The sequence below is a fragment of the Petaurus breviceps genome, unplaced genomic scaffold (assembly GCF_028583685.1).
Source record: "Petaurus breviceps papuanus isolate PSGF00001 unplaced genomic scaffold, PetGlider_PUasm1.0 183, whole genome shotgun sequence".
In the NCBI taxonomy this organism is placed as follows: Eukaryota; Metazoa; Chordata; class Mammalia; order Diprotodontia; family Petauridae; genus Petaurus; species Petaurus breviceps.
In genome coordinates, this window is record NW_027185791.1 from 25,042,029 (window position 1) to 25,114,117 (window position 72,089).

The window sequence follows — 72,089 nt, forward strand, 5'->3', positions numbered from 1 at the left end:
CAGCATAATTAGTAATGTCTTTATTTAATAAGCCTTAATTTATGTTTTATATCTATGCTTGTATTAAAGAACAACTTTCTAAAATATTCCATGTATTTAATTCTTTTATCATATAAATTTTCTGAAGCTTGAATTAAGTAGGGATTTTCAACAACCTCAATATCTTTTGTTTCTCTGCAGATTTTTTTAAATTAGTTCCTTGATTTTATTTCTTATTTAATCTCACCTACAATTAGGCATGATTTTTTAAAATTATCTCTCAACACTTGTAGTAAAGTATTTTCCACATATGGTGCTGACTTCTCTTTTCTCATAAAATGCTGTGGTATGAATTGGAGCTAAGGGTATTTTTTTTTTAGTTTTTAAAATTTTTTTGTAAAGAGTATTTTATTTTTTTTACTTACATATAGATACTTTTCAAAATTCATGCTGATAAGATTTTGAATACTAAATTTTTCTTCCTCCCCCTCCCCAAGATGGCAAGCACTCTGAAACACTTTACATATTTGCAATCATGAGAATATATTTCACATTATTCATGTTGTAAAAGAAGAAACAGAACACGGGGCAGATAGGTGGCATAGTGAATAGAGCACTGGCCCTGAGATCAGGAGGACCTGAGTTCAAATGTGACCTCAGACACTTAACACAAAATCTAGCCGTGTGACCTTGGGCAAGTCACTTAACCCCAATTGCCCTCCAAAAAGCCAAAAAAAAAGAAGAAACAGAACAAAAGGGAAAAGCACCAGAAATAGTGAAAATAATATGCTTCTGTGCATTCAGACTCCATAGTTATTTTTCTGCATATGGGTAGTGTTCTGTATCACAAACTACCAATTGCCTTGTATCATTGTAATACTGAGAAGAGAAAAGTTAATCATAGTTGATCATCACACAGGGTTATTTTTACTGTGTACAATGTTCTGCTCAATTCAGTCAGCATCAATTAATGAAAGTCTTTGCAAGTTTTTCTGAATCCAATTGCTCATCATTTCTTTTTTTTCTTTTCTTTTTTTTTTAAAGCAATTGGGGTTAAGTAACTTGCTCAAGGTTACATGGCCAGTTATTTCTGGGTGTGGTGCTAAGTGTCAGAGCCTGGATTCGATCCCAGGTTATCCAGACCCTGGGGCCAGTGCTCTTACTTGCTGTGCTACCTGACCGCCCCAGCTCATCATTTCTTAAAGCACAATGGTATTCCATTAAATTCATATACCACAACCTTTTCAACCATTCCCTAATTGATGGGAATTTGCTGAAGGTACTCTTGATAAAAATCAATATAAAGTTTAAGAATAGAAGCTCTTGAGATCAGAGTCTACAAGAAGTTATAAAATCTAAATGAGTCTTTGGGAATTGTAGGACTATTTGTATCTGAAAAAGCAGAGCATTCCTCCCTTTATCCTAGAAGGAAGAAAGATCCAAATCTCTCAAGAAACAGGAACTGAGTAAGACTCTTGGAATAAGAAAGAGTTTCTCAGCAACACACACACAAGGAAGAGAAACGAAAGGGGAACTTGGGGGAATGGCTGCTATTATTGCTGCCAATGTTGTGGCTCCCACTATGAGGGCAAAACTATGCCATAGCTACATGCTGCCAATACCAAAAAGACTGTTACTATCTGCTTGCTGAAAAGACAATGATGATGCTTAACCTCTCCCTCCGGGAAAATGAATGTATGTTCCAAAACTTATCCCCGTTTCTTTGAAGTTTATGTTTTACTTTGCTGTTTATCTTGTCTCTACAAGATGTAATAAAAATAAAACTGTGGTCAGCCCGTGGATTTATTTATCTGGATGTTTTTTTCATTTGCTCAAGGTCAGTCCATAGGTGACTTATGGCCAATTACAATAGAAAACACGAAGGCAGGTATCTTTTTAAGTCAATTTTAAGGTGGGGGGTAAGTTGAGTGCTAAAAAAAAAATCTAATATATTTTCTTGATAAATTATATTCCCTCAAAAAAGAGGAAAAATTATTAAGCTACATGGTCGTATTTTTCTTGGAAGCTTTTGGTGCAGGAGTTCTTATTTCACTGTCTTCTTCCAGGCCCATGCTTTCATCCTTTTTGCCCCCATAATTGGAATGTAAAGTTGGGTTGCTATGTTTGCTTTGCTTCCTTTGCCAGATCATGTTGCCACTCAATTACTTGACTTTTGGGCTTTTTGCCAAATAGAACTCTGCTGGAAGACAGAGGAACTTTGTCCCAATAGCTGGGGTTTTCTCAGCTGCCAAAGGTATTAGTTGGATGCCCTCTCTGAAGCCTCTATATGTTCTGGCAAGCTGGTCTCACATCCCAGAACCTCTACCCTAGACCTCAATCAAGATCCAAGCAGATTAAAGCAAGAGTTATTACCCCTCAGACTGGTCCCTTGATCCCCCTACAATCTGCATGTCAGGAGCTGAAGCTGCCATGTGGCTGTGGCTGCATGGCTGCTGCACCTCAGTCACTTCTCCCACTGGGGGCAAAACCAACTGTACTCTAGAACTACTGGATCGCAAAGTTCACACTGCACAGACCTCTCACTTTGTCCTTAGAATCTATGTGTTGATAATTCTGGAAACTGCCACAGCTGCTGGTGATCTGAAGTCCCTCCACCCGGAAGCTGGTGTAAGAGTAATGGAATTTAAAGATCCCCTGTATTGGCTTGGTTGAGTGTTAAAATCCAGAGCTTGTGAATCCCACTTGGGGATGGACTTGTTGACATGAATAGAGAGGGCTGAACTGGGAGGAGCTGGTGATGTGCATTTAGAGAGGCACAAGCAGATATAGAGAGGCAGAAGAATTTTTTGGAAGAAGCATTGTGGGGGCAGAGAGACAGAGAGGATTGCTGAGGGAGGGCCAGTTCAAGCTGCCCAGGACCTTTGAGAGCTGCCATCCAGAGCTGCCAAGGACTGAGGAGACATGGCTGTGATGCCGGTACTTTGTCTGTGTGTTTTGATGTTGTTTTGCCAGATTCGTCCTTTGGTGAAGGACAGGGCAGTTGTTGCAGAGGTCCTGGAACCTTGCTGTTGTTTCAGAAGCCCTGAAGAAGAATTTCCTTGTTGTATGTTTACAGAAATCCTGGGAGAGGGTCTTGCTGATGTTTTCAGGGAAGAAACATCTTCTTCTGAAAGAGAATGAATCAATGAGGACACTGGCAATGTATCTTGTGGCCTTGTTAAGCTTTGCCTCCCCAGGAACAGAGATTGATGAGAACTTGCCTGGGGTCAAGATGAAGAAAAGACCTCTCTCTGGGTATTAAATGTTGAGACAATATCTTAAGATTGTTGTAACTCTGGGGTAGATGGCTGTGATAGTAATGGCAATTAAAGATTCTGAACCTGGGAAGTTGCCTTCTTTTGGCATTACATTACAATGGCCTATTCAGTTGTGATCCAGGGGTGAGAATTTTTTTTTGTGTGTGCTCTGTGACTGACCAAATGAATGTACTTTGTTTATGATTGGAAACTAATCTCCATTTGAGAAGAGGGGCTTTGTGAGTAACTAAATGAATGTACTGCCAATGGATGGAGTAGTACTTAGAAATTATTGAATTACCTTGGTGAATTCTATATTTTGAATTGTGCTGTATTTTGATTTTCTCTGTTCTTAATTTGTCACGGAATAAAATGGAGAGCAGCAAAGCTGGTATTTTGAACCTTTGGGAAGTTGCCTTTGCTTGCCATTACAGCTGGTCAAACCCACCCTGCGGCTAAAACCTCTGGCTTGCTCAGGCTGGAGTCAGCTTCCAGAATGTTGTGTGAGAGATTAGCTTCTCTGTGTCATTTTGTGGGCTCTGTAGCTCCAAAGTTTCTTCGGAGGCACCATTTACATGAACTGGGGAAGGTGGTATCCAGAGACCCACAGAAGTCCTATTTCTACTCTGCCATCTTGACTCTGCTGCCTTTTGCCTATATTTCTACATGTGTAGGGAAGAACATAAACTGTTCAGACTGTAAATTTGTCAGACTGAACAGTCACATTCTCCTAAATTTGTTTTTCTTTGTAAAGATGTATGGGTCTGAAAATAAATTCAAGATTAGGAAATTACCTAGAAAGTCTTGTCCCTATACAAAGAGGAAAAAGTTCACATAGAAATATGCATGCACTGTCCCCTACTACCTGAAAAAACAAACAAACACTTTTGAAAATCTCTATCTTTCTTTTAGATCTTTGGTAAAATATTCTTTTTTGATTCTTCCTCTCAGAAAAGGCATCTTTATTCATCATCTGCATCATCCCAGGAATAGCCCAGAATCCAAAGAAGACAAGATCCCTTCACACCTTAGAATTTTCTGTGAGATAACTGCTATTGATATCTGATGGTATAAGGCTACTTACCATACTGAGGCCCATACACCCAACACTATGTAAATGTCATCATCTTTCCTGATTACTCTATATGTAGGAATATTGAAAAGATCATCCATTTCATTCACAGACATTACAGTATCTTCATACTCATGTGTCTAAGGAGCAGATTGTTCAGGGATCCACAGATTACAGATGACTAGATTTTATGCAAAATATATATTCTAATTGATTTTTTACTATAAGGAATAAAAAAAATCTCTTTTAAAAACAAAACAAAAACCTCCTTTTAAAAATCTTTTAGACTGTAAACCATTTTATTAGGGGGTAGAAATACACTCCATAGCTATTTTAGCAATTAAAGCCTTTTTATACATGGTTTTGTTTGCATTTTTCTTCAAGGCATTAAAGATCAAGTAAATATAAAGCTTTCACAGTCTATATTTCCTGACTAAACACACATGAGTTATTATTTTTTGTTACTATGCTAGATCTATATCTATATCTGATGAAGCTAGTTGTGGGGGAACAGTAGTATACAGCAAGAACACATCAGGATTCCATTTTTATAATTTTTATGAGAACTATTTTTTGTTTGTTTCCATTTCTATTATTGTTATTAACCACCAAACAGTTCCTTTTGTCTGTTAGAAAACAAGGATTTGAAATTGTTGAATCTAAAATTGCATGGCATTGAATAGCCATTTGAAAAGACTAAACAACATGAAATTACCAACTTCATATAAAATTCTGTTTCAAAGAAATATTTCACTAGTTTAAATTTGATTTAAATGACCTATTGCTTCCAAAACACCCCCACTTCTGTTTATTAGAAGCAGACTAAAAAATCTGTCTATCAAGGTAACTGATGATCTTTGCAGATAAGCACTTTGATAATCCTATCAAAAAAAAGCCCCAAGGTTCTAATTATTCACCCACAGGATTATAAATAAATATGTAAAACCCAAGCAAATGGGATGGGGGAGGAAAGAAAAGGAAAGAAATTGTTATCACCTTGGGGGAAAATAAATAGCACTCTGCATGTTAACAGAAAAAAAGAGGATGAAAAATTTAAAAAGAGGCAAAAAGACTATAGAAAAACATGAGGCTGATAACTAAGGAGAGCCATAAATGAAGTTAGTAGTAACATGTTGCCTAAATCAATATATAGGTATAATACAGGACCCAGATAATACAATCTAAATTGGCTCAAGGTGATACATTTAAAAAAATAGCAGTACCCATACACAACTTAAAAGTTTTCTTTAAGATCTAAATGACTGAAACAGTATAGACAAAGAAAACCGGAGAAACTTTTTAATAATAATTTCATAGATGTTCTTGCTCTAAGAAAGGGCAGTAAAAAGCAGTTTGGTAAAAATGAATTGACAGTAATATGCTATTTGGAAAACTATAAGGTGAAGAACAGCTACAAGAAAGGGCCACATGGTTAGCTTTCTTTTCTTTTTTTTTAATGGGAGAATTCCACTGACCTAAAATTTTATTGTTTTTATTTTCTCAGACCTCTGATTTCTTTGGGGCAACTCCTGGGGAATGAACCCTCTCTGCCAATGCATCCAAAAAACTGTTTTTCCCCTTAGGTACTTAGAGAGGTTTCTGAGACTTTGAGCGGTTGAATGACTTGCCAAAGATCATGCATTTACCTCAAAATTAAAACTTGACGTGCAGAAAGTCCACAATGCCACAATGCCTCAAAACCTCAAAGTGTCACTATAATGTAATTCAGTAAAGAAAAAAAGGATGGTTTAGTGGGATGTAGCCCATGAGAAACAAAAGCACATATTATATGACTGGATATGCCAAGAGAACTCAAAACAGGTCAGAGGACCTACAGGAACCCTGCCAGCAGTGCAAGCTACCCTCATACAAATGCAATAACAATCTCCCATCAAACAGTTTTTGTTACCTTCTCTAATGAAGGTTCATGAGCAAAACAATAATAATTCCCCAGGACTTCATATTAGGACCTTGAAAGAATCTATTTAACATCAACTGTGCAATTAATGACAAGACATCCCTAGTCATGTGATTAGCACTTTAGATAGTCTGGGATCTACAGGAGCTACCAGTTATATTATGGATGAAACAAATAGACTTTGTGACTATGATCTAGTAAGACCTTTCTCACTTTCAATCACCCAATCGCTAAATTTCCAAATCTGAATAGTTACTGGCTCTGCATGACTAGGCCCTTACATAGAGCTTAAATAAAATTGCTCTGAACCACTGAACATCCCATGGATTAGACAGATTATAATCTCGTTAACAAGGGAGGTCTATGTCCTAATGGAAGAATAATGCTATGCAAGAATTCTCAATTCCCAGGATGGCCAGGTAGCACAGTAAGTAAGAGCACGGGCCCCAGAGTCGGGATAAGCTGGTATCGAATCTGGGCTTTGATACTTAGCACCACACCCAGAAACACCTGGCCGTGTAACCTTGAACAAGGTACTTAACCCCAATTGCTTAAAAAAAAAAGAATTCTCAATTCCCTTGGCAACTTTACACTTGGTTTTGGCTAACATAAAAACACAATTGGTAATTGCATGATGATCCTCTCAGAGTAAAAACTTAATCTGTTTAGCAAATAGGACAAGTAGGGCAATTGACTGTGCCTCAGTAAATCTGGAAGGTTGACCTGGGAGATGTCTTATGTCCACATGTCTCCCCACCTGTGTCATTATCCTACAATGTCTTTTTACTTATCCTTGGTTGTTGGATACCTCTAATGCCTTCCAGCAGACAAATCCATTTTATTCCCTACAAAACAATTAAACCTTCTCCCTATAATGCTCTAGGTCTGAGTCTAGAGTCAGGAAGACCCGCACCCCTCAACAACATAGTAACTATCCATTCATTTTTATAAATCTATGCCCCTCTTTAGTTACTCTTTGGCTCTTAAGTCAAGTTGTGCAACTATAAATTAGTAAGATAGACTCTAATTGCATAGAGAATATACTTATTAAATGTACTTATTTACTTTGATTGGTTTTTACCTTCATACTAACAAATATTAAAATTTGCCTTGACTAAGCTAAGAAAAAACATATTTGTTTCTTCAATACCATTTTTTAAGAAAAAAACATCTCTCACAATGTTTTTTTTTTTAGTTTCTGGTTCCTGCTTGGATATGTTTCTGCATATTTAGTGAAATGATTATTGACCACTAAGATATTAGCTATACTCTTTATATCTTTTTTGAAGAATGGAAAGTCAATTTGGGCAAAATCCAAAGTTTTACTAGTGTTTATACTTCATAAATATGAAGAACAATTTGATAGCACTTATTTTTAAAACACTGACCATACTGCACATTTCTTATTAACATGTGCTGCCATCATGGGTGATAAATAGGTTTCTTACTAATTCTAAGATTCTTTCTTGACCCATTTGTGCAAAGCCACCATTTCATGGTCACAGAGGGATTTCAGAGATAATAAGAGATATACGCTTCTAACTAGAAAATAATCTAATAAATGGGATGTTTAGGGGTTCAGAGTGGTATGATTTCATCCTCAGGCAAGGGATTTTGCATGCAGATCCAGCAAAATTCTTCATTTATAAAAAGAGGAAAGAGGTGAACTTAATAGCTTGTGGGGCCCCTTTAAACTCTAAATTTATCTAGCTCAATTCTTATTTTATGGATAAGCAAAATGAGGCCCATCTAGTTTAAATGCATTGTCCAAGGTCACACAGGCACTAAGCAGCAAAAATAGAATTTGAACCCAGGTAATTTGAGACCAAAATGAGTGATTGCAGCAGCAAGCAATCCAAGATTCCTCAGGGTTTCCTGTCAACACAGGTTCTTGGATCTGCTTTGATAAAGGAAAGCAATTCAAAATGGCTTAACAAGCTTACTTTAATCAGTCAAACATATGTATCATTTCCCTAGTTCAGGGGAAAGAGGTTAGCACGCCGAACTTCAGAATATATAGACAGAATTATCAAGACAGAAACAGATCAAATAGACAGCTTTCCAAACTGTCCAGCCATTACATCCATACCAAATCAACATCTGGGTTTTTCAAAGCTGGGGGGCTCTGGACAAAGGCTTCCCAGAATCCATATCAAATCACAGAACACTTGTCAAAGTGAGCCCCAAAACAAAGCTACACATCAGGGCTTATATAGCCTTCTCCTGGCTCAGAGAATGTAACAACCTTATTGACTCACTGGCCAATCAAGAAGTATCTACTGAAAAACAAGCCTCCCACCCCTGGCTCCAGGTGCACTTTAGCCTAGGTGCAGGGAAGATCTATAAATTTACATTCCCATTACATTTGGCCCCAAGATCTTTCATGCCCATAGCATAGACTACTTTTGAATTAGCATTAACAATCATAGGTCACATTTGCAAGATACATAACTGAAGTTACCAAAGTGGCCACTGGACCTTAAACAAACACAAAGTACATAGCATTATCACTTCAATTCAAAACAAGAGTCCAAATAAAGTTCTCTTGGTGTGGGAGGTGGGGTGACCTTCCCCTCACACAGCTCCAGCCCCTGCTTCCAAGTACAGAGAGGGGGATGGGCAACAAAACCAACAAGGTGAGGTTCCTGGGGGTCCAAGGCACTTCATCCCACCCACCATAGTCACAAGTCCATCCTCCCCCTGGGTCCCAAACTGTGGGATGCAGCCAGGAAACACATTCAGTGCCCCTGCTTTGCTAATCAGTTCTTATCTTTTCCTGTGGCTGAATTCCAAACTCCTGGGTTCCTTCTACTCCTGCAGGTGGCAGCTGCTCCTGGCTTCCGCCCAGGTCCTGATGCAGACAGCTCACCATTCCTGCTCTCAGCTCAATGAAGTCTGCATGCAGAGCATTCTTCTCTCCTGCTCCACGGGTCCACAGAGTCACAGCTACCACAACTGCGAAACAAACAATTATCCCAGCCCCCATACTTTCCTTTTACTCTGCAGATCCTGTTCGTGATGCCATTTTGCAGCAGCAAGCACCCCAAGCATCCTCAGGGTTTGCTGCCAACACAGGTTCTTGGATCTGCTTTGATAAAGGAAAGCAATTCAGAATGGGTTAACAAGCTTACTTTAATCAGTCAAACATATGTATCGTTTACTTAGTTCAGGGGAAAGAGGTCAGCACCCCAAACTTCAGAATATACAGACAGAATTATGAAGACAGAAACAGGTCAAATAGACAGCTTTCGAATCTGTCCAGCCATTACATCCATACCAAATCAACATCTGGGTTTTTCAAAGCCAGGGCGCTCTGGACAATGGCTTCCCAGAATCCATATCAAATCACAGAACACTTCTCAAAGTGAGCCCCAAAACATAGCTACACATTAGGGCTTATATAGCCTTCTCCTGGCTCAGAGAATGTAACAACCTTATTGACTCACTGGCCAATCAAGAAGTATCTACTGAAAAACAAGCCTCCCACCCCTGGCTCCAGGTGCACTTTAGCCTAGGTGCAGGGAAGATCTTAAAATTTACATTCCCATTACAGTGATTTTTCCATGTAGCTAGCTTATATTTTAGCAAATTATTTGACAATGTATCTTACATTATTCTTGTAGAAAAGAGGGAGAGATATATAGTATATGATAATGCATTTAGCTGGATTTTGAATAAATTGAATGACCAGATACAAATATAGTTGTTAATGTGTTAAAGGCAATTTGGTAGAAGTTTTCAATCAAGTAACCTGGTTATCTCTTCCTGGTGATGTGCTGTTAAGAAATTTTATAAATTATACTGGTAAAGGCATACAAAGCATGCTATTCAAATATACAAGGTTTCAGCTTTATAACTAAATAGGATAACTAACATAATGGATGACACAATCTGAAGAGATCTTGCTGTGCCAGAACATTTTGCCAGATCTAATATGATGATGTTCAAAAGGAATAAACTTTTATTCAGGTTCAGAAATCAATTCCACAAGTAGAGCATTGGGTTCTCAAGGTTAGACAGCAGTTTGTCTGAAAACTATCTGGGGGGCTTTGAGGGATGCAAGCTCAATTTAAGTGAGTAGCAAGTTGTGACAGCTGAAAGAACCCTTGTGAACCTGTACTGCATTAAGAGAAGAATAGCTTCCAGGAATAAGATAGAAAGCGATATTCCTTCTATCCTTTGCACTAGTCAGAATATACCTAGAGTGCTATATTAAATCTGTAGCACCATGATTTTAGAAGAGCAATGACAAGCTAAAGAGAGTCCAGAAGACAGAAACTAGGCTGAGAAAGACCCTTGACTCTAGCAGTCAATAGACTCAATGACCCCATAAACTCAAGGTAGAGCCTATGGAAAGAAAAGGGAAAGAAATTGGAATCTTTAACCTGGAAAAGAGAAAGATTCAGCAGGAACATGATTTATGTTTTCAAATATTTTAAGAACTGCCATGGGGTACCATACACAATGAAGTAATATAATATTTTTTTTCACAGCAAGATTCTCTGATAAAGATTTCATTTTTCAAATATATAGAGAACTGAGTTAAATATATATAAAATAAGACCCCTTCCCTAAATGATAAATAGCCAAAGAATGTGTAAAAGCAATTTGCAGAAGAAAATAAAACTATGTATAGTAAGATGAACAAAAAATGCGCTAAACCTCTATTTATTAGAGAAGGCAAATTAAAAATACTCTGAAGTAACACCTAACATATTAGAAAAGGCAAATGCTAGAAGGGATGATGGAAAACAAGTACATTAATGAACTGTTGGTGGAGTGGTGAACTGGTCCAACCATTGTGGAATAAAATTTGGAACTATGCCCAAAATGTTACAAAAAGAAACATACACATAAATCCAGCAATACCACTATTAGATCCATACCACAAAGAGATTTTTAAATACATATACTTACAAAAATATTTATATTAGTTCTTTTGGTGTATGCAAATAATTGAAAATTGAAGGAATTTTTATCAACTGAAGAATGGCTGAATAAATGGTGGCATATGATACTGGAGTACTTTTTTTTTTAAGAAATGTTGAAAGGCAGCAGAACCAAGATGGAAGAGTAAAAGCAGTAACTTGCTTGAGCTCATGGCCAATTACTTCCAACACCTGTAAAAAAATGTCTCTAAACAAATTTAGAGCTCCAGAATCCACAAAATGACAGAGTGAAATACATGTCCAGCTAAAGTCAGCCTAGCAAGCTGAAAGGAAGGGTCTATTGCACCACACTAGGATTGGAGTGCAGTCCTACATGGGATGCACCAGCAAAAGCTAGTGGCACAAACTGTCCAGAGCAGATTTCTGGGGGATGACTCACTGGCAGCTGTAGTGGTTTCCAAACTTCTCAACTCAAAGTACCAAAGGGAAAGAAAAACGTCAGTGGGAAAACACTATTGTACCTGATTGAGAGAAGAGCACAGTCTGGCCCCTGCCCCCAGGACAGCGGAGGTGGTGGCAAAGGTGTTGGTGTTGGCTGTCATCAGCAGCAACAGCTAAGGCAGTGGGGCAACTGCTTCAAGTGCTGCAGGCACACAAATAGTTAAGGGATGAAGCAACTGACTAGAAGGCAATTGCAGGAATCTCTTTGTTAACACTGAGGCAGGATTCTCTTGTTTTTTCCCTGCTTTTATGTAGATAGTGTTGGCTGGTGGTCCTGGGGTGAGGAAGAGTGCTGGCATGAAAAAGCTTCTTGAGGCTGGGGTGAGGGAGTTCTCCTCACAGTTTGGAGTTAGGTGCCTAGAAGAGGCATTGACAGCAGCTGCACAAAACCCAAGAAATTTGAAACATAGCTCTCTCCACTCTGGAAGCAGAATTCTACTATGGCAAAGAGCTCAAAAATCAAGTAATTGCTTACAAGATGAACAAACAGAGGAAAAGAAACCAAACTATAGAATCATTCTTTGGCAACAAAAAAGATCAAAACATAGAATGAGGAGAAGACAACAAAGTCAAAATTCCTACATGAAAAGCCTCCCAAACAATACAGATCATAGAGGAACTCAAGAAGGTTTTTGAAAATCAAATGAGAGAAGTAGAGGAAAAACTGGGAAGAGAAATAATAATGAAGGAAATCATGAAAAACAAGTAAACAGGTTACTAAAAGCTACCCCCCAAAATACTGAAGAAAATAACACTTTAAAAAGAGACTAACTCAAAGGGAAAAAAAAGGTACAAAAATCAATGAAGAGTAGAATGTCTTAAAAGCAGAATTGGCCAGATGGAAAAGAGAGTTCAAAAGCTCTCTGAAGAAATTAATTCCTTCTAAATTAGATTGGAGCAAATGGAAGCTAATGACTTTATGAGAAATCAAGATATTTAAATAGAATCAGAATAAGGAAAAAATATGGAATACAATGTGAAATACCTCATGGGAAAAGCCACTGACCTGGAAAATAGATCCAGGAGAAATAACGTAAAAATCATTGAACTACCTGAAAACCATGATAAAAAAAAAAGAGTCTAGACAGCATCTTTCAAGAAATTGCCAAGGAAAATTGCTCTTATATTCTAGAACCATAGCACACAAAAAAAGAAATTGAAAGAATTCACCAATCACCCCTTGAAAAAGGTGCCAAGAAGAAAACTCCAAGGAATATTACAGTCAAATTCCAGAGATCCTAGGTCAAGGAGGAAATATTATAAGCAGTCAGGAAGAAACAATTTAAGTATTGTAGAAACATAATCAGGATAGCACAAGATTCACTAGCTTCTACATTAAGGGATTGAAGGGCTTAGAATATGATATTCCAGAGGTCAAAGGAGCTAGTACTAAAACCAAGAATCACCTACCCAGCAAAACTTAGAATACTACTTCAGGGGAAAATATTGTAATTCAATAAAATAAGACACTTGCAAGCATTCTTGATGAAAAGATCAGAGATGAAAAGAAAATTTGACTTTCAAATACAAGAATCAAGAGAAGCATGAGGAGGTAAACAGGAAAGAGAAATCATAAGGGAATTATTAAATTTGAACGGGGTATATCCCTACATGGACAGGTTACATATGTAACTCATGAAACTTTTGTCCATATTAAGTAAGTCAAAGGGAATATATATATGTGTGTGTGTGTGTGTGTGTGTAAATATATATATATATATATCTGTGTGTATATACATACATACACACATGTATGTACATGGGAAAATGTGTGTATGTGTATATGTATAGATAAATAAAGGGAGAGAGAGAGAGTAGAGGGTGAGTTGAATATAAAGGGATTATATCAAAATACAATTAAGGGGTGAGAGAGCAATATATTGGGAGGAGAAAAGGTGATATAGAATAGGATAAATTATTTCACAGCAAAGAGACAAGAGAAAGCTATGACAATGGAGAAGAGGAGGGAGGTGAAAGGGAATGAGTCAAGCTTACTCTTATTGGATTTGGCTTAAGCAGGGATTAACATACACACTCAGTTGAGTATATTACCCTACAGGAAACTGTGGGGAAAAGGATAAAAGGGTTGATGACAGAAGGGAGGGCAGATTGGAGAAGGGGCAGTCAGAAGCAAATGGACAGGGTCAAAGGAGAAAATAGAATAAATGGGGGGCATGATAGGATGGAAGGAAATATAGTTAGTCTTTCACAACATTACTACTATGGAAATGATTTGCATAATTACATGTGTATAACCTATATTAAGTTGCTTGTCTTCCCAGTTAAGATGGGTGAGGAAGGAAGAAGGGAGAGAATCTGGAACTCAAATTTTTAAAAACAAATGTTGAAAAAAGTGTTGTTACATGCAATTGGCAAATAAAATATATGGGCAATAGGGTATACAAATCCATCTTGCCTACAAGAAAAAAAGGGGTAAGGGGGTAAGGGGAGGGATATGGGGAGATATAAGAGAGGGCAGACTGAGGGAAGAGGTAAGGAGAATGCTTGCCACTTTGGGGTGGGGGTAGGGAGAGATAGGGAAAAATTAGGAACTAAAAATATTATGAAAATAAATGTTGAAAACTAAAAATAAATATGGAAAAAAGAAATGTCAAGAAAGTGCTTTTTAAAAATGGCAAGACATATATAGACTAATATAAACTGAACATGAGCAGAATAGGAAGATCAAAGCATGTAGTAAAAGCGATGTTGTAATGATGATCAATTGTGAAACACTTGACTGCTGTGATCAATAAAATAATCCAATTCCAAAACACTGATGATGTTATCCACCCCCAGAGAAAGAGTAGTGATGAACTCTGTGTGCAAGTTGAATAAAAATGATATTTCTTTATTTGTTTGTGATATGGCTAATATAGGAATAATTTTGCTACGACTTCATACGTATAATTTTCATGATATTTTTTACCTCAGTGGGTGTGGTTGGGGTGTGATGGAAGAGAGAATCTGAAACTCAAAATTTAAAAATAAAATAACATTAATTTATAACATTAAGTAGAATTTTAAAAAAGGAATAAATCATGTTTTACATTAGATGGAAAATTGGGTTTATACTCAGGAAAACCTGCATTCCAATTTTGTTTCTAATTCATAAAAACGTTGTTCCCTTGGGCAGGTCAGTTAAGCTTTCAGAGTTCTAGGAAACTAAGAATATAAATTATAAAGAAGTTGATGAACTAAATTTGTAGTGTTTCTTCATTTGGGAGCTGCTTATATCAATGAAATGAGAGGTCCCGTTTTTATCTCTGCATGTGTCATACTTTTTTTTTTTTGCTCTTTTGGAGGGCTATTGGGTTAAGTGATTTGCCCAAGGTCACACGGCTAGTTTTTTTGTTGTTGTTGTTGTGTCTGAGACCGGATTTGAACTCAGGTCCTCTTGACTCCAGGACTGGTGCTTTATTCACTCTGCCATCTAGCCGCCCCAATACTTAAAGTTTTACATAGAAAGATACTACATGGATTATCTCTATTTTTTTTTTACAATTGAAGAAACTGAGTATCAGCTAAATGAATCATTTTACTTATGATTCAATACCTAATTAGTGGTGGATTTTTCCTGCCTCCAAATTTATCACTTTTTTTCATTCAGTCAGTAGAAAATTAAGTCCTTTCTATATGCAAAAGACTGTGTTAAGTGCTGGGGATACAATGAAAGGCAAAGGTATACACCATGATGTCTTTTCTATACAGTCATTTATCATTTTTGAATGAGGGATTTCAGATTTTAATATTCCAGGACACACAAGTATTATAGAACAGAAAAGGAGTTTTAACTTGGGCCAACTGTCTCTAAATCCAATTCTTACTCCACTATTTAAAGCTGCTGTTAGGTATAGAACACAATGCAATTCCCTGGAGAATCAATGTGAACTTTTGATTATAACAAAAAATTCCTTTCTAAATATCTGAGTACAATAATAAAAATTTGCCTTTTTTCTGTTTTAATTTTTTTTTCTCTTAAGATGACAATAATTATATGAAAAATCCTGGGAAAGTATTTATTAAAAATCCCAGAATCCTATCATTGGAAGGGACCAAGAAGCCATATTACTCAGACTTAGCACTTATAAGCATTCAATCTGTCATATCAACAACGAAAGATCTTTTAACCTTCCACTGAAGATTACTAGTAAGAGATGATACAGGACTATCTATTAAAATTATTCTTATTCATGACTTTTCTCTTCAGAGTAATTTCAACACATATCTGCCTTCACACCACATCTTGATTTAACCGTTGTAATAAAGAAAAAAATGTTCAAGCAAAAAATAGCCTATACAGTGATCTCCTCTTACAGTCTAGATTTTATTCTGTCCTAGTAGAATCTATTCTCTAGTTTGAAAGTCAATACATATTTAGTTTTCTTTTTTTTTTTCCCTAGGAACTCCTTTGTAAAGGGTACTGCCTGTATCTCATGTGGCCATAAGGGTTACTAAAATAGTCAAAAACAATGTAAGGACTTAGGTGACAAAATACTCTCAGATAAAATGTAAAAGAAAGACATAGAGTCTTCTGTAGACCTGCAGAGAATTTCTGAAAAATTAAATTACCTGGAAGAATTATTTGAAGGCCCATAATAAAGAATACAGGATATTACAGTTAATCAGATTGTTTGCATGTGGCTTTTTTCAGAATTTTAAATGTTATAATTGATGTGCAAACTGCAAGAAATTTAGAAAAAAATCACTCTCCACTCTGGAAGGATAGTACTCCCTTGGAAAAGAGCTTAAAAGTCAAATAATTGATTGGAAAAATGGGCAAAGGGAAAAATCTGACTATAGAATCTTTATTTGATGACAAAAAAGATCAAAACATAAAATGAGAAGACTACAAATTCAAAGCTCCTGCATCTAAAGTCTCCAAGAAAATTATAAAATGATCACAGACCACGGACGAGCTCAAAAAGGATTTTAAAAATCAAGTAAGAGAAGTAAAGGGAAAATTGGGAAGAGAAATGAGAGTAATACAAGAAAATGATGGGGAAAAAAACCTAGTCAACAGCTTGCTAAAGGAGAACCAAAAATACTGAAGAAAAAAAGACCTTAAAAAAATAGACTAGCCCGAGAATACCATATAATTCATAAATTTATATAGTCTGTCAATAGGTATACTGACCACTCTGCTTTTCTAGCAGTATTTCCACTTTTTTATCAAATGGTTTATTAACTTCTAGTTTATATTATTCATTTCTGCAAGATTTTGAATTACAAATTTTCTCACTGTTTTCCCCCTACCCATCACCCCAAAATAGCAATCCCACTGTATATCCCCTCCTCCAATCTGCTCTGTACCATATCTTCTCCCATACTCCCTCTGACTTTACAGTAGGGCATGGTGGATCTCTGTGCCCTGTAAATCTTATTTTCCAGTAACATGTAAAATTACATTAATAATATTACACACACACACACACACACACATATATATATATTTAAACATTTGATTTTGAAACCTAATTCCAGATTCATTCCCTTCCTCCCTTGTCACCCACCCTTACTGGTAAGATAAGCAATTAAATACAGTTTGTGCACATGTAGCTATGCAAAACATTTCCATAGTGCACATACTGTAAAAGACTGACTATATTTCCCTCCCTACATTCACACCTCCCACTTATTCTAGTCTCTACTTTGATCCTGTCCCTTTTCAAAAGTAGGTGCTTCCAACTTCCCTCCCCCCCAGCCTGCCCTCCCTTCCATCATCTCCCCTCTCATCTCATTTCCCCCTACACTCCTGTAGGGTGAAGTACACTATTGAGTGTGTATGTCATTCTCTCCCTAAGCCAAATTCAATGGGAATAAGTTTTACCCATTCCCTTTTGCCTCCTGTTCTTCCCCTCAATTATTGCCATATTCCCTTGCCTCGTCTATATGAGACAGTTTACCCCATTCTCTCTCTCCCCATCTCCTCTCATTATATTCCTCACTCACCTCTTAATTCCACCTTTTAAGTATCTTCCCTTCCCATTAAAATGGTCCTGTGCCCTCTATCTATGTATACTTGTACAAATATATACACATATGCATATATGTATTCATATTCCCATATACTCTCCTATATAGACATATATATGTATGTGTGTGCATGTATATATATGTATATTTCTATTCCCTTCAACTATTCTCATACTCAGAAAAATTTCATAAGTTACAATCATCATTTTTTCCATATCAGGATGTAAATAGTTCAAATTTGATAAGTTCCTTATGATTTCTTTTCCCTGTTTACCTTCTATTGCTTGTCTTGCTTCTTGTATCTCAATGTCAAATTTTGTTTTCACCTCTGGATTTTTCATCAAGAATGCTTGAAAGTCGTCTATTCCACTGAATTACCATATTTACACCTGAAACATGATACTCAGTTTTGATGGGTAGGTGATTCTAATCCAATCTCCTTTAATCACCTGAATATCATATTCCAAGCCCTTCGATCCCTCAGGGTGGAAGCTGCCAGATCCATTGCTATCCTGATTGTGTTTCCACAATATTCAAATTGTTTCTTCCTGGCTGCTTGTAATAGTCTCTCCTTGATCTGGGAATTCCAGAACATGGCTTTAATATTCGTAGGTATTTTTGGGGGGGGGGATCTTTTTCAGGAGGTGATTGGTGGATTCTTTCAACTTCTACTTTGTCCTCTGGTTCTAAAACATCAGGGGAATTTTCCTTGAGAACTTCTTGAAGGATGATTTCTACATTCTTTTTTTAATCATAGCTTTCAGGTAGTCAAATAATTTTGAAATGATCTCTCCTGTATCTATTTTCCATGTCAGTGGTTTTCCAAATGAGATATTTCACATTGCCTTCTATTTTTTTCATTCTTTTTTTATCTGTTTAATAGCATCTTGATTTCTCATAAAGTCACTAGCTTCCATTTGCTCCAATGTAATTTTGAAGGAATGATTCTCTTCAGTGAGCTTTTGAGTTTCTTTTTCCATCAGGAAAATTCAGCTTTTTAAGGCATTCTTCTTCTCACTGGTTTTTTGATCCTCTTTGGCCATTTGAGTTAGTCCATTTTTTAGGCTGTTATTTTCTTCAGTTATGTTGTTGACTCTCATTTCATAAATTTCTTGCATCATGCATTTGTCTTCCCAAGTTTTAATCCTCTTCTTTTATTTGATTTTCAAAATACTTCTTAAGGTCCTCTATGGCCTCTAACCAGCTCGTATTTTTCTTGGAAACTTTTGGTTCAGGACTTCTGACTTCATTGTTTTCCTCCTGTTCCATTCTTTGATCCATTTTGTCCCCAAGATAGGAGTGTAAAGTTGAGTTACTCTGCTTGCTTTGCTTCCCTCATTTCCTCATTTGACATTCAATTACTTGACTTTTGGGCTTTTTTGCCACAGTAAAATTCTGCTACCAGATGGGAGCTTTGTCCCAATCACTGGGGTTTTCTCAGCTCCTGAAGGTATTAGTTGGGTGCCCTCTCTGAAGCCTTAACACGCTCTGGCAAGCTGGTCACACACCCCAGAAGCTTCACCCTAGACAGAATCCAAATCCAAGGAGGTTAAAGCAAGAGCAATTACCCCTCAGACTGTTTGCTTGGTCCTCCTAAAATCTGCAGGCCAGGAGCTGAAGCTTCCATGTGGCAGTGGCTGCACAGCTGTAGCACCTCAGCAGCTTCTCCCTCCAGGGGATGAAGGCTAGATGACACTCCCAAACTCTTGGGTCCCAAAGTAAACACTGCACTGACCTCTCACTTTTTCCTTAGTATCGATGGGTTGAAAATTCTGGAAACCACAGCTGCTGGTGATCTGAAACCCCCCCCCCCAGTGAGTGGCTGATCAGGCTGCCCTTAGGCTACAACCTCTAGCTCATTTGGGCCTGTGCCGCACCGGCCACTTCCTGCCAGCAAGCATTGAGAAACAATCAATTTGAATATTGTGACAATATGGTAAGAGTAATACAAGATCTATCAGTTTCTACTTTAAGGGATATGAGGACTTGGAATATGACATTCCAGACATCAGAGGAGTTAGGATTAAAAACAAGAATCACCTATCCGAAAAAACTGAGTATATTATTTCAGGGGGAAATATGGACATTCAGTGAAGTAGAGGACTTTAAAGCATGCTTGAGGGGTAAAAAAAGAGCTGAACAGAAAATTTAATTTTCAAATACAAGAAAAAAGAGAAATATCAAAAGATAAATAGGAAAGGGAAATCATAAGGGACTTGTTAAAGTTGAATTGTTTATATTCCTACATGGAAAGATGATATTTGTAACTCATGAGACTTTTCTCAGTATTAGGGTAGCTGATCGAAATGTGTGTGTACATGTACATATATGTATATAGTCTGTGTATATGTGTTTATCTCTCTATATATAGATAGATATATATCTATATATATAGAGAGATATCTATATCTATATCTATATCTATCTATCTATCTATATATATATATATAGAGAGAGAGAGATACAGAGAGAGAGACAGAGACAAAGTGAGAGACATAGGGCACAGGGTGACTTGAATATGAAGGCATCATAACTAAAAAATAAAATTAAGGGGTGAAAGAGGAATAAACTACAAGAAGAATAAAGGGGGAGACAGAATAGGATAAATTATCTCACATAAAAGCAACAAGAGAAAACTGTTACAATGGAGGGAAAGAGCAGGAAGGTGACCAGGAATTCATCGACCTTACTTTTGTTGGATTTGGTTGTAGGAGAGCATAACATGCACACTCAGCTGGATATCTGACCCTGCAGGAAAGTAGGGAGGAAGAGGATAAGAGGGGTGAAATGATAGAACGGAGGGCAGATTGGGGTATGGGATAGTCAGAAGAAAACACTTTTGAGAAGGGACAGGATCAAAGGAAAAAAAGTAGAATAGATTGGTGGTGGGATAAGATAGAGGTAAATATTGTTAGTCTTTCACAATATAACTACTATGGAAATGTTTTCCATAACTAAACATGTATAATAAAAAAAGGAAAACAAAACGAAAACAAAAAACTATTATCAAAATACCTGATTAATCAATAATTATTAAATGTTTGCTGACATAAATAAATAAATGCTGAAATACAGAAATAGATAGCTACATACACAAAAACAATTAAACAAATGGATTAATAAATGAATGAGTGAATAGAGAAATGAGTAAATAAATAAATGAAGTAATAAATAAATAACTGTTATAATGGAGAAGACATAAATTAATAAATTACATATTCCCAGAGGTTTAGATCAGACATGATGGGAAAAGCTCAAATAGGATGGCAAAGGGTCAGACATGACTAAAAAAACAACTGAAAAACTGAGGCGATGCTGGCCCTGTTACATTTCACATGATAAAAAACAGATTGGTGTATATGAAGAGGCCTTGATTAAAGTAATCAAGTATTTAGTCAGACGAACAGAGAGAAAGAAGCTAAATGCAAGAGAAACCAAGTAGAAAAGGTACTGGAGAAAATGAGAAAATCTCCTTACTGAAAAAAAGATACAGAAGATAATGCAAAGACTTTGCTCTGTTTCTTTGTTTCCCGGAAAGTAAGCTGATCAGAAGAGAGGCCTTGCTTTTTTGAGAACCGATTAGTTCATTTGCAGACGGTTGGATTTTGCTGAGATACTGAGAGTCTTCTGGGTTGATTTTGCCCTTTAGAACATCCTATAGCCTAAGACGGGAAATCTCTCAGTGATGCTTGTGTTGCCCTCTGCTACCCTCTATGTTATAAGAAAGGGAAATAAGATAGAGAGAAAGGCTTTGCATGTGCTTTGCTGTGAGATAAGTCTTGAATTTGTTCAGAGCTGACGGGTCAAAAATGGATTTCCTGCTTTTTAAAGAATTCTCTGAAGAAAGGCTTCATGGTCTATCAAGATCTACTGCTACAGAATAAGACATTTCTACGACCCAGATTCTATCTCACAAGGGGTGGTTTTCTTGCTTAAGGTAACTGCTTTTTACTGAAAGCACATAAAATTTTCTCAGTCTGCTAAAATAGGTTGTCACTGCTTCAGTGGCCCAAGGGGATCAGAGGTATAACTTTACCCAGAAGGAGAAGAGAAGTAGGTTTTATATAGTATGTGATGTTTAGTGCACTTTTCTCTAGAGAGACCAAAGACAACAAGGCCTCCAAAGTCCTGAGTTGGCCTAGGCATATGTATTTCCCAATTCATGTCATCAAAAACATGAATAACTAAGCATTTTTCTGACCAACCCTCTGCTCCCCATACACAAATACCTCTCAAACATCCCCAAAACAGAAATTATGCATCAAAATTAAAACATCTTCATCCATCTTCATGATTTTGCATAACCAGAATCCAAAAGAAGATAAAAAAAAATAAACCAGCCAACCCAAAGGTCAGACACCCAGCTCACAACAAAATTCAACCCCACACCACATTAATCCTTCCTCTCTCTACTGCCTTAAAGAAGCTCCCTCCAAGTTGTAGAAGTGTGCTTGCTTGGGCTGTAACAGCCATGGGAGCACTGTAGAGACAGACTAGGGCTGGGTCAGTTACTCAGCATCCGAGTTGGATTAGTTTTGTAGACAAAAGCTTGGTGATGATTCAGTTGTCTCTTCTGCAAAAACCTTTGAAGGACAGCCAGGAATAGAGGGAAAGGGTTACATGTTTACAATTGGAAGACATCTTAAAAACACACCACACCCTTCCTCCAGATCCTGAAAGACCCAAAGTACAGAAATTAAACCACTAGCAGCAGTATAATAATGCTCTGTACTGCTGGTGCTGGGTCAGAAAACTGATGAATAAAGGATGCTGAACAGGACACCAAACTAAACCACAGAGTGTGGGATAGGGTGAGGGGAGACATTGCACTAAGTCTGAAGCTAAGATCTTAACATCTAATTGAACCAATTTTTTTTTCCCTGAAAACGTCACTTGGGGGTGTAGACCTAAGTTGGTAAATCATGAATTATACAGAATGGGAAGAGGCTGAAAATTTTGAAATCCAGGTTCCCAGGAAAACACCATTAGAGTGGGGAGAGTCAGCGAGTGATTAATGGAGAAAAATAAGGTAGAGGAAGAACCGAAATTACCAAATATCACAAGAAGAAGAAAGAGCCAAAATATTCTCGAACATAAGCAGATAAATCAACAGAGAAAACATTAATAGGAGGGGAATATATGACTTTGTCCAGTAAGAAATTTTAGAAATCTATGAATAAATGCTGCAAAACAAAGAAAAATAAACCATCACTTGATGAGACAGAGAACTCCATGGAATTTGAGAACACTAATTGTAACATGCTGTCCCTGAAAAGTTTGAAAGAGAAATGAAAACTAAGGGAGCAGAATGTATGGGCTAATGAGAAAAAAAAATGGACAAAATAGAGGGGAAAATAAAACAAGAAAAAACAAACAAACCCTAGAATCAACAATGGCAAATCTCACCAAAGGGGAAAAGATAGAACAATAGATAGAAAAAAACAGATAGACATGAAGGACAATATGGAAGAGGAGAAGAAATAATAGTAAGAGAAAATATTCTAATTATCAAAACAAAAGATATTGATGGCAAACATAAGTTGCATGGAGATAAATGAATGTCTGTAGGTCTCCCAAGATGATGTGACAGGACAAACATCAACAAAAAAAAATTTTTAATATCACAATGCAGGTAATAATATTAAAAAAACTCTCCTGGACATTTGAACATAGAAAATGACACATCAATTAAAAGAATTCATAAATCACTTCAAAAAATCAAAAAACCAAGGCTGTACAACCCGAGACATAATGTGGTTAAGTAGAACAATTCTCTTCGGAATCAAGTTCTGCAAGCAATTGGGAGAAAAACTTACAAACATAAAGTAAAGGAAATTCAAATAAGATAAAATTATTTGTAATGGCAAACAAAGAATTAGTTAACACCTTTTTTCAGCTATTTAATTATTCCACACCTTGTTTCAGGATAGGTTTCTTTTAAGGCTTGCCCATACTTATATCAAATCTTTAAACTTGTGAACACCCTGTTAGTAATGCAACAGGAAGGGGTGGAACATGGAGAAGCTAAGTGACTATATATATATATATATATATATGTTGTCTGTTTACAGATATCGTGTAGGAGTGTCCTACTGATGTTTTTAGAGGTCCTAGGACTATACTGGTGACTTATGTTGATTTCATAGGCAGAAAGTGAATTGGTGATGGTGTCAGCAATGTTTCTGAATAATATTGTGGCTTTGTTAAGCTTTGTCTTCCCAGCAACAGAAATTGTGAAGAAATTGAAGTGAATTGGACACTGAGTTTCCATATGGAACAGGAACTGGACAAGCAGTTGGGAGCTGCCTGCCTTTGAACCCAGATAACACTTGGGTGGATTCAGATAGGAGTTGGGCCCATGGAAGAGTAACCATGGAATCTGAGAGCCAGGCTTGAGTCAAGATGAAAAAACCCCTCCTTATGTATTTTTTTTTTCCTTTTTGGAGGGCAATTGGGGTTAAGTAACTTCTCCAAAGCCACATCGTTAGTTTTTGTGTTAAGTGTCTGAGGCTGGATTTGAACTCAGGTCCTCCTGACTCCAGAGCCGGTGCTCTATTCGGTGTGCCACCTAGCTGCCCACTCCTTGCATATGTAATGCAAACTGAAATCATGATTTACTGTGGCCCAGGGGTAAGAGGACTTTGTACTCTGTATCCTGTACCTCTTCAGGATGACTGGAAACTAATCTCCAATTAAGAATAAAGAAGACATTTTGATTGAGAGGTTAATACAATGTGACCTAAGGGTGGAAAACTTTGGCCTTTGTACTTTGTGTCCCTTAAGGAGGCTTACCTCCTTATGGATGATTTAGTTAAGTTCTTACTGAATGATATCTTTTGCTTAAAACTCTGTTACCACTTTGGTGAAGACTATGTAGCCATTTTAGTGATAAGTTGCCATGTCATAATATGGTGAATGCTGCACATCGCTGTCTGTCAATGTTTGTCTTGGTTTCTTGCTGAATAAATAGATATTTCACTATAATATGCAATCAGAACCTTGAAGCTATTCACTGCAGCAGTTCTCTGGAAACCTCCTCCTGCTTAGCTTTGCAGTGTTCTACACCTATCCAAAATAGAGGAGGGAATGGAATAACGTGTTCGAAGAGTAATAGAGCTCAGGGCACAGCAGAGGGTGACCTACCCTTCTAATCTTAGTTTACTCCAACATGGAAAAATTCAATAATAAACAATTATTTGAAACAGTTTAGAAGGAAAACCCAAAGCAGAGGCTGGGAATATGATGGGGGCCGGCACAGAGGCCCTGACAAGTAAGGAATTTGACCCACCGACCACAAGGGCCATAGCCAGGCCTACCACTGCAGAGATGGGACATGACGGAGCTGGGTACGAGGCAAATGCAGGTCCCATGGCAGTGACAGCAGCTACTCCTGAGACTACCAATCCACAGGCTAGAAATTTATAAAGCCTCTATCTGGACTTCCAGGGACCAGGATAACAGAGTGAAATGTGGCTGCTTCAATCCCTACCTCTGACCGTGAAAACATAGTTGTTATTGGTCCAAAGGAAAACTTTAAACAGTAAAGCTTTGGGAACCCTAGAGGAAGGGTGTGGCTAGGGCCCTGCCTCAAAATGGGTAGAGAGCAGACTGCAGAGACAGACTCTGGAGTGCTGCTATTGTGAGAGGGAGGAACCAAATTCAGAGGGAGACAGTGCTGACTCCACACTCACAGCTGAAGCCTCAAGAGGGAACTGGTCTCAAGCACAGAAAGCATTCTTGGATGAGCTCAAAAATAACTGTGAAAACCAAATTAGAGGGACAGAATATAAAATGAATAATTCTTTTGAAATCAAAGTTGAAATATTAGAAAAACATTACAATGAAGAAAATATCTCCTTAAGAAGAAAAAATGTGTGATATGGAAAAAGAGCTTCAAAAACAAACTGAGGAAAATAACTCGCTAAAAACTAGAATCAATGAAATTGAAGCTAATAACTCTATGAGGAACCAAGAATCAGTCAAACAAAACATCAAGAATGAAAAATTAGAAAAAGAGGTAAAATATCTCAATGGAAAAATAACTGACCTGGAAAACAGATCCAGGAGAGAATCATAGGCCTACCAGAAAATCATGATGAAAAAATGAGCCTGGACAACATCTTCCAATAGCTCATAAAGGAAAACTTCCCTGAGATACTAAAACCAGAGGGTAAAATAGAAATCAAGAGATTCTACTTGTCACCTCCTGAAAAAGATCACAAATTGAAACATCAATTTGATTTCCACCTTCCCTTATCTCCTTTTATACATTGAGAGTACACAAGGAGGTAAGTGAAGGTGGAAATCAGGTTGATGTAACACAGTTAATAAGAAGAATGAGGAAGGATTAAAAGGGGTAGTGTATAAGTAAAAATGCTTTTCCTTGCTAGTGAGAAGGTTTGTACTGTCTGCCATAAACATTTAAGAACCTATGATGTGCCAGGCACTGTGCTAACACTGGAGGTACAAATACAAAGTGACAAAGACAGAACCTGTTCTAACAGCTGGGTGGAGGAGAGAATGGGTTATAGAAAGTTCAAAGGGACACAGCCAGGTGGGAAATGAGGTCTTCTTTGCCCAGCTTTCTCCTTAAGTTACACCAGAGAATGAAGTTCTACAGTAGATAGAAAGAGCAGATGAAAAACGAAGACAATGAGAGAAGCCACAACAAAACCAGAAGAAATAAAATGACTGAATGGAGTGTAGTGTGCACAATTATATGCCAACAAAACTAAGAACATAAAAGAAAGAGAGGAATACCTTTACAAATATAAAATGGCAAAATTCTCAGAAGGCCAGATAGAGATCTTCATTCAATCTCAGAAAGGAAAATAATTATAGCTGTAAAAGTACAACCAAAGGTCAAGGTGTGTCTCGTGTGGTGGGAGAGGGGGGAGGAGAAATGAGGGGAGAGGGGACTCTGGTCCCAACAGATTCACAGGAGGGTTCTATCAAACTTTTAAAGGGGAATAAGCACCAATCCTTTAGAAGTTATTCTCCAAAATTGGGAAAGAAGCTCTCTGCCAGAATCTTTTTTATGAAATAAATATAATTTTAATACCTTAACCATGGAAAGGTAAAACAGAGAAGGCAAAGAACAGGCCAGTATCATTAATTAACATAGAATCAAAATTTTTTTATAAAACTCCTGTCTATATATATATAAAACAATTTATCAAATTATCCTGTTAGTATGTGTAATTTATATATATGTATATAATTATCCTGTTAATACATATTTCATATATATATAAATATATCATTTGATAAGAGCAAGTGGGATTTATATCAAGAATACTAAGATAATTCAATATTAGGAAAACAATTAGCATAATTTATACTCATATTGAAAACCAAAACATCCCAAACCACATAATCATCTCAACAGATACTGAAAAAAGATTTTTTGTACAACACTCTTTTATGCTAAAAAAACCATGCAAAATAGAAGCTTAGAAGGATCTTTAAAAAATAAAACATAAATAAAAAATCTATCCAAATCCAAAGCAAACATCATGCATAATTGGAATAGACTAGAATTATCTCACTTAATATAGGAAGGAAACAAGGATTCCCACTGTCCTTTCTATGATTTAATATAGCTCTGGGAATTCTATGAACAGCAGAAAGACAAGAGAAAATAAAGACAAAAAGATATGTAAAGAAGAAATAAAATTTATTCTTGTATGCTTATGATGTGATGTTACTTCTAGAAAATCTGAGAGAATCAGCAAAGATAATAATCAAGAGAATAGCTTTAGCAAAGTGGCACACTATCAAAAAATATTCAAAGAAACATCAGTATTTCCAATTAATGATCACAAAATAAAAGAAACAACAATAAAAAGGGATATACCATTCCAAATAACTACAAAAGATATAAAATACCTGAGGATCAACTTACCAAAGCACATGGAAAATTTGTATTCTTTTATAGATATTTATTTAAAAAGTATTCCTTCAAGAAATACAGAACAAACAAAAATAGCTAGAGAAAAATGCAGTGCTTCTGGCAAGGTAATACCAAGGTAATACAATGGACCGTACTCTCAAAATCAATTTACATATTTAATATTTAGGCCAATCAAATACCAAAAAGAATGGTTTACAGTGTTTGATAAAATAGAAAAACAAGAAAATTTCTAGAATTTCAAGGGAAATGATGAAAAGAATTAAGATGGAGGGGAAATAACACTTCCAGACTTCAATGTATATCATAATGTAATATTCATCAAAACCATATGCTAATGGTTTAAAAATATATGGATCAATAGAACACACAAGGTAAGATAGAATCAGAAACAATTCAATTCCATAATACTGTATGTGGCAAAGTAGAAAACATAAATTACATTTGGGGGAACATATTCTTTCTTTGATAAAATATGCTAGGAAAGCTGAAAAAAAGTCTGGAATAAAATAGTCTTAGACCAACACTTTAAATTACATTCCACAATACCCTCTAAATAGAAAATATACCATTAATATTAATGATCAGGCTATAAAAAAATTTGAAGAGAAATATATTGTATATTGTATACCTCTCATAGCTATGGATAAGAAATGTAATCTTAACTTTGCAAAATATAGAGAGAATTATAAAATATAAAATAGATCATGGGAGAGCTAGGTGTAGAAGTAGAGTGATAAATCTTGAATCAGAAATATTCATCTTCCTGAGTTTGAATCTGGTCTCAGACACATACCAGTAGGGCAAATCATTTAACTCTTTGCCTCATGTGGCACCAACACAACATTCATAGTCCTGACAGCTACTGTAAATATGCCAGCATAGTTCTCAACTGCAAAATATAACAGACTCTCCATATAGAAGACAAGCAAAAACATTTATTCATATATCAGAAAACCAAATTCCAACACCAGAAAGTGAAACCCCATCATAGTAGCAAAGATGTTAATACACCATAGAACAGCATGAAGTCATATCATCCTTTAGCCTTCCCGCAAAACAACACTCACAAGCCTAGCTGTGTCCCTGGGTATGTCCTCTCTCTTCCACCATGTAACTGCTTTGCTTCCCAGTTTCCTGCGGGCTCTGCTCGACCCTTCATCAAAATCTTCTCACGACAGGCTCCATGTTATTAAATTCAGCTTTTTAGGGAGCAGGAAAAGTCTTTAAAATGTGGAAGGTGCTCAAATTATCTTAGGCTTATTAAGGGGCAGGGAAGATCTTCAAATTCCCATTACCATTACACATCAGTCCCTCAGCAGTAAAAATAAATGAAAAAGGAAGTAGAAAATAATATTTGCCAAGTAAATGTCAAGTGAGTTCACAAAGAGTCAGACTTACCTGAAATGTCTCAGTAGCAACAACAAAAACAAAATAGATACCTTTGATTACATTAGATGGAAAATCTTCTACAGAGATAAATTTAAAGCACCAAGGTTAGGGAGGGAAGTAGAGAAAAGTAAAAAAAGTATTTCTATCAAATATTTCTGATATATATGCATCTATTTTCAAGAATACATACATCCATGTATATGTGTACACACACAGAGACATTACCTAATAGATAAGTGATCAAATAATATGAAAAAAATAGTTCCCAGAAAAAGGATTGAAAACATTCATAACTATATGAAAGAATATTCTTAATCCCTTGTAGTAAGAAAAAAAATGAGTATCAAACAACCACTGAAGTTTCACTTCATACTCTGATAATTGACAAAGATAGTAAAAAAAAAATGACTATTTTGGAAAGGTTATAGAATGAGGGACCCACTAATGCATTTGTTGGTGGAGCAGTGAGATGGTACAACCATTTTGGAAAGCAATTTGGAATTATGTAGATAAAGTGACTGAGATATCCAGACCCTTTTGTCTAGAGATTCCATTATGGAGCTTCTACCCTAAAGAAAACCATCATTTATAAGAAAATCCCTAGGAACACCAAAATATTTTTGCCAACATTTTTATGACAGCAAAAAATTGGGAACAAAGTAGATACCCAGTGATTTGGGATTGACTAGGAAAATTGAGGTACATGAAAGTAAAGGAATTTTGCTTGGGTGTGAGAAATGATGTATGTGATTAGGACTAAAAAACCATGCAGAGATTGAGATGAACCGATTCAGAGTGAAATATAAAGAGGCAAGAAAACAATATATACAATAACTACAACAATGTAAATGAAAAGAACAATCATGCACCAACAAAAATGAAAATTAATGTAACAAAATTATAAAGACTATAGATGACTGAAATTAAGATATAAGAGAAAACCCCTCCCACCTCTACCTTTTTTTGGAGGTGGAAGGTTCATAGGTGTTACATATTGCATATGTTTTCAGATTTTTTTAATGTTTCAATCAATTTCACTAAATATTTTTCCTCTTTTAAAAATTTGCATTTGTTGTATTGTATGACTGACTAGAGAAGATAAGGACATTGGGGATAACTATGGTAATTTAAGAAACAAAATGCAACAGTTAAAACAAGGAAAAGTTTTATTTTTTTCAAGAAATTTTGAATTTTTCATAAATTTCTGCTTTCTGGCTTTTATCTTACTATTCAATGGAAATTTATTTTCCCCATATTATCAATATTTTCTATTAGTTTTCCCATCTAATACCTTTTATGAATAATCATTATTCTTTACCTTTGTGGCCTCTGACATTGTTGACCACCTTGTCATCTTCAATATTCTCTTCCCTCTAGGTTTCCCGGACACTGCTCATTTTTCTCTACTGTCCCTTATTCCTGAGTTCCTAGCTTGCTTGATTATATTCTACCCTAAATACTCCTCAGTCTCCTTTTCATTTAGGGCATGCCCACTCATCCCCAGTGTTTAACAAGGGTCATTCTGAGGACACCTCCTATTTTTGATCTGTGGTATTTCATTTTATGACATGAACAGCTACAATGGATTCAATATTTTCCTCTCAGAAATACATAAGTCTAGCCACAAAATAGGTAATAAAGAAGTTTAAAAACTCAATAAAAATTTTTTAAAAGTCAGATACAATAGATTTCCAGAAAAAACTGAATGGGGATAGAAAAGAATACACTTTTTTTCTCATCTGTTTCTGCACCTACACAAAAATTTACTATGTATTGGAGGTTTAAAGACATGATCACTAAATGCAGGAAAGCAGAACTATTTAAATGCATGGATTTCAGATAATGCAATACAAATATACTTAACAAATGATTATGGAAATATAGATTGAATATTAGTGGAAAATTAAGTAGTTGAGTATTAAAAAAGAGTGGATAAATGAACAAATCATAGAAACAATCAATAATTTAATTAAATAGAATAAAAACAATGAGAAATATACCAAAATTTATGGCATGAGGCAAAAATCAGTACTTAGCAGAAAATTTTTATCTCCCAATTCTATATTAATAAATGGAGAAGGAACAAATTAATGAATTGGGCATGCAATTAGAAGATAGACAAAAATAAATCCTCCATTCAAAACCAGATTAGATATCTTAAAAATCAAAGGAGAAGTTAATAAAATTAAAGCAAGAAATTAATTGAACTAATAAAACTGGGAGGTGATCTTATTGGAAAAAACAGGTAAACGATTGGTTAATGTGATTTAAATAAAAGAAGGAAGAAAACCAAATTACCAGTATCAAAAGAGAAAAAACACAACTCACCACCATGGATGATGAAATCAAAGAAATTATTAGAAGTTATTTTGCCCAAATGTATGCCAATAAATCTGATAATCTAAGTTAAATGGATGAATATTTGTTGTTGTTCAGTCATTCAATCTTGTCTGGCTCACCATCACCCCATGGATCATTGCACTCCAGGCTGTTTCATTTTCTTCTGTCTCTCAAAGTTTGTCTAAGTTCATGTTCATTGTTTCTTTGGTACTGTCTATTCATCTCATTCTCTTCCATCATTTTTCCCCTATTGATTTCAATCTTTCCCAGTATTAAGGTATTTTCCAATGAGTCTTGTCTTTTATCTATGTGCTCAAAGTATTTTAGCTTCAGGTTCAGTATTTGACTATCCAGAGATATGAAATAATTTTCTTTAACTATTGACTGATTTGATCTTCTTGCTGTTGAAGGGACTCTCAAAAGTCTTCTCCATCACCATAATTCAAAAGCATTAATTCTACAACATTCAGATTTTCTTATAGTCCAACTCTAATAGCTATGCATTGCTACTGGAAAAGAAAAAAAACACATAGATTTCACTATATGGACTTTTTTTTTAGCAAGGTGATGTCTCTGCTTTTTAGTATGCCACACAGATGTGCCATAGCTTTCCTTCCAAGGACCAAGTGTCTTTTATTTTCATGGCTGCAGGTGCTGCCTGAAGTAATCTTTGAGTCCAAGAATATAAAAATCTGACAGTGTTTGCATTTCTTCGATCTCTATTTGCTAGGAAGTGATTGGGAGCAGTTGAAAAGATCTTAGAGTTTTTTTGTTTGTTTGTTTGTTTGTTTTATCTTAAGTTTCAAGCCAGTGTTTATGGTCTCCTCTTTCACACTCACCAAGAGACTTCTTAATACTTCTTCACTTTCTGCCATTGGAGTGAAATCATCTGCATATCTGAGATTGTTGATGCTTCTTTTGGCAACCGTAATTATAGCTTGTGATTCATTCACTCTGGTATTTCACATGATGTCCTCTGCATATAAGTTAAATAAATAAGGTGACAACATATGGCCTTGTCATACTCCTTTTCCAACCTTTAACCAATCCATTGCTTCATATCCCATTCTGACTGTCCCTCCTTTGCCCCCATACAGGTTCCTCCGGAGAGAGGTGAAATTTTTAATTACTCCCATATCTTCAAGGACTTGCCATATTCCATTATGATCCACACAGTATAAGACTTTAGTGCAGTCAAGGAAGCAAAAATAGATCTTTTTTTTTTTTGGAGCTCTCTTGCTTTCTCCATAATCCAGTGAATATTGGCAATTTTGTCTATAGTTTCTCTGCCTCTTAAAAAAGGCAACCTGTTCTTTTGTTAATTATTGATTCACATATTGCTGAAACCTAACTTGAAGAATCTTAACCATAACCTTGCTGACACATGAAATGAGTGTAATTGGGGGTGGCTAGGGGGAACAGTGAATAGAGCACTGGCCCAGGATTCAGGACAACCTGTGTTCAAATCCAGCCTCAGACACTAAACACTTACTAACCATGTAACCTTGGGCAAGTCACAACCCTAACTGCCCTACCTTCCCACCTCCAAAATGCAAAAAAAAAAAATTAATAAATAAAAAGAAATGAGTATAATTGTTTGGTAATTTGGACATACTTTGGCATTGCACATCTTTAATATTGGGACATAAACTGATCTTTTCCAATCCACTCTTGAGTTTTCCAAATTTGCTAACATATTGAGTGCAAGACTTTAATAGGACCAACATTTTAGGATTTTAAATAGCTCAGCTGCAATTCCAACATCTCCATGATTCTCATTGCTTGCAATGCTTCCTAAGACCCAATTACCTTCATTTTTCAGGATATCTGGCTCTAGATCATTAACCACACCATCATGATTATTGATGATGTTAAAATCTTTCTTGTATAGTTCTTTTTTTTTTCTTTTTGCTTTTTGGAGGGCAGTTGGGGTTATGTGACTTGCCTTGGGTCACACAGATAGTTTTTGTGTTATGTGTGTGAGACTGGATTTGAACTCAGGTCCTCCTGTCTCCAGGGCCTGTGCTCTATTCACTGTGCAATCTAGCCTCCTCTCTTGTATAGTTCTTATCTGTATTCTTGCCACATCTTCTTAGTTTTTCCTATTTCTGTTAATGTCCATGCCATTTTTTGTCTTCTATAATGTACATTCTGCAAAACCTATTCCTTGCATGTCTAATATTTTGAAGATCTCGTTTTTCTCATTCTATTGTTTTCTTCTATTTCTTTGTATTGCTTGTTTTATAAAACCTTTTAATGTCTCCTTGCTCTCCTCCGGAATTCTGCATATCGTAAGGTATATCTTTCCTTTTTTTCCTTTACCTTGCACATTCTTTCTTTCCTCTGTTACATGTGAAGCCTCCCCAGATAGTCATTTTGCTTTCTAGCTTTTTTTTGCTTTTTTGGGAAGTTTTTTGTTGTTGTTTTTGTTGCTGCTGCTGAGGCCTCCTGTACAAAACTGCAATCCTCTGTACACAGTTCTTCAGGCACTTTATTGACCAGATAAAATCCCTTAAATCCATTTTTCACTTTCACTTCATATTCACAAGGGATGTAATTTAGGTAATACATGTATAATCTGATGATTTTACCTATATTTTTCAATTTAAATCTGAAATTTGTAATAGAAAGTTCATGATATGATGATCATGTCATGATCAGTTGATAGTCCTTTCCAGGCCTTGTTTTAACTAACTCCATCTTTAACTGACTCTCCAACTTTGGCTGCAAATTATATAATCAATTTGATTTTGATATTGGCTATCTCATGGTATCAATTTGTACAGTCTCCTTTTGAGTTTCTGGAAAGTCATGTTTGCTACATATGATCAGTGGATTTTCTTTTCAGAATTATCTGCTGTGCTTCATTTCATACTCCAAGATCAAAATTGGCTATTATTCTAATTATCTTTTAATTTTCTGTTTAGCATGACTTTCCCCTATGATAAATGTGGTGTGTGGGGGGGGTGTGGGGGGGTGTGTGCAGTTTCTATATTATGCTCTTGGACTCCATAGAACTGATTAACTTTAGTCTCTTCAGCACCAATGATTGGAGCATAGATATATTACTGTGGTGTTGGATGGTTTGCCTTGAATTTGAATACATATCATTCTATCATTTTTGAGATTATATCCCACCACTACTTTTCTCACCCTTTTATTGACAGTAATGCCTACTGCATTTCTTTTAAAATTTCTTTCCCACAGTCATCGTGATATGTAATGATCATGTCAATTAAATTCATCCATTAGAGTGCATTTAAGTTCACTGATGCACAAGATATCAAAGTTCAAATTTTTCCATCTTCTTGGCCATATAAAGCTCAGCTTGGTTCATACATTCCAGATTTTTTATTTATTGTTGTTTTTACAGCATCAACTTTTTGTTCTTCACCAAATGCATCCATGACTGAGCTTCCTTCTGGCCTCGGCCCAGGTGCTTCATTAGCACTTATAGTTATCTGCTATTCTTATCCAGTAGTATACTAGACATCTCCAGACCTGAAACTCTCATCTTCTAATATCATCTCTTGTTTCATTTTAATACTGTCTATTAGGTTTTCCTAACAAAGATATTGGGATGATTTTCTATTTCCTTCCCAGTGGATCACCTTTTGTCAGAACTCTTGATAATTACTCAGCAATATCACTCCCAGGTCTGTATCTCAAAGAAAATAAAGAAACAGGAAAAGGACCTATATGTAAAGAAATATTTATAGGGGCTGCCAGGTAGCACAATGAGTAAGAGCACTGACCCCAGTGTTGGGATGACCTGGGGATCAAATCCAGGCTCAGACACTTAGCACACAACCAGGAATACTTGGCTGTGTAACCTTGAGCAAGTTACTTAACCCCAATTGCTTAAAAAAAGAAATATTTAAAGCAGTTTTGTGTGTGTGTATGTGTGTGTGTGGTGTCAAAGAATTAGAAAATGGAGAGATGCCCATCAATTGGGGAATGACTGAAAAAGTTGTATGTGATTGTGATGGAATATTGTTATGCTTTAAAAAATATCTTTTAGAATGGTTTCAGAAAAAAAACTGGGGAAGCCTTATATGAACAGATGCAAAGTGAATTGAGAAGAACCAAAGATCATTGCACGTATTAAGAGAAATAGTGTATGATCAACTGATTGACTTTGTTTTTCTCAACAATACAATAATCCAAGACAATTCCAAAATACAACTGGTGGGAAATGCTGTCCACGTCCTAAGACAAAAATTGATGGGGCCTGAATGCAGATGAAAGCACACTATTTTCACTATCTTATTTTTTTCATTTTTTTTCATTTGTTCTATTTTTTTTCACAACGTGGCTAATATGAACTTTGAAATACATGTGTGTAAAGATAGGTAGATAGATAGATAGATAGATAGATAGATAGATAGATAGATAGATAGATAGATAGATAGACAGATAGATAGATAATTATAGATACTAGACCATTCAAAAAAATTGTTAAATGCTGTCATTCAGAGAGGAAACAGATAGATCTCCTGTGAATAAAAACATATTTTTAAACTTTCTATGTTTTTCTTGTGTTTTTTTTTTCTTTTCCAACATGTCGAATGAGGTCATATGTTTTACGTACTACATATGTGTAATCATGATATATCAAAGTGCTTGATTTCTCAATGACAGGAAAGGGGAAAAGGGAGGAAGACAATTTGGAAAAAAATTAAGGATAAAACATTATTTTACATGTAATTGAGAAAAATAAAACACTTATAAGAACACAATTTAGGATATTGGAAATCTGGAGAGTTCCTGGAAAAAAAAAACACAATTTATATTAATTATAATAAAAGAAAATGGCTGTTTTGTTTTTACTGTACAAAATGTAAAATTTTGTATAAGAAAAATCAATACAATTACAATCAGAAGGGACACCCTGAACTTGGAAAAATATTTACAACAAATTTTCATGATAAAGATCTGAAATAAAAATTATTATAATTGCAATAAATATATGTGTCTTTTCCCATATACAAATTGTGAAAGCATACAATCATTCATTGATCAAAAAGAAAAAGTTGGATTTAATGAACACTCGGGAAAATGTTTAAAATTCTAATAAGATAAATGCACATTTAAAAACATTGACCTTCTTCACAAATACTCAAATGGCAAAGATGACAAAAAAAAAAGGTAAAAAGAAATGACAGTTATTTTGAGGATCCTAAGGGGAAAGCAATTTGGAACTCTGACTCATACAGTCCTGTCACAGCAATGTACCCAGCCTTAACAATGACAATGAAATGATAACCAAATGACTGAAAACATGGCAAAGGACTCATTTGTAGGGGAAAAATTTATAGCAACATATTTTGCTGTACAAAGAAATGGAAGAAAACTGGGCATATCTAGTAAACAATAATGGAAAAGTCATAGTATACGAATAAGATGTAATATAATTGTGTTGTAAGAAATGCTTATTCATTCTACCAATAAACATTAATGAGATGTATAGCATGTGTCAGTCACTCTAATATGTGCTGGGGTTACAAATACAAAGGATGAAGCCATCCCTACTTACATAGAACTTGTGTTCTAATGAGAAGATACAATAAGTACATATATGTGTGTGGGGGTGGGTGGGTGTGTGTGGATGTGTGTGTGTATTTGTATATATGAATATACAGAGTAACTGAAAAAAGAATAAATAGGAAGTGATTTGGAAGGCCTGGTATTACTAGTGAGGGGAAACAAGAAAGGCATCATGTAGAAAGTTGTGCTTGAGTTGTACCTTGGAGAAATTTACTTGTTTTAGTGGTGGCAGTGTCATCATTAACCTGCATCTTCTCATTGTTTTTAGTCCGAAAAAAAGGACACTAAATCGTGTTAAATTTTATGGGGTTTGGTTCTACTTTTTTCAATTTCTTTGTTTTTTTTTTAATCTCTGCTTGTTGAGCTATAGATCACTTTTGATACAAATATGTTTAACTGAGCAATATTTAATGAAAAATTCTTAGCATCTCGTATTTATTTTTCTGGTTTTACTAAAGGATGCCATAAATCTTGAAAACTCAAGTTGCAACTAAACTTGAAATTATCATGGTCCACAAATTTCACTATTGAACAAATCTTTAGTGTCATTAGACTATCATGAATCATTCCATATCTTACTTATCTTTATGGCTTTGGGGAAAAGTAGTCCTTAGACTAATCTTCCTGAAGAGTACTAACAATATAAAACTAGCCATATATTAGTTTACTTAATTATAGGTAATTTATTTGCTGCCTGTGTGTCAATCAGCCCTCTGTTGCTCCTTGGAATAGATGGCAGCTAACACAATTGCTCTTGAAAATCTAGAGTTATATTCTCAGAATTAGCACACCACGTTCCTGAGACCTTGTGTCGTCTTGGTGTGATCCATGAGATCTACCTCAATGCAATTTTATTTTCTGTCCTCCGATGCAGTTCCTTTGATTTCAACAACAACAATGACAAAAAATCAAGGCCTTTTCCCCTCCCCACACTGAAAAGTTCCTGCCAAATTCATATACCTGCTTTCTGAACTCAGAGTGCAATCAAGTTGACTATTCCATTCTTTAAGAAATTCATTGAGTGGGATAATGGGGTACTTCATTTTCAGGGTATGTAAAGCATAAAAAAAATCTTCTCAGTCTCTATTAGTTTCTTTCTTCCCTATTTCTTCCCTTTCATTAAAAGGGGACATAAAAAACACCTGTATTTTATCTGCTTGTAACCTAGTCCTTATTATCAACTCATATTTCACAAGGAAAATTGTTTTGAATATTACTGTCTCTTTCCTTCAGCAGTTGTAATAGAGAAGGGGAAGGACATAAGGAGTCATTAGCATGATCAGCTAATATAACCTCTCACATCCAACTGACTGAGGAGCATGATACAAAGCCTCTTTGATTGGGTTTATAGCTAGAACTGATGTGCAATTAAAAGTGCCTAGTCAGTCTGAGCTGGTCCTTTTGGGACTGATTCCTTTCTCTCTGGCTGTTTTCTGACTGAAAGAGGAACCATGTTATAAGGGGACAGGGCTTAGATACTCACCTTGCGTGGTTAGCCAGCAGATGGCCTGTGAATAAGTGCCTCAATATTTTGACTTGATATCTGTTATTTTCTTTTTAGTATAAGAGACTATTGATGACTATGACATTGTGGGGTTTGAAAAGTCAGAAGAATGAATCATGAGAAAACCAGAGTTTATGATGGGTTTTTCAGTAAGCAAGTCAAGCATCAGGGTTCCCTGAGGAACATCCTTCAGTACACAGAAAAGCAGTACTTGAGACTCAGTAGCAATACTGCATTTGGAAATGAACACAGCAGGATCAATACTTTAAGTATGAGTATAGTGAATCCTCAGAGAACCAGAAGGAAGACAGTTTTCCTCAGATCTTGAGGAGAAATTTACCAATATGTCTGTTGTTGCTATATCTTTGAAATTAATTTCCTTTTGTAAAAGCTAACTAACATTAATTGGTTAAAAGGAAGTGAGGTGTTAATTGCTATTAGCAAACAGTGGGAGAAACACAACAGAATTGGGACTCAAATTAATAATATTACCAAAGAGACAACTTCAACCCCTTAGGGGTGCTGCCAGAGCACTGAGGGGATATTTAGTTAGCACTGCTCTAGGAGAGTAAGGCCAGGGTAATAGCTACATTTCTAATGCATAGTAACCTCAATTAAATATGTAGGTCAAGCTCCTAGTAACACAATTTAAATTAGGTTTAAAACACTCAATAGTTTGATTCCACTTCCCATGCAGGCTGATTATGCCTCATCTCCCATTCTCTGTTTATATCTAAATAAACCAAATTGACAGATTCAGATGGATATCTTTTTAAAAATAGTACAGTGTTAAACACATAAGGGGAAAAATAACTTAAAATAATACCTTTTAAAGAGATAATTTTAAAAGTATTGGCTGCTTTTCTCAGAAACTCACAACAAGAAGAAAATGCTCAGCCATTTTCCTTTTATCCTCTCTTCTAGGGAAGGAACAGGTGAAGACAAGGAATAGATAATGCAGATAAATGCATAGTAAATCTCCACTTCTAACAAGGAACAGGAGAGAGAGGGATCTCTAAGTCAGATTCAGCAACATACGAGCCAATATTCTTCCATCTCAAATGAATGATCAGAAGGTTTGTAAAGATTCTAACTGCTTCCTAAGTATACTTTTCAAAAACCCTGTCACTGCATTGATGTATGCAATTCAACCCCAAATGGAAAAGTTTAGTAAATAGACTCCCATCTAAACGTTCTAGTCTTTGCCATTCTCCTTTTTAAAAGTTTACAATATGAAGTAGAAAGTCATTCACAAACACAAACATACCAGGAATTGGGTGTTTTATGCATGCAAACACACATACATACACACAAACACATACACACACATGCACACAAACATACACACATATCTAAGACCTCAAGGGACTGAGGACCATGAATACAGTTCCAGGGTAGAAAAAATTGCTTGTGGTGACTCACAGACCAGAGGACAGTTCAGGAGAGTGGTAAACAAACCTCTCCTTACATCATGCCACTTGGAAAGAACTAAAACTTTACATACCCTCCAGACCTAGGGTTCTAAAACATAAAGATACCTATACACTAGGACAGTGTCCTTTCCACCTCAGAAGCATAGGCTAACTTTAATGTGAAAATTAAAACTCAACAAACAGAATGAAACATGAAGAAGCAACAAAGAATATGACCATAGAATGTTACTATGTTGACAAAGAGAATTAAAACACAAAATCAGAAGATGACAACAAAGTAAAACTGCTATACCTAAAGTCTCAAAGAAACATTTGAATTAGTGTCAGCACCAAAAAGAAATCCTAGAAGAATTCAAAAAGGATTTTAAAAATCAAATCCCATAGACACAAAAATTGGGCAGAGAAATGGGAGTAATGGAAGAACTACATCAAAATAAGTCAAAAACTTGGTAAATGTACAGATACACATGCTGTAATGGGAATGTAAATTTGTAAGCTCTTCCCTGCCCCTGGGCTAAAGTGTACCTGGAGCCTGGGGTAGGAGACTGGTTTTACAGTAGATACTTTTTGATTGGCCAGTGGGTCCAAAAGGTTGTTACATTCTCTGAGTCAGGAAAAGGCTTTGTAAGTCCTGATGTGAAGCTTTGTTTTGGGGCTCACTTTGAGAAGTGTTCTGTGATTTGATCTGGATTCTGGGAAGCCATTGTTGAGAGCCCCCCGGCTTTGAAAAAGCCAGATGTTGAAACTCAGATGTTGAGTTGGTATGGATGTAATAGTTGGACAATTTGGAAACTGTCTACTTGATCTGTTTCTCTGTCTTGATAATTCTGTCTGTATACTCTGAAGTTCGGGGTGCTAACCTTTTTCCCCTGAATGAGGTAAATGATACATGTTTGACTGATTGAAGTAAGCTTGTTAACCCATTTTGAGTTGCTTTCCTTTATAACAAAGGAGATCCAAGAACGTGTGTTGGCAGCAACCCTGAGGATGCTTGGGATGCTTGCCGCTACAAAATGGTGTCATGAACAGGATCTGCAGAGTAAAAGGAAGGCATGGGGGCTGGGATAATTGTTTGTTTCCCAGTTCTGGTAGCTGTGACTCTGTGTAGCCATGGAGCAGGAGAGAAGAATGGCCTGCATGCAGACTTCGCTGAGCTAAGAGCAGGAATGGTGAGCTGCCTGCATCAGGACCTGGGCAGAAGCCAGGAGCAGCTGCCACCTGTGGGAGGAAAAGGAATCCAGGAGTTTGGAATTCAGCCACAGGAAAAGATAAGAACTGAGCAGTAAAGGAGGGGCACTGAATGTGTTTCCTTGCTGCATCCCACAGTTTGAGACCCAGAGGGAGGATGGACTTGTGACTATGGTTGGTGTGATGAAGTGCCGTGGACCCCCAAGGACCCCACCTTGTTGGTTTTGTTGCCCAGCCCCTTCTCTCTACTTGGAAGCAGGGGCTGGAGCTGTGTGAGGGGAAGGACACCACCCTCCGCCCAAGAGAACTTTATTTGGACTCTTGTTTGGAATTGAGGTGATAATGCAATGTACTTTGTGTTTGTTTAAGGCCCAGTGGCCACTTTGGTAACTTTAGTTCTGTATCTTGAAAATATGACCTAAGAGATGTTATTGCTAATTCAAAATTAAATTGACTATGCTATGAGCATGAAAGATCTTGGGGCCAAATGTAATGGGAATGTAAATTTTTAAGATCTTCCCTGGCCCTAGGCTAAAGTGCACCTAGAGCCTGAGGTAGGAGGTTTGTTTTTCAGTAGATAATTTTTGATTGGCCAGTGGGTCCAAAAGTTTGTTACATTCTCTGAGCCAGGAGAAGGCTATATAAGCCCTGATGTGTAGCTTTGTTTTGGGGCTCACTTTAGAAGTGTTCTGTGATTTGATCTGGATTGTGGGAAGCCGTTGTTGAGAGACCCCTGGCTTTGAAAAACCCAGATATTGATTTGGTATGGATGTAATGGTTGGACAGTTTGGAAACTGTATACTTGATCTGTTCCTCTGTCTTGATAATTCTGTCTGTGTACTCTGAAGTTCGGGGTGCTTACCTTTTTCCCCTGAACGAGGTAAATGATACATGTTTGATGGATTAAAGTAAGCTTGTTAACCCATTTTGAATTGCTTTCCTTTATCAAAGGAGATCCAAGAACCTGTGCTGGCAGAGACCTTGAGGACGCTTGGGGTGCTTGCTGCTATACATGCACACACAGTGCTAATAGTAACATGTTAAAAACAGATTTGCACCCAGGACCTATATGAACACAACTAAAGAACAATTTTCACACAAATAAGATCAGACATAACTAATTGGTAAAAACATCAATTGCTCATGGCTGGGTCGAGTTAATATGATAAAAATGACAATTTTACCTAAATTATATTACATATTTAGTGCCATAAAAATCAATTCATCAAAAAATTACTTTATAGACAGAAAAAAATGCAACAAAATTCATTTGGAAGAACAAAAGATCTAGAATACCAAGGGAATAAATGAAAAGAAAAACTAAGGAAGATGGCCTAGCTATACCAGATTTTAATCTGTACTATAAAGCAGCAGTCATTAAAACTACTTGGTACTGGCTGAAAAATAGAACAGTAGATCAATGGAATAGACTGGGAAAACAAGACTCAGAAGTCAATTATTATAGTAATCTACTGTTTGATAAACCCAAAGACCCCAGTTTTGGGGATAATAACTCTATTTGATAAAATCTTCTGGGAAAGCTGGAATATAGTATGGCAGAAACTGGCCATAGACCATTATCTAACACCATATACCAAAATCAAGTCTAAATGGGTTCATGATCTAGGTATAAAGGTGGGTACAGTTAGCAATTTGGAAAAGCAAGGAATAGTTTACCTGTCAGATTTATGGAGAGGGGAGACTTTATGATGAAACAAGAATTAAAAAGCATTATAAAATGAAAACTGGATAATTTTGATTACATGAAAGGAAAGCTGCTATACAAACAAAGCCAAAGTAACCAAGGTCAAGAAGGAAGTAGAAAATTTGCAAATAATTTTTACCACCAATATCTCTGATAAAGGCCTCATTTCTAAAATATACAGAGAATTGTGTCAAATCTCTAAGAATACAGGTCCTTTCCTATTGATAAATAATCAAAGGATATGAACAGGCAGTTTTCAGAGGAAAGAATTAAATATATCTATAAGCATATGAAAAAATGCTCTAAATCACTGTTGATTAAAGAAATGCAAATCAAAACAACTCTGAGGTACAACATCTCACCAGTCAGAAGGAGTAAGATAACAAAACAGGAAAACGACAAATGCTGGAGAGGATGTGGACAAATTCGAACACTAATGCATTTTTGGTGGAGTTGTGAACTGATTCAACCATTCTGGAGAGCAATATGGAACTATGCCCAAAACAGTATAAGTAATTTCATACTCTTTGACCCAGCAATACAACTTCTAGGGTTGTATCCCTATCCCAAAGACATCATAAAAGTGGGAGGAAAACCCATATGTACAAAAATATCTGTAGCAGCTCTTTTTGTGGTGGCAAAAAATTGGAAATTAAGGGGATTCTCATCAATTGGGGAATGGCTAAACAAGCTGTGGTTTATGAATGAAATGGAATATTATTGTGCTATTAGAAATGAGGACAGATGGACTTCATATTTACTTGGAGAAGCTTATAAAATCTGATGGTGAGTGAGAAGAGCAGAACCAGGAGAAATTTGTATACAGTGCATGTGTGATGACCAACTTTGATATACCAGAGTCTTCTCAGCAATGCAGATTTACAAGTCAATTCCAAAAGACTCATGATGGAGAGAGATGTCTACATTCAGAGAAACAACTAGAAAGAACAGAGTTTTAACACAGATTGAAGCAAAGTACCTGCTCTCTGTCTTTTTCTTGTTTGGTTTTGTTTCCTTTTTCCCATTGTTCATTCCATCTAATCCAATCCTTCTTCATAACCTGACTAATGCCTAATGTGAAACTATTGGCAGATCCTATTCTTGATTGTATGCCACCATGGGGGGAGGGAGTAAGTGAGAGGGAGAAAATTGGAAACTCAAGGAATTGTCTAATTGAATCCTGTAAACTAAAATTAAACAAACTAATAAAGACCAACAAAATAAAAAAAAAAAGAGATTTGAACAAATGGTGAAAGAGGGTCAAAAACCTAAAGAGAAAAAATCCTTAAAAAGCATAATTGGGGGCCCCAAGGCAGAATTCAAAAAGAAATTTTGACCAGCAGTGGCTGGAGCAGACTTCTGGAGAGTGAATCACCAGCACCTGTGGCGACTTCCAGACTTCTCACCCAATAAATGTATAAGAGAAAGTAAAAGGTCAGTGTCAAACTCTGTTGGAAGGGGGGGGGTACAGAAAAGCACTGTCTGGCCCCTGCCCCTGGGGTTAGAAGTGGCAGAGGGGCAGTGACTGTGCAGCCACAACCCTGGGGCCACCTTGGGAGCTCCTGGCCTGCAGATCACAGGAAAACCAAGCAAGCATTCAGAGGGTAATCACTGTTTTTTTAACCTGCTTGGATCTGGATTGCAGTTTTGGGTAATGGTCCCGGGGTGTGTGGCCAGAAAGACAGAGCTTGTCAGGCTGTAAAAGCAGCACTCTCCTAATAGCCCCAGCAGCTGTAAAAACCTCAGCAATTTGGGAAAAAGATTTCTCCACACTGGAAGCAGAGATCTACTATGGCAAAGAGCTGAAAAGTCAAGTAATTTGCTGCCAATATGAGCGAGCACAGGAAGCACAAATAGATTCCTTTTGGGGGGACATAAAAGATGAAGGCATGGGGCAAGAGGAAGACAGTAAAGTCAGAACTCTTGCATCAAAAGCCTTCAAGTAAAATATGAACTGGTTACAGACCATGAAAGTGCTCAAGACGGATTTTGAAAATCAAGTAAGAGAAGTGGAGGAAAAAAATTGGGAAGAGAAAAATTAATGATTCAAAAAAATCATGAAAAGCAAGACAACAGTCTTCTGAAGGACACCTAAAAATACACTGAAGAAAATAACACCTTAAAAAATAGACTAACTCAAATGGCAAAAGAGGCTCAAAAAGACAATGAGAAGAATGCCTTAAAAAGCCAAATTTGTGAGATGTAAAAGGAATTTCAAAAATTGACTGAAGAGAATAACTCCTTCAAAATTAGAATGGGGCAATTGGAAACTAATGACTTTATGAGAAATCATGATAGTAGAAAACAGATCCACACAAATGAAAAAATAGAAGGCAATGTGAAATATCTCATTGGAAAAAAAAAAAACACTGACCTGGAAAATAGATCCAGGAGAGATAATTTTAAAAAAATTATTGGAATACCTGAAAGCCAGGATCAATAAAAGAGCCTAGACACCATCTTTCAAGAAATTATCAAGCAAAAATTGCCCTGATATTCTAGAACCAAAGAGCCAACTAAAAATTGAAAGAATTCACTGATGACCTCTTGAAAAATATCCCCAAAAGAAAACTCCTAGGAATATTATTTCCAAAATCCAGATTTCCTCAATCAAGGAGAAAATACTGCAAGCAGTCAGGAAGAAACAATTTGAGTATTGTGGAAACACAATTATGATAATACAAGACCTAGTAGCTTCTACCTTAAAGGATGAAAGGGCTTAGAATATGATATTCCAGAGGTCAAAGGAGCTAGGACTAAAATAAAATATCATCGACCCAGCAAAACTGAGTAAAATACTACAGGGGAAAATATGGTAATTCAATAATATAGAGGATTTTCCAGCATTCTTGATGAAAATAAACCAGAGCTGAACAGAAAATTTGGCTTTCAAATACAAGAAAAAAAAAGGAGGAGAAGATAAACAGGAAATAGAAATCATTAAGAACTTATTCAATTTGAACTATTTACATTCCTACAGGGAAAAATGATTAAGTGTTTAACTCATAAGACTTTTCTCAGTATGAGGATGGTTGAAGTGAATATATATGTATAAACATCTATCTATTTTTAAGTGTGTATGAATACACATTTATGTGAGTGTAGGCATATGTATGTTCATGTAAAAATAAACAGAGGGTACAGGATGAGGTGAAAAGAAGGGTTTATGTCTAAAAAATAAAATTAAGTGGTGAGAGAGAAATTTATTGGGGGAAGGAGAAAGGGAGAGATAGATTAATGTAAATTATCTCATATAAAAGTGGCAAGAGGAAACTGTTAAAATGGAGGGGAAGAGTAGGAAGGTGAAAGGAAATGGGATTACCTTATTCTCATTGAATTTGTTTTAAAGAGGGAATAACATACACACTCAATTGGGTATCTTACACTGCTGGAAAATTAGGGGGGGGTAGGGGATAATAGGGAGGATGATAGAGAGGAGGGCAGATTGGTGTAATGTAAAGCCAAGGAAAGGCAACTTCCCAAGGTTCAGAATACCAGCATAGGGGCTCTCCATTTTATTCAGTGACCAACCAAGAACAGAGAAGGTCAAAACATGACATCATTCAAAATACAGCATTTACTAAGTGTGATTAAATAATCTCCAAGTCCTACCCCACCCCAGGACCTTCCAATCATTCAATCAATTACAAAGTCCCTGGTCTAAATACTTCTCCACCCCTAGGCTATACCTTTATTTGTCAATCACAGAGTACAAAAAGGTCAAAAGTTCCCCACCCCTGGATCACAATTGAATCTACCCCAGAGTTACATCAAGTTTAAGCACAGCACTTAATACCCAAATGGAGGTCTTTTCTTCATCTTGACAAGAGGCAAGTTCTCAGCAATCTTAGTTCCTGGGGAGACAAGGCTTAGCAAGGCCACAAGATACATTGCCAGTCCCTCCATTAATTCATCCTCTGTCTGTAGAACAGTCCTAGAACCCCTGAAAACATTAGCAAAACCCTCTCCTAGGATTTCTGTAAACATACAACAAGAAAATCCTTCTTCAGGGCTTCTGAACCAACAGAAAGGTTCCCAGACCCCTGCAACAACAGCACTGTCCTTCACCAGTGGACAGTATTCACTCTGTCTGCAGGACAGTCTCCAGACCCCTGCAACAACAGCACTGTCCTTCACCAGTGGACAGTATCCACTCTCTGTCTGCAGGACAGTCTCAGGGTTTTTTAACCAAAAGCCAGGTTCCAGGACTTCTTCAACAACAGGACTGTCTTTCACCAGTGGACAAATCTGGCAAAAGAACATCAAAACAGACAGACAAAGTACCAGCAAAACAGCCATGTCTCCTCAGTCCTTGGCAGCTCAGGGGGCAGGTGTCAAAAGTCCAGGGCAATTCAAAGCGGCCACCAGCAATTCTCTTAGTCTCTCTCCCTGCCTCCACGTGGGTGCTGCTTCCAAAAAAGGTCTTCTGCCTCTCTCTTGTCTCTCCAAATCTACATCACCAGCTCCTCCCAGTTCAGGACTTTCTTTTCACATCAACAAGTCCATCCCACAGGTGGGATTAACAAGCTCTGGGTTTTAACACAATCAATTTGAAAACCAAGCCCAATACAGGGGAATCTCCACATTCCATTACTATCACAATTGGGAGAGAGGGTATTTAGAAGAAAGCACTTTTGAAAAAGGATAGGGTCAAAAGAGAATATAGAATGGGGGAGTGGAATAGGATGGAGGGAAATAAAGTTGGTCTTTCACAATATAACAATTATGGAAATGATTTGGGTAACCACATATGTACAACCTATATTGAATTTCTTATCTCCCCAGTGAGGGTGACTGAGGAGGGAAGAAGGGGAAAAAATCTAAAAATTAAAGTTTTAAAAACAAATGTTCAAAAAAAATTTTTACATGCAATTGGGAAATAAGATATACAGACTCTGGGAAACAGAAATCTATTGTGTCTTACTAGAAAGTTGGAGGAGAGATTGATGGGGGAGGAGTATGTAAGAGAGAACAAATTGGAAGAAACTGTATTCAGTAGGCATGCTATTTGGGGGTGGACGTATGGGAAAGACAGGGAGAAAACATAACTCAAAACCTTGTGGAAATGATTGTTGAAAACTAAAAATTAATAAATAAATTAAAAAAAACAGAATTGGAATGGGAAAATATTTCAAAATTAATTGAAAAAAGAACTAAAAAGTAAAATTGGTCATATGGAATAGGAGGAACAATAGCTCACTGAAAAAAATAATTCTATAAAAATAAGAACAGAGTAAGCAGAAGCTAAGGATTCCTTGAGACATCAAGAACCAATAAAAAAAGGCAAAAGAGTAAAAAAATAGAAGACATTAAATATCCCACTGGAAAAATAGAAAATAGATCAAAGAAAGATCATTTAAGAATTATTAGACGACTTAAAGCTATAACCCTCACCCCCAAATATCCTAGATATCAGGTTTTAGGAAATTATCAAGTTCAACTGCCTTTATATTCTAGAAACAGAGGGTAAAATAGGAAGTGAAAGAATCAGCTGATCATCTCCTGAAAGAGATCTCAAAATGAAAATTACCAGGAATATTAGAGCTCAATTCCAGAGCCCCAAAGTAAAGGAGAAACTATTGCAAGCATTAATTTAAAAAAAAAACGTACAAATATCATGTAGCCACAGGATCACACAAGATTAGGCAGCTTCCACACTAAAGGACCAAAGGGCTTAGAAAATGACATCCAAGAAGGCAAAGGAGTTAGGATTAAAACAAGAATATTCTACCTAGCTGAAGTGAGTAAAATCCTTTGGGGGAAAAAGAATATTTAATGAAATTGAGGACTTTCAGTCATTCCTTATGAAAAGACCAGAGCTTAATAGGAAATGTGACTCTAAAATACAATTATCAAAGGAAATATAAAAAGATAAAGAGGTAAGAGAAATAATAAGGGATTCAATAAGGTTAAATTGTTTACATTCCTACATGGAAGATGACCCCTATAACTACTAAAGAACTTTGTCATTATTAGAGCACTTAGAAAGAGTATACGTAGACAGGGGGCATAAGTGTGATTTAAACATAATAGGATGACATAAAAATAAAACAAAATTAAGGAAAAAAAAAGAGTAATGCACTGGCAGAAGGGGACAGGTGGAGGCAGAATGCAAAAATTATCTCACATAAAAGAGATTTGAAAGAGCTTTTTTAGTGGAGGTAAAGATGGAGGAAGGGTGAAGAAGCACTTGCCTTACTCATCAGAATTGGTTCAAAGAGGGAATAATTTACACACTCAATTGAATATATAAATTTCTTATCCCATAGGAAAAAAGAAAAGGAAGGGGAGAAGAAGAAATGGGTGAGAGAATGGAGGGTAAATTAGAGGAGGTAATAGAGGCAAAACATTTTTGAGAATTGGCAAGAGGAAAGCAGATCAAGAGTAGGATAAAAAAGAGAGAAATAGAATGGAGGGAAATTCACAATAAGAACAAACATGAAAAAATGACAAGATTTTCAGTGAAAGGTCTCGATTCTCAAATACATGGAGAACTAAGTCAAATTATAAAAAGAAAATGCATTCCCTGATTGACAAATTGTCAAAAGATATTAACAGGCAGTTTTCAGATGAAGTATTCAAATTTATCTACAGTCATATGAAAGAAATGCACTGAATCACTATTAATTATAGAAATGCAAACCAAAACATCTATGCCATACCACGTCACTCTTTTTTCCCCTACTGCAGTGTTTTAATCCTGCACAACACAGGTAGACAAGTACAGGCTTGGGGGTCCAGGTAGGTCTACGACTTGTGTTTTCATTCAAGTTTAGCTTAAAAAACTGAATGGAAAGGATTTGCAAAATACTCAGGGCAGCATATTTAGCAGCAAAGATCAACAACGAGTTTTAGAAATGTATGAAAAATGACTGAAATTAACTCTTTAATACAAAATAGGGGAGCTCTATGGGTATGACTGTTTAGTTAGCCAAGCCCTAATGTCCAAGATGTATGGGGAATGGTCTTCAACTAATCCAAGATTATAGACATATCATATTTTAGCCTCCAAGGCCATAGAGTTGCAGGGATGATGGAAGTCCACCTTACTCTTATCAGACTGGCTAATATGACAGAAAAGTAAAATGATAAATAATGGTGAAAATGTGGGAAAATAGGGACTCTAATGTACTATTATTTTTCAATTACTGTTGTTAATTGATCCAACTATTATGGAGAGCAATGTGGAGTTATATCCAAAGGGCTATAAAACCATGCATAGCCTTTAACAAAACAATTCCACCAGTAGTTCTGTATTGCAAAGAGATAAAAACAAATTGGAAAAGGACCTATACGTATAAAATTATTAATAGAAGCTCATTGAGTACTGGAAAAACATTGAAAATTTTCCATCAGTTGATGGAATCAATGGTTGAACAACTCATAGTATGTTATTGTTAGGAAATACTCTTATACTTTAAGAAATCATTAAAAGGATGCTCTCAGAAAATCTTGGAAAGACTTAAATGAACTGATACAAAGAGAAAGGAGCAGAAGCAAGGAAATATTGTACATGCTAACAGCAATCATGTATTATGATCATCTATGAATGGTATAGCTATTCTCAGCAGTACAATGAAGCAAAATAATTCTAAAGGACTTATGAGGTAAAGTGTTTTCCATCTCAAGGGAAAAAACCGATAGAGTCTGAATGCAGCTCAAAGTATGTATATGTATGCATACATGCATATGTATGTGTGTATGTGTATATCTATGTGTAAATGTGCGTATTTATGTATGTGTATCTATCTTTCTGTGAGGTTCTATTTTTGTTGTGTTTTTTTTATAACATGGCTAGTATGGAAATATGTTTTACATGACTACACATAATTAACCTATAAGAAAGTGCTTGCTATACTGGGAGGCATGGAAGAAGGCAGTCTAAAAATGAGTAACTCAAAATTTTGGAATTCATGGTAAAAAAAAAACAAAGAAATGTTTTATGTAATTGCGGGAATAAAATAATCAATAAATATTTAATTTTAAAATGTCTGTGGCAATTATATAAATAGCTTTTTAAATAGTGTTCAAATCATGCAAATTCCCTAGCCATTGAAGCATGTTTAATTCAATGTCATAGATGAATTGCTTATGGAACATGATGATCTTGCAAAAATATACCTCTACTTGGAAATTTCTGTAATTTGGGAACACTTCAACTTCTAAACATCTAGATATAAGGCATAAAATTAATTATTTTCTTGATGGCAACGGCATAGCTAAGAACACTAGATTACAAATTCTATAATCATTTCTTTAACTGGATGTTTTAAAATTTGATGAAGATACCCAGATATTGTGTGCTCAGCTAGATTCCTTTTCTGACAATAGTTTTGGTACAGACTTGAATAAATAAGTGAATTTCATGAGTAAAAAATCTATTTTTTCAATCTTTAGTGATAAATATAGTGTTTCATTAACGTTTTTCATATAAAGGTTAGGAGTTGTTTGCTGTTATTGTGATTTCTTTGTTTTGCTTTGAAGTGAGATTCTAGCTGTTCTTCCAACTTCAAAAAGGCTATGCTTTGTTGTCTACTAGAGAAAACTCAAATAGGTTGGTGCAAACCATTTTCTATATTATCAGTGAGAGTATTAATGCAAAAAATTAAAACTTTATTGCTTTGTTCATTTCTATATTTAAGAAATCATGGAGAAAATGTTAATAAAGCAGATAAAACTTGAAATCATATTTGTGAACAAGACCAATGAAACCAAAATAAAATGTAAAGAAAAAATTACCTTAAGTGTCTCTGATAAAGGCCTTATTTCTTGAATATATATAGAACTTAGATAAATGTATAAGAATGGAAACCATTCCCAGTTGAATAAATAGTTAAAGGCAACGAACAAGAATTTTTGACAAATAAATCAAAGCTGGCTACAATCATATGACAAAATATTCTAAATCACTACTGATTAAAAAATGAAAATAAAGCAACTCTCAGGTGCCACTTCACACCGCTCAGAATGTGGGTAAATTGGGACAAAAATTAACTCTTGGTGGGGTTGTGAACTTATTCAAATACTCTGGAAAGCACTTTGAAACTATAGCCAAACGTATCTATATAACCTTGCATACTTCCTGATTCAACAGTACCTCTACTAGGTTTGTATCCCAAAGAGATTAATACAAGAAAAACAAAGAAAAAAGTTAAAGCACCTTTTGTAATATCTATCTATCTATCTATCTATCTATCTATCTATCTATCTATCTATCTATATCCATCCATCCATCAATCCATCTCTCTCTCTCTCTTTCTCTCTCTCTATCTATCTATCTATCTATCTATCTATCTATCTATCTATATCCATCCATCCATCAACCCATCTCTCTCTCTCTCTCTCTCTCTCTCTCTCTCTCTATCTATCTATCTATCTATCTATCTATCTATCTATCTATCTATCTATAGCCGTACTTTTTGTTGTGGCCAAGAATTGGAAATTGAGGTGATGTCCATCAACTGGGGAATGGCTAAACAAGTTGCATATATGATTGTAGTGGAATACAGTTGTGATATTAGAAATAATAAGTAGGGTGATTTAAATAAAAACTGGAAAGAAATACATGAACTGATGCATAATGAAGTGAGCTGAACCAGTATAACACTGTACAAGGTAAAAGTACAATCTGACAAAGATGAATTATGATTGACTTAGCTATTCTCACCAATACAAAGATCCAAGACAGTTCTACAGAACTTATGATGAAAAATTCTATCTATTTCCAGAGAAAGAAATTGGTGGAATCTGAACACAGATCAAAACATACTACAAAGACAAACGTTCTGGAGTGCTACTATCCACAGAGGGAGAAACCAAACTCAGAGGGAGACAACGTGGATTCCACACCCACAGCTGAAACTTCAACAAAATCTAATTCAACGATAAAACAGAGTTACAGACCTTCATAAAAAAGCCAGAACTCAATGGAAAATTCAACCTCCAATTACGAGATGCAACAGTGACTTAGAAAGGTAAACAAGTAAAACACACACACACACACACACACACACACACACACACACACACACCCTGCTACTTGATAAGAGCTAACTGGTTATAGACAAATAGAGGGTATGGTATAAAATACACAAAATGACAATTTAAAGAAAATCTTATTAAGAGCTACAAAGGGACTGCAATGGAAGAAAGGTAATGAATGAAACATAAAGGGTAAATTATGCCACACATAGAGGCATAAAAACTGTATAGCACAGGAAAAGAAGGGAGGGAGATGGGAATCATGAGCTTTTCCCTCATTGGTTCTGGTACAAGGAGGGAATAACAACCAGTTAAGCATAGGACTCTATGGAGAAGAAATGCAAAAAAGTATCATTTTAGAGGGAAAGAGGGGAGGGAGAGGAGATTTGTGTGAGACTTGTTCCTGTCACTCTTGGTGTGAAGAAGAAATAACATACTTCATTAAGTATAAAAATATCCTACAGGGAGTAGGAGGGGGAAAGGGCTATGAAAGAGGGATGGGAGTGGTTTGTATGGGGGGAAGAAGTTAGTGGAAATGGAGGAAGAGGTAGGGGTGCTGATAAGGGAATACTGAGGGAGGCAGTGGTCAAAAGGAAAACTATTAAGGGGGGAAAGGGAGAAAGGGGCGAAATATGAACATTAACAGGGGCGGCAATAGGATGGAGGGAAAGAAACAGATAACAATCATAACTGTAAATGTGAATGGAATGAACTCTCCCATAAAATGGAGACAGATAGCAGAATGGATTAGAAATCATAATCCTACAGTATGCTGTTTACAAGAAGCACATCTGAAACAGAAGGATACACACAGGGTAAAGGTAAAAGGCTAGAGTAAAATATATCATGCCTCAGCTAAAGTAAAAACAAAAGCAGGGGTAGCAATCCTTATCTCAGATAAAGCAAAAGCAAAAACTGACCTAATTAAAAGAGATAAGGAAGGAAACTATATCCTGTTCAAAGGCACCATGAACAATGAAGGTATATCATCACTTAACATATATGCAACAAGTGGTGTAGCATCCAAATTCCTAGAGAAGGTAAAGGAATTATAGGAAGAAATAGATAGCAAAACTATAGGAGTGGGAGACCTTAATCTCCCCCTCTCTGAACTTGATAAATTCAACCTCAAAATAAACAAGAAGGAATTAAAGAGTTAAACAGGATTTTACAGAGGATGGGTATGATAGATTTCTGTAGAAAAATTGAAAGGGAATAAAAAGGAATACATTTTCTCTCAGCAGTTCATGGCACATACTCAAAAACTGACGAAGTTCTAGGGCATAAAATCCTCACAATTCTATGCAGTAAATCAAAAATATTAAATGCATCCTTCTCAGATCATGATGCAATGAATATTATATAAAATAAAGGGGCAGGGAAAGACAGACTAAAAACAAATTGGAAATTAACAATTTAATCCTAAAGAATGAGTGGGTCATTATAGAAACAATCACTAATTTCATTCAAGAGAAAGATAAAAATGAGACAACATACCAAAATTTCTGAGATATATTAAAGACAATTCTTAGGGGAAGTTTTATATCCCTGATTGCATACATGATTAAATTAGAGAAAAGGGAGCTCAATGAATGGGTCATGCAATTGAAAAACCTAGAAAAAGATCAAATTCAAAATCCCCAATTAAATACTTAATTAGAAATATTGAAAATCAAAAGAGATTAATAACATTGAAATTAAGAAAATCATTAAATTAATGAATAAAACTAAGAGAGGGTTTATTAAAAAAACCAACTAAATTGATCAACCCTTAGTTAATATGACAAAAAAAGAAAGAAGAAAACTAAATTATGAGTATCAAAAATGAAAAGGGTGAATCTATCTCCAAGGAAGAGGAGGGGAAAACAAAAATTAGGAATTTTTTCCCACTTGTATGCACATAAATCTGACAATCTTAGGGAAATGGATGAATATTTACAAAAATACAAGTGGCTCAGATTAACTGAAGAGGAAGTAAATTACTTAAATCACCCCATTTCAGAAAAAGAATTTGAACAAGCCATCAGTCAACTCCCTTGGAAAAAATCTACATGGCCAGATGGATGCACTAGTGGATTCTATCAAACATTTAAAGAACAATTGTTTCCAATACTCTACAAACTATTTGGAAAAATTAGTGAAGAAGGAGTCCTACCAAATTCTTATTATGACACAAATATGGTAGTGATCCCTAAATCAGGAAGAGATAAAATAGAGAAAGAAAAATATACACCAATCTCCCTAATGAATAAAGGTGCAAAAATTCTAAATATAATACTAGCAAAAAGACTATAGCAACTTATCTCAAGAGTAATACACTTTGATCAGGTAGGATTAATTCCAGGAATGCAAGTGTAGTTTAATATTAGGAAAACCATCAGTATGATTCATCATATCCACAATAAAACTAGTAGAAAACACAAGATCATCTCAATAGATGCAGAAAAGGCTTTTGACAAAATACAACATCCATTCCTATGAAAAACATTAGAAAGCATAGGAATAAATGGAGCCTTCCTTAAAATAATTGGTAGCATCTATTTAAAGCCAACACCAAGTACTATATGTAATGGGGAGATGCTAGAAGCATTTTTCATAAAATCAGTGGTGAAACAAGGGTGTCCACTATCACCCCTATTATTCAATCTGGTACTAGAAATGGTAGCACTAGCAGTTAGAGAAGAAAAAGAAATCAAACAAATTAAATTAGGCAAAGAAGAGACCAAACTCTCACTCTTTGCAGATGATATGATGATATACTTAGAGAATCCTAGAGAATCAAGTAAAAAATTTGGCAAAGTTGCAGGATATAAAATATACTCAAATAAATCATCATAATTCCTATATATTTCCAATGAAATTCCATGGAAAAAAGATAGGAAGAGAAATCCCATTTAAAGTTACTGTAGTCATTATAAAATATTTGGGAATCTACCTGCCAAAACAAACCCAGGACCTATATGACCACAACTACAAAACACTTTTCACACAAATAAAGTCAGATCTAACTAATTGGAAAAATATCAATTGCTCATGGGTGGGTCTAGCTAATATAATAAAAATGACAATTTTACCTAAATTGAACTATATATTTAGTGCCATACCAATCAATTTACCAAAAAAAAACAAGAACCCTACTTTATAGAGCTAGAAAAAAAAAGTAGAAAAAATCATTTGAAAGAATAAACGGTCCAGAATATCAAGAGAATTAGTGAAAAGAAATGCTAGGGAAGGTGGACTAGATTCACCAGATTTCAATGGGTATTATAAAGCAGCAGTCATCAAAACTACTTGGTACTGGCTGAGGAATAGAGGAGTGGATCAATGGAATAGATTAGGCACACGAGATTCAGAAGTTAATGACTATAGTATTCTATTGTTTGATAAATCCCCAGACCCTGTTTTTTTTGGATAAGAACTCACTATTTGACAAAAACTGCTGGGAAACCTGGAATATAGTATGGTGGAAACTGGGCATAGACCATTATCTAACACCATATACCAAAATCAAGTCTAAATGTGTGCATGATCTAGGTATAAAAGTTGATACTGTAAGCAGTCTCGTAAAACAAGGAATAGATTATCTATCAGACTTGTGGAGAGGGAAAGACTTTATGACTAAACAAGATTAGAGAACATTATAAAATGTAAAATGGATAATTTTGACTACATGAAATTGAAAAGCTTGTGTACAAACAAAGCCAATGTAACCAAGATTAAGAGGGAGGTGGGAAATTGGGAAAGTATCTTTACAACATATGTCTCTGACAAAGGACTCATTTCTAAAATATACAGAGAATAGAGTCAAATTTATAAAAATACAAGTCATTCCCCAATTGATAAATTGTCAAAGGATATGAACAGGCAGTTTTCAAAGAAATAAATTAAAGATATCTATAAGCACATGAAGAAATGCTCTAATTCACTATTGATTAGAGAAATGCAAATCAAAACAACTTTGAGGCACCACATCTCACCAGTCAGATTGGCTGAGATGACGAAACTGGAAAACAATAAATGCTGTAGAGGATCTGGGCAAATTGGAACACGAATGCATTGCTGGTGGAATTGTGAACTGATCCAGCCTTTCTGGAGAGCAATCTGGAATTATGCCCAAAGGGCTATAAATACTTTCATACCCTTTGATCCAGCAATACCACTCCTAGGGTTATATCCCAAAGAGATCATACAAGTGGGAGAAAGAAACATATGTACAAAAATGTTTACAACAGCTCTTTTTTGTTGTGCCAAAAAATTGGAAATTAATGGGGTGCCCATCAATTGGGGAATGGCTGAACAGGTTGTGGTATATGCATGTTATGGAATACTATTGTGGTATACGAAACGAGGAATAGACAGTCTTCATATTTACCTGGAGAGGCTTATACAAACTGATTCTGAGTGAGAAGAGTAGAACCCGGAGAAATTTGTACACATTTATAGACACAACGTATGTGTGATGACCAACTTTGATAGACTGGACTCCTCTCAGCAATGCAGTGATATAAGTCAATCCCAAAAGACTCAATGAGGGAGAGAAATATGTGTATCCATAGAAAGAACTGAGTTTATATCCAGGTGGAAGCAAAGTACCTGATGTTTTTTATTTTCTTATTTGGTTTTATGTCCTCTTTACCATTTTTCATTGCAGCTGATAGAATCCATCTTTATAACCTGACTAATATATAATGTGAAAGTATTTACAGATCCTATACTTGACTATATGCCACCATGGGGCGGGGGGGAATGAGGGGGAAACAATGTGAAATTGAAGGAATTGTGGAAATGAATCTTGTAAACTAAAAGGAAACAAACAAATTAATTTAAAAGTAAAATAAAAGTTGGAGAAAAAAAGAAAAAAACAAAAAAGAAAAAAAGTAGGAGATAATGTGAAGTATTTTGTTAGAAAAAATAAAAGTGACCTGGAGAGTACATCCAGGAAAGACAGTTTAAAATGTTTTGGACTACCTGAAAGTCATGATTAAAAAAAAAAAAAAAACTGGCCGTACAACATCTTTCACAATTTTATGGATGAAAACTGCCCTGATATTCTAGAACAGAAGAGTAAAATAGAAATAGAATTGACTGAAAGAGATCCTTAAATGAAAACTCCAAGGAATATTATAATTAAATTTTATAGCTCTCTGGTTAAGGAGAAAATACTGCAAGCCATCAGAAAGAAATAATTCAGGTATCACGGAGCCACAATATGGATGACACAAGATTTAGCAGCTTTTACATTAAAGGACTGGGGGACTTGGAAGAACTGGAGGGCAGAATATCATCAAGGAAGTAGGATTACAACCAATAGTAACCTCAGCAGCAAAACTGAGTGTAACCTTTCAGGAGTAAAAATGTATATTCACTGAGATAGAGGACTTTTTGTTTTCTTGATGAAAATTCCAGAGTTGAATAGAAAATTTGACTTTGAAATATAAGACTTGAGAGAAACATGAAAAGGTAAACAGGAAAGGAAAATCATAAGGCATTTAATAGCAAAGACTATTTACATTCCTAAATGGGAAGATGAAATTTGTAACTCATAAGAAGTTGCTCATAATTAGGAGAGTTATAAGGAATATTATATATCTTTATCTATATCTATGTCTACATATTTATCAATATTTATAACTCTGTGTTTGTGTGCATGTGCATATGTGCACATATAGGCAGAGGGCACAGGTGTGAGTTGAATATTAAGGTAAGATATCTAAAAAAAATTAAGGGTTGAGAGAAGAATATACTAGGAAAAAAAACAAAAGGGAGAGGTAGAAAGGGGTAAATTATCTCATAAAATAGAGGTGAGGAGAAAGCTTTTATAATGGAAGGGAAAGGGGAAAGGTGATGGGGAGTGACTGAATTTTACTCTTATCAGAAATGATGCAAAGAGGAAATAACATACACAGGAAATTGGGCATCGAAATCTATCTTACCCTATGGGAAAGTCAGAGGGGAAGAGGATAAGAGAATGGGAGCGAGTGAGAGAAGGGGAGGGGAGATTGAAGGAGGGAATATTCAGTAAAAAAATAAACATTTTTGAGGAGGGACAAGATAAAAAGAGAAAGAGAATAGATTAAATTGGGGGATAGAATAGAATAGGGAAATGTAGTTAGCAATATTAACTGTGAAACATTTTTGAAGCAAATTTCTCTGATAAAGGTTTCATTTCTCATACATATTCTCAAATTGAGCCAAATTTATAAAAAAAAATAAGTCATTCCCTAATTGATAAATGATCAAAGAATATGATCCATTTTCATATGAAGTAATCAAAGCTCCCTTTTTGCATAGTGAAAAAAATGCTCTAAATTGCTATTTATTGAAGAAATGCAAATTAAAACAGTTCTGAGGTACTACCTCATACCTATAAGATTGACAAGACAAAAAAGGAAAATTATCTTTATTGGAAGGGATGTGGAGAAAAAGAGACATTAACAAATTGTTGATAGAGTTAGGACCTGATCCAATTATTCTTGAGAGAAATTTGGAACTATGTGCAAAGGGCTATGAAGCATGCATACCCTTTAACCTAGCAATATTACTAGGTCCATATCCCAAAAAGGAAAAGGACCTTTATGTACAAAAATATTCATAGAATTTCTTTTCTCAGGGTAAAGAATTAGAAATTGAGGGCATGGCCACCAATTGGGAATGGTTGAACAAGTATGTGATTGTGATGCAATACTATTTTACTATAAGTGCTATTTGTCCTTTAAGCCCAGGAACCAAAACCTATAAGAGAGTGTGGACAATTCAACAGGTTCCTGTATCCAGTATGAGTAAAGGGTTCCCTGTAATATCCTTTCAACCAGTTGTTCAATGCTCCTCCCCTGACAGCCATGGTCTGAAAATTCCTAAGATGGCTGGCTTCTCCCAAAGCAACCAACCCCAAGGCCTTTTTATTGTTTGTTTTCAGGAGCAGGGTCTGCCCTTTGTTTGAGACTCATCACATTACCAACCAGGTGAGAAAGGCCTTTCTTGCCAACGTCTTAAGTTGACTTATGCTAGAAAATTGTTTCATACAAACTTTTGTTGATTTTGCAACTCTGTAATTTTATATGAAGCATTCATTACTTTGGCATTGTTTGTAGGGGGAATTGGGAGAACTCAACTGAGGGCTTCTCTGCTGTCATCTTGGCTATGCCTCTGACCATACGCATATCATGAAAGGTTGATGGGATGTCTTCTTTCCCTGTTTTTGTTAACCATTAATGAAAATTGCATTGATTTTTCCCTGCATGATTGATAGAATTAGTTTTAAAGCTATCTGATCCTGCCTATTACTTTTTCATCTCCTTTAGGATTTCACTTATGACTTATTCAATTATTTTAAAACTATAGTATTTAAATTAACTATTTTTATGATCTGATTAGCACATGCATGTACATCTTATGCTATATATTAAATTAAACTAATTTTTGCTGGCATGAAATTGAGCAAAATAATTTCTAATCATGTCCTTTTCTCTCTTCATTTATTATGGACATTCTTTTTTAATTAAAAAAAAAAACGGGCAATTTGGTTTCTCTCTTTTATTTTAGTCTAGCTTAAAATCTGTTAAACTTTGTGTCTGTTGCCACAACAAAGTTATCATGATTGCATGTGGAACAGATATAAATGCTTGTGAATCACTCCCCATAACATAATTTTACAGGATATTTAAAAATATTATCTTCAAGTTTTCAGTTTTAAATTATCTTTAATGTGGTATCCCATGACTCACATTGTGTAGCATCAGAAAAATATTTCTTTTCAAAAGATGGCTCATTTTTTCAGTGAGTCACTGAGTGTGATTGTAAGTACTGCACAATTTTCCAGAGATGATCTAGCTCTTGTTTTTCTTTCGGTTAACTCTAAATTAGTACAGAAACTTAAAGAGCTTGAGCTAGGAGAGGCAGACCAGGATTCTGATGGCAAAGCACATGGAAAGAGGCAGGCCAGGATGGCACAGCATGCAGGGGCAGGCCAATATGAGACATGATCAACAAGGGGGGCAAGTTATCCCACCAACCACAAGGGATACTACAAGACCTATCACCAAAGGGCAGGGACTAAAAAGAGCAAGGTAAAAATCAAATGCAGAGCCCTTGTCAGGGACAGCAAATACTCCTGGGACTACCAATCCATAGCACAGAAATTTAAAAAGAACCTATCAGGACCTCCAAGAACCAGGATGTCAGAGTGAACCCTGGCTGCTCCAACCCCCCCCCCCCCCTGAAAACATAGCAATTATTGCCCCAGGGCAAAACCCTAAACAGAAAAGGCATGGGAACCTTAGGGGAAGGGCATGGCTAGGGCCCTGCCTCAAAATGGGTAGAAAGTAGAATGCAAAGACAAAGACTCTGGAGTCCTATTATCCTCAGAGGGAGGAACCAAATTCAGAGGGAGATAATGTTAACTCCACACCCACAGCTGAAGCATGAACAGGGAACTTGTCTTAAGCACAGAAACATTTCCTAGATGAGCTAAAAAGGAACTTTGAAAACCAAATGAGAGCCAGAAGAAAAAATGAATAATTATTTTAAAATCAAAATTGCAAAATTAGAAAAAAAACATTATAATAAAGAAAACAGTTAGGGTGGCCAGATGGCTCAGCAAGTAAGAGCACCGGCTCCTGTGTTGGGATGACCTGGAGATAGAATCCCAGGCTCAGACACTCAACACCACACCCAGAAATAACTGGCCATGTAACCTTGAACAAGTTACTTAACCCCAATTGCTTAAAAAAAGAAAAGAAAAGAAAAGAAAACAGCTCCTTAAAAAGAAAAATATGTGATATAGAAAAGGAGCTCCAAAAACTAAACCAGGAAAATAATTACTAAAAACTAGAATCAAACAAATTGAAGCAAATAACTCTATGAGGAACCAAGAGTTCATCAAAGAAAACAACAAGAATTAAAAATTAGAAAAAGAGGTAAAATATCTATCTCAATGGAAAAATAACTGACCTGGAAAACAGATCCAAGACAAATAATCTGAGAATCATAGGCGTGCCAGAAAATCATGATGAAAAAATGAGCCTGGACAATATCCTCCAAGAGCTCATCAAGGAAAACTGACTTGAAATACTAGAACCTGAGGGTAAAATAGAAATCAAGGGAATCCACTGGACACCTCCTTAAAGAGATCCCGAACTAAAAAGTGCACAAAATGAGGTGGCCAAACTCCAGAACTACCAGATAAAAGAGAAAATACTTCAAGTGGCCAGAAAGAAACAATTCAAATATTGAGGAACCACAGTGAGGATCACACAAAATCTGACAGCCTCTACACTGAAAGATCAGAGGCAGTGGAATACAATTTTCACAAGGCAAAAGAGCTCGGGTTACAACCAAGGATAACCTCCCCAGCTAGACTGAACATATTCTTCCAAGGAAAGAGATGGTCATTCAATGATATAACAAATTTCCAGACCTTCCTGATGAGAAAGCCAGAGGTCAATAGAAAATTCAACCTCCAATTACAAGACACAAGAGAGACATAGAAAGGTAAACAAGGAACGCACGCACACACACACACACACACACACACAGACACACCCTGTTATTTAATAAGAACAAACTGTTTATAGACAAGTAGAGGGTATGAGTATAAATTACACAAAATGACAACTTAAAAAATCTTATTAAGGGCTACAAATGGACTGCAATGGAAGAAGAGGAATGAATGAAGTAGAAAAGGGTAAATTATGCCACACAAAGAGGCATAAAAATAATACAGCAGAGGGAAAGAAGGGAGGGAGATGGGCACTATATAAGCTTTTCCCTCATTGTCTCTGGTGCAAGGAGGGAATAACACAACCAGTTAAGCATAGGACTCTGTGGAGAAGAGATGCCAAATGTATCATAATAGAGGGAAAGAGGGGAGGGTGAGGAGTTTTGCATGAGATGTGTTCCTGTCACTCTCCTTGCAAAGAAGAAATAACATATTTCATTAAGTATAAAAAAATACTACAGGCAGTAGGAGATTGAAAGGGCTACAAAAACAGGGGGATGGTGGTTAGAAGGGAGGGAAGAAGTAAGGGCAAAGGGGAGGAAAAGGGAGGGGGGCTTATAAGGGAATACTGAAGGAGGCGTTAGTCACAAGAAAAATTATTAAGGAAGGGAAGGGAGAAGGGGAGTAAAAATATAGCCATAAACAGAGAAGGGAATAGGATGGAGGGAAAGAAATAAATAATTATAACTGTGAAAGTGAATGGAATGAACCCTCCCATAAAACAGAAAGGGATCACAGAATAGATTAAAAACCACAATCTTACAATATGCTTGTTTGCAAGAAACACAACTGAATCAGAGGGATACACACAGGGTGAAGATAAAAAGCTGGAGTAAAATATATCATGCCTCAGCTAAAGTAAAAAAAAAAAAAAGCAGGAGTAGCAATCATTATCACAGATAAAGCAAAAGCAAAAATAGATCTAATTAAAATGGATAAGGAAGGAAACTACATTCTGCTAAAATTCACCATAGAGAATGAAACAATATCATTACTTAACATATATTCACTAAGTACTATAGTATCTAAATGTTCTAAATCACTATTGATTAGAGAAATTCAAATCAAAACAACTCTGAGGTAGCACATCTCACCAGTCAGATTGGCTAAGATGACAAAACAGGATAATGAGAAATACTGCAGAGGATGTGGATAAATTGAAATGCTAATGCATTGCTGGTGGAGTTGTAAACTGATCCAACCATTTTATAGAGCAATCTGAAATTATGCCCAAAGTGGTATAAATAATTTCATACTCTTTAAGTCAGGTATACCACTTCTAGGCTTGTATCCCCAAGAGACCATAGAAGTGAGAAGACAACCCCTATGTAAAAAAAAAAAATATTTATAGCAGCTCTTTTTGTGGCAGCAAAGAATTGGATATTAAAGGGGTGCTCATCAATGGAGGAATGGCTGAACAAGTTGTGGTATATGCATGTTATGGAATACTATTGTGCTATAAGAAACAAGGAGCAGATGGACTTCATATTTACCTGGAGAGGCTTAAAAGAACTGATGCTGAGTGAGAAGAGTACAGCCAGGAGAAATCTGTACACAATTACAGACACAATGTATATGTGATGACCAACTTTGATAGACTGGACTCTTCTCAGCAATCCAGGGTTAAAAGTCAACCCCAAAAGACACATGATGGAGAAAGATGTCTACATTCAGAGAAAGAACTGAGTTTGAAACCAGACTGAAGCAAACTACCTGCTCTTTACCCTTCTCTTGTTTAGTTTTGTTTCCTCTTTCCCATTGTTCATTCCATCTGATACATTCCTTCTTTATAACCTGACTAATGTCTAATGTGAAAGTATTGGCAGATACTATACTTGATTGTATACTACCATGGGGAGTTAGGGGGGTGGGAGAGAAAATTTGAAACTCCAGGAATTGTGGAAATGAAGCTTGTAAACTAAGGGTAAATAAATTAATAAAGACCAATTTTTTTTAAAGAGGTTGGGCTATTTTCCTGTTTCATGTCTGTTTAAAATACATTTATTTATCAGCTTTATTGGAAAACAATCTATAGAAATTAAAGTTGAAAATTCACCAAACATCAATGAAGAGGTAAGTGGGTAGTATACACAGAAAGAAACACAGTACAAGGAAATGAACTGGAGAAATAGTGTAGAAAATGTTATTAGTGTCATAACAAAGAATAGTTTGTTTATATAATGAAGAATAAATAATGAATAGTCCCTATAAACCACTAGAATATATGCAATTTCAAGCAATCTGGAGAAAGTCCTCCATAATTTTGGGAATATTTCCTATCAATGATTTGCAGAAAGGAAATTTTCATTTTTTTCTATAAAATAAATAATTTATCATACATAATATATATAATTCATAATACATAATAAAATTTAAATACACCTTGAAGATTGCCATAAAATATTCTTTGAAGCTAATATTTTTTAGTATCCATGTTAAGTGTTGAACATATTTTTAAAAGTAATAAAATTCCTGCCCTCAAAGAGCTTACATTCTATTGGTATGATGCTTTGTCATGTCAGCATTAGTCAAATTAAAATTTTCAATAAAGGCAGTGTGGTGTAGTGTGTACATAATTGACTTTGGAGCCAAGAAAATTTGGATTCATTTCTTGCCTCTTTCATCCACATGTTGTGTTTCCTAGCAATTGACTTAAACATTCAGTGTCCCATCAATTGTCTAATAGTATTAATTGCATTAAAGTAAGTCTTTATTAGTATGGGAGGTTCTCTACAGTAGCTCTTCAAAGCAATGAAGTCACAGGTATGACCAAAAAAAAGTACCACATATTTCTTAGTAATATAAATAACTCTACTAGTACTAATGTTGTTGTTAGAGTCCACATAAGTAAATTATATTGATTTTACAAAAAGACTGATATAATTTAATCTCTTTGAAGGTAGAGATTTTCTCATTATTGTTGTTGTATTCCCAGCATCTAATGGAGTGACTATCATAGAAAATGCTTAACAAATGCTTATTTTTTTATTATTTTGGATTATTGATGGATTCATTAGATTATTGATGCAGTAAATGGAGAAAAAGGGATTTAAATATATGAAAACATACACAAATACACATACATTTTATGCTTATATATTACATTTGTGTGAATAAGCCAAGAAAAATTTATCCTTAAGATATAATGTATTGAAAGAAATTTTGGATATAATTGGCAATATGGAAGAGTAGTTATTTTCTATACTTAGAAACCTCAAAGGAAATGTGAATAAATTGATTATTAAAAAAAAAAAAAACTTGCCTAAGAGGAAAAGAAGAGAATGAGTCTCAAGCATACGAAGCAGAAATGAAACTCAAAAAATGTAAGGAAAATGAATAAAATTCATTTTAATGGCCATATCACACTGAATAAAATTTAGCATAGACAGAAAAGTGAATAAAAAATCTTCTACTGAAAAAGAAAATTCTACAAATCCCCCAGATATTATTTTTTAAAAAGCGGGAAACTGCAAAATGTTTCAAAATTTAAGTAAAACTTAAAGAAAAATATATTGAGTAGGAAATCAGCAACAAATTTATAGTGTACCAACTAGAGTTAATTAAGAAAAATAACAGAGTAGATAATTTAGAACATATGTTGGAATAATCCTCCAAAGTATCAGAGCTTCAGAAAAAGATGTTTGGAATTAAAAAAAAAATACAAAGGATAGAGGAAATTGGGAGAAGGGAAGCATAGAAGAATAGTTTTGAAAATATTATACATTCCAAAGTAACTGTTCTGAAAGACAGGAGGCTGAAAGTTAATTTAAGGGTCACAGGCATTACGTAAGAAAATGATTACTTGTTTGTTTAAGCTGAATTTCACATTACTACTGGGGCAGAGGAAATCAGAAAATTCCAGGTGGCTTTTGAATAGAGAGAACCAAAGATTGATTGACTGAAATCACAGATTGGTGTCAGAGAGGGGGAAGGTGAAGGAAACATGCTTGAAACTTTACAGTACATGGTTGCTATATGTTAGAACTGTATTCTCAACAACAACAAATTTTGTGAACACTCAGGAGAGATGTCTTCAGCTTTGAAGGAATAAAAATTCAAATTAGTCAAAATTAATATGTAGCCATGAAAAATCAGAAGAAATAAGACATTGGGTAGTAAAATGTAACAGATTTTTGCAAATGCATGTATGTGTAAAGATATATATTTCTATATATACACATATATTTAATATCTCAACAAAAATAATTATCAATGGAAAGATTGAGAGGTGAAAAAGTAAACACAATATCTCAGAACTACTGGGCTGGTGAAATTGTAAGACAGAGGATCCTTTTTAGGAGGATGAGAGAGTTGTTTATAAATAGTAAATCATAGAAATTTTATGAGCTTATCTAGAAGATATGTATAATTCAGACTAGACTAATACCAATTATATCAAAGATCCATCTAAATAAAAGAAATATACGTCAATACAATTCTAATGTTTTATCCAAAATCTAGCAAATTAGCAAAGATACCCATCATGGAAATGGTTGATCATGAGAGAACTTTGGGAAGATAGGCTAAGTAATCCAGCTTGCTTGAACTGTGAATTAATTGATTCAACCACTATGGGAAGCATTTTTTAAATTATGGTAAGAAATTAACTAAACTGTCCATATTACTTAGCACATGCATCTCATTTTGAGATATATACTCTAAGGTTGATAAGGAAATAAAGCTGCCATATGTGCTAAAAATATTCATAACCATGTGGTGGAGTGGATATTGAACTGAATCTGGTGTCAGCAAGCACTAAGTACAAATTTATTATAAATACTTAATAGCTATCAGACCTTGGGCAAGTTATTTAGCCTTTTGCTTCAGTTTACTCATCAAAAAAAGGGACTTACTAATAACACCTACTTCCCTGGATAAAATGAGAAAATGTGTGTAAAGTGTTTTATGAACTCTATAGTACCTTACAATTGCAGTTATTTTTATTATCACTATTATTGTTATTATTATTATAATACCAGTCTCATTCAGTAAAGAACTGACTAAGAATGATATGGGTACTCATTAATGAATTTGGGAATGACTGATGAAATGGTGGCATATGAATATTATAAAATATTATTATACTTTGAGAAATAAAAATTAAGAATATTTTAAATGCAAAAAGATTTACATAGAATAAATTAAGTATAACCAACTAAAACTGCAATCCTTAACAAAAAGTAATATAAATGAAAAGGAAAATAAAATTATTTTGAACACTTGAAGAAACCAAGATGTCCCTTGAGAAAAGATGAAAAAAAAGTATCCCCCTCTTTCATTGTAAAGGCTGAGAAATTAGAAGTTGAGTTTTCAATCAAAAGATTGTTTAAATAAATTATGTAAAGTTTGATGAGGGTTTGACTTGAGATATGGACAGAAAATCGAAGTAGGCAGCAAAGAAGAACAATATTATGGAGCTTGAATTTATTGGGATTGGCATATCAGGGCTGACTGTATTTGGAAAACTAATGATGATATCAACAATTAAACTGAAGGGGGAAGTAATTACATTTTAACATCTAAAATCACCTACTTCTTTGAGGTGGAGGTTCATTTTTTTTTTGTAATTGAATATGTTATAATATATTTTAAAAATGACTATCAGGGGCAGAGTCAAGATGGCCCAAGTAGAAGTGGGGCCTCTGCAGACCTCCAGGCTCCACATTTGACAATCCATGTAACAGGGGACTGAACAAACTTTGGAGCTATAGAACCCACAAAATGACACAGAGAAGCTAACCTCCTGCTGAGGACAGCACAGCAGGCTGGCAGAAATCAGCTAGAGCAGAGCTCTGAGAGCTGAGTCTGCGTGAGCCAGAAATTTAGCCAAAGAGAGGGTCTGACAAGCCAGAAGGATTCCAGATCACCAGCAGCTGTGGCCATTTCTAAATTTAACAACACATAGATGTGAAGGACAAAGTGAGAGGTCAGTGCAGTCTGGACTTTGACAAAAGTAGTTGGGAGAGCATCGGCTTTTGCCCCCAGGGAGAGAAGCCTCTGAGACTCTTTGGATTAGCCTGTGCCACTTTGCAACTTCAACTCCTGGCCTGCAGACTGTAGGGGGACGAAGCAACCAGTCCAAGGGGTAATCACTCTTGCTTTTATCTGATTGGAGCTGGATTGTGGTCTAGGGTGTAGTTCCTTCGATGTGTAACCAGCTTGCCAGAATGTGTAGAGGCTTCAAAGAATGCACCCAACTAATAACTCCAGCAGCTGAGAAAAACCCAGCATTTGGGATGCTGACCTCTCTGGTGGCAGAGTCCTACTGTGGCAAAAAGCGCAGGGGTCTAGTGACTGAGGGCCGACATGACCAGGCAAAGGAAACAAAGCAAACCAAAGAATCCAACATTAGAGTCCAGTTTTGGGGGACAAAAAGGAACAAAGCATGGAGCAGGAGGAAGATAGTAAAGTCAGAAGTCCTGCACCAAAAGCTTCAAAGGAAACACAAAATTGTTACAGGCTACAGAGGACCTTAAGAAGAAGATAAGAGAAGTGGAGGAAAAATTGGAAAGAGAAATGAGAATGATGCAAGAAAATTATGAAATGAGAGTCAACTCAATGACTGAGGGAAATCAAAGTTTAAAAAACAGACTAACTTAATTGGCAAAAGAGGCTCAAAAAGGCACTGAGGAGAGTAATGGCTTAAAAACTGCATTTGCCAGATGGAAAAAGAAGCTCAAAAGCTCAATGAGGAGAACCATTCCACCAGATTTAGAATGGAGCAAAGGGAAGCTAGTAACTTTATGAAAAATCAAGATGACCTTAAGCAGATCCCAACAAATGAAAGGATAGAAGGCAATGTGAAATATCTCATGAAAAAAAAAAACACTGACCTGGAAAATAGATCCAGGAGAGATAATTTTAAAATTATTGGACTACTTGAAAGCCATGATCAAAGAAAGAACATAGAAATCATCCTCCAAGAAATTCTCAGGGAAAATTTCCCTGATGTTTTAGAAACAGAAGGCAAAATAGAGGTTGAAAGAATCCACCAATAACCCCCTGAAAAATATCACAAAAAGTAAACTCCTAGGAATATTATATCCAGGTTCCAGAATTCACAGATCAAGGAGAGACTATTACAAGCAACTAGGAAGAAACAATTTGAATATTGTGGAAAAAAATCAGGATAACACAGGATCTGGCAGCTTCTACACTGAGGAATCAAAGCGCCTGGGATATGATATTTCAGAGGGCAGAGGAGCTGGGATTAAAACCAAGAATCACCTATCAAAAAAAACTGAGTATCAGGTTTCAGGGGAAAATATGGTCAGTCAGTGGAATAGAGGATTTTCAAGCATTCTTAATGAAAAAAAGCAGAGTTGAATAGAAAAGTTGACATTCAGATAAAAGAAACAAAAGAAGCTTGAGAAGGTAAACAGGGAACAGAAATCATAATTCACTTATCAATGTTAAACTATTAACATTCCTACATGGAAAAACAATAATTTTAACTGATGAAATTTTCTCAGTGTGGAAAGAGTTGAAGGGAATAGAAATACATACATACATACATACATACATACATACATACATATATGTGTGTGTGTCTATATTGGAGGGTATATGGGCATATGAATACATATGTGAATGTGTGTATATATGTTTACAGGTATACATAGATAGAGGGCATAGGACAAAGTTAATAGAAAGGGAAGATACTTAAAAGGTGAAATTAAGAGGTTAGAGAGGAATATATTTTGAGGAGATAGAGACAGAAGGGGGTAAATTATCTCATATAGTTGAGGCAAGGGAAAATGGTTACAATGGAGGAGAAGAATAGGAAGGCAAAAGGGAATGGGTCAACCTTATGCTCATTGAATTTGGCTCGGGAGGTAATGACATACACACTAAATAAGGTATCTCACCCAAAGGAGAATGGGGGGGGGATGAGAGGGGAAATGATGGATTGGTGGACAGGCTGGGGGGAGAGGGAAGTTGGAAACATTCATTTTTGAAAAGGCAGGGGATCAAAGTAGATAATAGAACAAGTGGGTGGTGTGATAGCAGGAGGGAAACATAGTCTTTTACAATATACGTTCTATGTTAATGTTTTGTATTAGCTACACATGTACAACCTATATTGAACTGCTTATCTTCCCAGTAAGGGTGGGTGACAAGGGAGGAAGGGAATGAATCTGAAATTCAAAGTTTTAAAATAAAATGTTTAAAATTACATATACATATACATATATATACATATATATATATGGAGAGAGAGAGAGACTATTATTAATACTATTTTACATGTAATTGGGAATATACAGGCACTGCAGCATAGAGATCCACCATGCCCTACTTGAAAAGTCAAAGGGTGTATGGGAGAAGATATGGGAAAGAGTGGATTGGAGGAGGGGATATTCTGTGGGATTGCTATTTTCGGGTGGTGCATAGGGGAAAACGGGGAGAAAATTTGTAACTCAAAATCTGGTGGAAATTAATGATGTAAACCAGAAGTTAATAAAGCATTTGAAAAATGAAAAAAAATGACTATCATTGATTCACAGTATTATTCATATTCCTACTAAGTACTTAACAGTGCTCTAGGCAAAAAAAGAACATACAAGTTTTTTTTTAATCAAATGCTTTAATAACTTCTATTTTACCTCATTCTATTCTGCAAGAATTTGAATAACAAATTTTCTCCCAATTTCTCCCCCACCCACTACCCCAAAAGAGTAATCCCACTGGATATCCCCTCCTCCAATCCACTCTCTCCCATATTTTTAGCCATAAACCCTCCAACTATCCAGTAGGACATAGTGGATCTCTAGGCCACAGTACCTGTATATCTTATTTCCCATTTAAATGAAAAATAATATTGATAATAGTACACACACACACACACACACACACACACACACACACATATATACTTTAAGCATTTGATTTTAAAATTTGAATTCCAGATTCAGTTACTTCCTCCCTTCTCACCCACCCTTACTGGGAAGATAAGCAATTCAATATAAGTTGTACATATGTAGCTATGCAAAATATTTACATAGTACATATATTGTAAGTAACAATATTTCCCTCCCTTTTATCCCACCTCCCACTTGTTCCATTTTCTACTTTGATCTTGTCCCTCTTCAAAAGTGGCTGCTTCCAACTTCCTTTCCCCTCCAGCCTGCCCTCACTCCCATCATCCCCCCTATCATCTCCTCCCCCCCATCTCCTGTAGAGTGAGGTACTAAATTTAGGGTGTATGTCATTCCCTCCCCAAGCCAAACTCAATGAAAATAAGGTTGACCCATTCCCCTTTGACTCCCTGTTCTTCCCCTCCTCTACAACCATTTTCCCTAGACACTTACACATGAGATAGTTTACCCCAATCTGTCTCTCCCCATCTCCTCTAATTATATTCCTCTCTCACCTCTTAATTTCACCGTTTAAGTATCATTCCATCCCAGTAAATAGGTCTTGTGCCCCTTTTCTATTATACCTGTATGTATGTATACACACACACACACTCACATATCCATATATGTATTCGTATGCCCATCTAACCTCATATATATATATATATATATATACACACAGTTCTATTCCCTTCAATTATTCTCATACTGAGAAAAATTTCATAAGTTACAATTATCATTTTTCCATGTAGAAATTTAAATAGTTCAACTTTGATAAGTTTCTTATGATTTCTTTTCCCTGTTTACATTCTCATGCTTCACTTGCTTCTTCTATCTGAATTTCCAATCTTCTATTCAATTCTGGTGTTTTCATCAAAAATGCCTGAAAGTCCTCTGTTCCACTGAATAGACATATTTTCCCCTGAAACATGATCCTCAGTTTTGCTGGGCAGGTGATTCTTGGTTTTATTCCCTGCTCCTTTTCTCTCTAGAATATCATAATCCAAGCCCTTCAATCCCTCAGTGTAGAAGCTGCCAGATCCTTTGTTATCCTGATTGTTTTTCTGCGATATTCAAATTGTTTCTTCCTGGCTGTTTGTAATATTTTCTCCTTGATAAGGTAATTCCAGCACCTGTCTATAA